This window comes from Hibiscus syriacus, unplaced genomic scaffold (genome assembly GCF_006381635.1).
Source record: "Hibiscus syriacus cultivar Baekdansim isolate YM2019G1 unplaced genomic scaffold, ASM638163v2 tig00110198_pilon, whole genome shotgun sequence".
Classification (NCBI taxonomy): domain Eukaryota; kingdom Viridiplantae; phylum Streptophyta; class Magnoliopsida; order Malvales; family Malvaceae; genus Hibiscus; species Hibiscus syriacus.
In genome coordinates, this window is record NW_024062623.1 from 441286 (window position 1) to 502233 (window position 60948).

At 34.7% G+C, this 60948-nt stretch overlaps 8 protein-coding genes, 1 long non-coding RNA gene and 2 pseudogenes across 13 annotated transcripts; 4 read left to right on the top strand and 7 right to left on the bottom strand.

Annotated features, from left to right (window-relative positions):
- Positions 1–897: 897 nt before the first annotated feature.
- LOC120218496 lies at positions 898–3739 on the bottom strand (annotated as a pseudogene).
- A 4367-nt stretch (positions 3740–8106) lies between these two features.
- On the bottom strand, positions 8107–11527 carry LOC120218497 (novel plant SNARE 13-like). 2 transcript variants are annotated; one of them, XM_039215410.1, is made up of 11 exons: positions 11189–11527; positions 10894–10986; positions 10708–10801; positions 10439–10476; positions 10128–10225; positions 9608–9685; positions 9460–9518; positions 9284–9376; positions 9124–9198; positions 8479–8577; positions 8107–8239 (listed from the first exon to the last, which is right to left on the bottom strand). In XM_039215410.1, the coding sequence occupies exons 1-10, from the start codon at positions 11266–11268 to the stop codon at positions 8482–8484; spliced, it is 804 nt and encodes a 267-aa protein (XP_039071341.1). In that variant the 5' UTR covers positions 11269–11527; the 3' UTR covers positions 8107–8239; positions 8479–8481. The 2 variants fall into 2 exon arrangements, with proteins under 2 accessions (XP_039071341.1, XP_039071340.1); XM_039215409.1 differs by having other exon boundaries at positions 8107–8577.
- A 1869-nt stretch (positions 11528–13396) lies between these two features.
- On the bottom strand, positions 13397–15663 carry LOC120218498 (rRNA-processing protein fcf2-like). 2 transcript variants are annotated; one of them, XM_039215411.1, is made up of 6 exons: positions 15597–15663; positions 15020–15281; positions 14878–14938; positions 14182–14256; positions 13960–14075; positions 13397–13643 (listed from the first exon to the last, which is right to left on the bottom strand). In XM_039215411.1, exons 2-6 carry the CDS (start codon positions 15271–15273, stop codon positions 13535–13537), a joined length of 615 nt encoding a protein of 204 aa, XP_039071342.1. In that variant the 5' UTR covers positions 15274–15281; positions 15597–15663; the 3' UTR covers positions 13397–13534. The 2 variants fall into 2 exon arrangements, with proteins under 2 accessions (XP_039071342.1, XP_039071343.1); XM_039215412.1 differs by having other exon boundaries at positions 15020–15287.
- A 2654-nt stretch (positions 15664–18317) lies between these two features.
- On the bottom strand, positions 18318–21189 carry LOC120218499. 2 transcript variants are annotated; one of them, XR_005525239.1, is made up of 2 exons: positions 20210–21189; positions 18318–18512 (listed from the first exon to the last, which is right to left on the bottom strand). XR_005525239.1 is itself a non-coding variant. In XM_039215413.1 (1 exon), exon 1 carries the CDS (start codon positions 20985–20987, stop codon positions 20424–20426), a length of 564 nt encoding a protein of 187 aa, XP_039071344.1. In that variant the 5' UTR covers positions 20988–21189; the 3' UTR covers positions 19993–20423. The 2 variants fall into 2 exon arrangements, 1 of the variants encoding a protein (XP_039071344.1); XM_039215413.1 differs by lacking the exon at positions 18318–18512 and having other exon boundaries at positions 19993–21189.
- Positions 21190–24142: 2953 nt separating this feature from the next.
- Positions 24143–28103, bottom strand: LOC120218500 (50S ribosomal protein L3-2, mitochondrial-like). Its single transcript, XM_039215414.1, has 6 exons — positions 28087–28103; positions 26832–27269; positions 26506–26715; positions 25964–26068; positions 24690–24803; positions 24143–24470 (listed from the first exon to the last, which is right to left on the bottom strand). Exons 2-6 carry the CDS (start codon positions 27195–27197, stop codon positions 24303–24305), a joined length of 963 nt encoding a protein of 320 aa, XP_039071345.1. The 5' UTR covers positions 27198–27269; positions 28087–28103; the 3' UTR covers positions 24143–24302.
- A 130-nt stretch (positions 28104–28233) lies between these two features.
- Positions 28234–29331, bottom strand: LOC120218657. Its single transcript, XR_005525252.1, has 4 exons — positions 29257–29331; positions 29054–29125; positions 28921–28951; positions 28234–28309 (listed from the first exon to the last, which is right to left on the bottom strand). It is a non-coding gene; the product is annotated as an uncharacterized LOC120218657 (long non-coding RNA).
- Positions 29332–31422: 2091 nt separating this feature from the next.
- LOC120218504 (G-protein coupled receptor 1-like) lies at positions 31423–35306 on the bottom strand. The gene is made up of 10 exons (XM_039215418.1): positions 35024–35306; positions 34666–34697; positions 34360–34529; positions 34012–34106; positions 33704–33805; positions 33549–33605; positions 32952–33095; positions 32415–32485; positions 31829–31934; positions 31423–31784 (listed from the first exon to the last, which is right to left on the bottom strand). Exons 1-9 carry the CDS (start codon positions 35186–35188, stop codon positions 31829–31831), a joined length of 942 nt encoding a protein of 313 aa, XP_039071349.1. The 5' UTR covers positions 35189–35306; the 3' UTR covers positions 31423–31784.
- Positions 35307–37570: 2264 nt separating this feature from the next.
- Positions 37571–43413, top strand: LOC120218501 (5'-nucleotidase domain-containing protein 4-like). The gene is made up of 17 exons (XM_039215415.1): positions 37571–37814; positions 38002–38099; positions 38350–38469; positions 38598–38687; positions 38793–38908; positions 39225–39324; positions 39734–39805; positions 39885–39932; positions 40008–40085; positions 40173–40292; positions 40764–40869; positions 41352–41515; positions 41803–41937; positions 42351–42478; positions 42704–42766; positions 42873–42951; positions 43047–43413. The coding sequence occupies exons 1-17, from the start codon at positions 37661–37663 to the stop codon at positions 43092–43094; spliced, it is 1719 nt and encodes a 572-aa protein (XP_039071346.1). The 5' UTR covers positions 37571–37660; the 3' UTR covers positions 43095–43413.
- A 1449-nt stretch (positions 43414–44862) lies between these two features.
- Positions 44863–47958, top strand: LOC120218502 (protein CHUP1, chloroplastic-like). Of its 2 annotated transcripts, none has more exons than XM_039215417.1 (7): positions 44863–45475; positions 45694–46098; positions 46204–46335; positions 46717–46898; positions 46993–47104; positions 47245–47388; positions 47587–47958. In XM_039215417.1, exons 1-7 carry the CDS (start codon positions 44972–44974, stop codon positions 47698–47700), a joined length of 1593 nt encoding a protein of 530 aa, XP_039071348.1. In that variant the 5' UTR covers positions 44863–44971; the 3' UTR covers positions 47701–47958. The 2 variants fall into 2 exon arrangements, with proteins under 2 accessions (XP_039071348.1, XP_039071347.1); XM_039215416.1 differs by having other exon boundaries at positions 44866–45475; positions 45691–46098.
- A 2070-nt stretch (positions 47959–50028) lies between these two features.
- LOC120218505 (aspartic proteinase-like) lies at positions 50029–52820 on the top strand. Its single transcript, XM_039215419.1, has 11 exons — positions 50029–50398; positions 50711–50771; positions 50933–51140; positions 51215–51388; positions 51560–51656; positions 51731–51844; positions 51930–51994; positions 52075–52237; positions 52328–52447; positions 52528–52622; positions 52708–52820. The coding sequence occupies exons 1-11, from the start codon at positions 50051–50053 to the stop codon at positions 52790–52792; spliced, it is 1530 nt and encodes a 509-aa protein (XP_039071350.1). The 5' UTR covers positions 50029–50050; the 3' UTR covers positions 52793–52820.
- A 1754-nt stretch (positions 52821–54574) lies between these two features.
- On the top strand, positions 54575–57570 carry LOC120218503 (annotated as a pseudogene).
- The last annotated feature ends 3378 nt before the right edge of the window (positions 57571–60948 follow it).

The following is a 60948-nucleotide window of genomic DNA, read 5'->3' on the forward strand; positions in this document are numbered from 1 at the left end:
CCTTTGTCGAGAATATAAACCAACCACATGATCATAGTTGACAGTATGACTGTGAGCTAGTTCATGCTCGTGACATTGAATGGTAGATATGCAATGACGTTGAACGCTTAGTTCTAGGTGCAACGTCTACAGCTTTGGTGTCATTGTCCTGGAGCTCTTAACCAGAAGGAAACCGATTAAACTAAGCGAAGACTTGGTGAAGCATTGTGCTGATGGTAGACTAAATGGACAATACCCTCCCAAAGCACTAGCAAAGGTGTGTTGAATTTGATAGAGATAAGGAAGCTTTGCTTCAAAGCATTGGTCTTTAATGATATTTGTTTTGCCGACAACAGTCGGCTGTTGTCGCTGCGTTGTGCGTTCAATATGAAGCCAATCTTCAACCTAGTATGAGCATTATAGTGAAAGCTCCTCAGCCTCTTTTGAACACGAGTTGCCCCCAACTTCCCGCGCCCACCGTGAAAGGCAAGTTTATGATGAAAGACGATCTACGGCGTCAAGAATAGTTGAAGTCTGAATCTATAGGGAATTTCATAGTAATTCATAAGTGCAGGCCAAAAAGTGGTTTTAACATATTGCCCGTCTGCATTTTTACATTGGATCTTCCTTTCATCCCAAAGAATAAGATTGTGAAGTGTTGCAGACTGGACAAGTTTGGAAACTGTGGTGTCGCTATCATTTGAGCTGAAACCATGTGTAAGATGCTGATGCCACCCGACGTCGTCGTGCTGGGCGCACTTTATTTTTGCCGATTACAATGCCAAAATCGACATTACCTGCCCCTTAAGCTATTCACCCAAGGATCAAAAGCCGACAGATTCACTACAAACATCAGCTAAGCCTTTTCGACTCATCATTTGCAGATGATGTCAGTCCAACATGGTTGTAATTTTCGGCTTCAATTATTGCCATCTCAGGGCAGTATACATTACACATTGCTTTTCATTTTTCTTCATCCAAGTAACAACAATTCATAATTTCGAACGAAAACACCTAATCCTAATAACGGGGGCAAAATTATGTAGAATCCATATAGACCTGTACAGAAAATCCAGTGGCAATGACCTTTTAAGACACAAACTAATCTTCTCTACAATCTAGAAGATGATAGGTAATTCAAAGCTCCACAAAAGAAAGAAAAATCCCTCAGTTTCCTACAAGTGCTGGAAATCTCAACTATAGTGCCATCTGAAGGCATCGGAATAGAAACAAATGTAGCGGTGGTGGTTTCCCTTGTACTCGGCTTCTAAAACCCATTTTCTCCCTGAGTCAAGGGGTGATCGTGCATTCTGCTCTCCAACCTCGAATCTGGATCATCACTCCGATTGGCATCAGAGTTTTTCCTGTTATCAGTATCCGAATTAACTGATTGATTCCTTCTGCGTCTTCTATCCTGAAATTTTCGTCCATGATTCGTATCAGGAAAAAGTCAAGCTTTAGTTACAACTGCAAACTAGACATTTTCCTATAAGACTGATTTATCTAAAAGCAAACTAGCCGGGTACTAAAAATGCAACTTCCACAATTTGCTTCGGTATACAGCTAAGTGACAGCGCTAAGCAATTTCGATGAACTGATTAAAGTATCAGAATCAAACCTCTCGAGGAATAGGATACTCCTCCGCTTCAAGCATGCGAGCAACCTGACTCATCTTTGGTCTTTTTTCGGCATCAGGATCAACACATCTCAAAGCAGTCAAAAGGGCCCGTTTAAGAGCACTAGTTGATGGTTTAGTCTCAATGTTAGGGTCAACTACTTCCTCTGAACATCTGAGTTGAACCATCATCTTTAACCACTCAACCATATTTACCTGAGATTTTACAGTACAATTGGTCATGTAAAAAAAACACCATACCAACAATTTTTGAAGCCTACGCTGATAAAGAAGTGTCATTAAGTACCTCAGGCTGAGGGCGACCATAATCTACTGGGTATCTTCCGGTAATTGCTTCTAAGATCACAACACCAAAGCTATAAACATCACTCTTCTCATTCAGGAGGCCTGAGTTAGCATATTCTGGGGCAACATAACTGTAAGACCATGCAAACAAGAGACAAAGATGACATTAATCGAAGACTTCCTTTAGCTTCTCGAATGATATAGCTTCTTACTCGGAGTAAAAACAAAAAAAAAAGTGAAAAACAATGCTAAAACAAAAATGGAGAATGAATGATCTAGTAACAGTTGTCGTAAAGGAAGGGCATTATTCTCACCCAAAGGTACCCATAACCCTTGTTGTGATATAACTTTTCCCATCACCTAGCAATTTGGCCAGACCAAAATCAGATATCTTCGCATCAAAGTTGTCATCGATCAGTATATTACTTGATTTTATGTCTCTATGCACGACTTTTGGTTCGATAGCCTCATGAAGATATGCCAGTCTGCAACATTCAGTTTGGATAACAATTAAGGTTAAAACCAAGGTAAGCATTACCAACCGAGATTTTAGTAAAAGGAAGACTTACGCCTTGGCAGTGCCAAGAAGAATCTTTATACGAGCCTCCCAGGTGAGATATCCCTTGTGAGACATATCTCCTCGGAGCCATTGCTCTAAATTGCCGTTATTGACATATTCATAAACCAACAACCTGGATGTTATAACAGAACATTTACAAAAAAACAGTAAATATCTCTGCTCTTTCTATTCCACGTATTAAAATAACAATAACACAGTACCTTTGCGTGCCCTCAATGCAGTAGCCAAGAAGTCGAACTAGATTTTTATGCCGCACATGACCAATTGCTTCAACTTCCACCCGGAAATCCTTGTCAGCTTGTCCTCTAAAGAAAACATAGAATCATTATCAGTCAACTCTAACAACCTAAGGACAGCATAACACGAACAAAAGGATTATTCTTCCAAATAAATAAGCTTCGCTGCAACATACGTATTGTTAAGAAGTTTTTTGACAGCTACAGGGGTCCCGTTAATCAGATTGCCTCTATAAACTACTCCATATCCACCATCACCGATAATATTATCCTTTGAAAAACGGTTAGTTGCAAGGTGTAGGTCTCTCAGAGTGAACCAATGACCCCATCCTATACCTGAATTTTCAGGCAGGCCAGACAACGGTGAAGGAGCAGTCAACGGATGTGAAGAACGTTTGTATGCAGATACCGCCCAGTGCCTCCCTCTTCTCCTTGTTGAGACCCTTTAACATCGTCCTCCATATGATTAAAAGAACCCGACTGGCAGCTATCATTTCCATTATCGACATTAAACAAAACCTTCTCCGAATCTCTGTCACTGAATTTCTCATCAACGGTATTCAGACCACCATTATTTGCCGAAGCTTGATCAACTCTTATCTCTTTAATTTCCTCCGACATGCAAGGCGCTTGGCTTAGAGGAAGCATGACATTTGCCCTTTTGGACTTCTTCCGAAAACTAAGCCATAGGGATATGCTAAGGATAACTAAAAACACCACTCCTAAGCCAATTACAATAAGAACCCACAATTGCAGACCGATGTACACTTTTGACAGTGTTTTGTTCAGATCAGAGGCCATTCTTCACCCAACACCAAGATGCCTGAAACATGTTCAACTAAAACAACTTAAAAGCCACAACCTACATCTAATAATCAAACATGTTTTGCGTTTATTCAATATACCAACCAAATCATTTTCACAGTAAAAAAATGCAGAATGAAAGCAAAAATAGGAAGATAAATGAGAAAGAAAGTGCTAAGAAAACAGATCTTGAACCACAATCAAATTTCCAGAAAATAAGATAGAAGGAAAGCAAAGGGTTTTGCTTTAAATCAAAGTCCACCGACTACCAACAAACCTTAATACAAAATAAACAAACCATCACATTTCCAACACACAGCCTGCATTTGACAAATCATCACACATAACACCGAAACCGGATATCATGTTTTCGAACAGACAAAAAAAGATAACAAATTCAGGCAATATTTGACAAAAATCAATCTAAAAAATGAAAAGGAGCAGAATTTTGGGGTGTGGGTGTTTATAAAGATGAAAGGGGTAAAACCCAGAGGAAAGAATATTGAGAGGAGAGAAAGGGGTGATGAACTAACAGAAAAGAAGGGATTTTTGTAGGGTTTCTATGTGAGAAATGGGTAATATTGACTTGGTTGTAGGAAGAAGAAGATGTGGAGTTGTCAGAGGTAGGTGATGAGGAAAGACATGCTTGCATTAACAGTGAAATGGAAGCAACTTACACAACAAAACAACTGGAAGCCTTTTTCTTCTTTGCTGTTTCTTCACTTTCCCTTTTTCATTGTCACAAAACACTGGAAAAGAATATCTAAATTGAGCCACATATAAATCTAAAACTTCTCCCAGAATAAACTCTTACAATTTTTCTTTTTTAAAAAAAGACTTGTGGGGTTTTTTTTTTAAAAAAAATATCATTTTTCATTGTTCTTTATGTAAATTTAGTTATTCAAGGTGGTACCTTTTACATAAAAAATTCATTGGTTAACTAAAAAGAGAGAGAGAGAGAGGGAGAGGGAGAGGGAGAGGGAAAGAGAAACTTGATGCTTTTTCCTTATGACCATATATTTAAATCCTTGATATTTTGTGGTTTGAAGATGTTAATTTTACAGTGTTTTTGAAGTAAAGGTGAAACTTTTATGTATTAGATTTGCATGCAATAGTCAAAGAAACAGACTGGACGCCAATACCACTAGGCTTTTGATTGACCTAAACCTTTGCTTTAGCTTCAAAATGATTAAACTAATTTAAGATTGGATTAATGTCACGAATGCCTCATGTTTTCTTAATATAATCTTAATATAATGTTTATATTTTTAACTTTATAACGAGATTTTAATATATATATATATATATATATATATATATATATATATATATATATATTTTTGGTGTTCTACTCTATCTTTTAAAATTAATCGTGTTAAATGACAACATGACGCGATCACGTGATACTCTATTATATTATTTAAAAATAAATATTTCATTGAGTTGAGTTGAATTAAGTAAAAAAATATGAGTTAATTAAGTTAATGAGTTCTATTTTGTAACTTAAACTTTATTTAATTTTGTTAATTGAGTCGAGTTTATGAAATATGAGTAGAATTGAGTTTTTCAAGTTTTTGTTTAATTTTAACTTTAAATAATTATAATGTTTTGGTACTATTTATATCTGGATACGATATAAACATATATATATTCGTATATTTTCATATGCAATATACATATATTATGCAGAGTTTAGAGACTCGATTTAAACTTAAAAAATCAATCCATTAATTACTAAAGATTGAGTTATTTTAGTTATTTGAGTCATGCTTTATAACACGAATTGAATTTAAATTTTTTTGAGTCAAATCGAGTCCAATTTATAAAAAAATTCGTTGAATGAAGTTGCTGGAACTTTTATTTAAATTCAAACTTAAAATTTTCATAACACGAATCTCCCACCCAATGGCTGAGCCACAACTTGATGAGAGTGATCACATACATACCTACCTAAAATCTGAATTTTCTTTGATTAATTTCTTATTTTACTGCTGATACACACCCTAAAATTTTATTTGTGTCAAATCAATTTAAATTTTTATATTATTAATATATATGTACATATTTAAAAATATTTCTGAATTTATTATTATTCTCAACTGTCTTTCTCGATCCATCCTTGACTGTTGGCATCACAACCGCCGTCGAGGGACTATATTCATATTCATGGCATATATAAAATGGGCGATGGTATGTGTGTATGTATGATTGATGAATCAAGCATAATCACCACAAACACAAAGATAGCAAGTAGGGAAAAGAGGGTTTGAGGTTTACAAAGTTTGCACAAACATTCATTTCGAGTAAAAATCATAGATTCGATGGACAGATGAGATAGTCGTTTTTTTATGAAATTTTAAAATTATCATGTATTTTATTTTTTATGTATTTTTTATTAAAATTCTATTTTCGTCCTCTTAAAATTTTATAAATTTATATTTTTTTAAAAATTTTCAAAATTTATACCCTCAACATAAAATATTCAATCTGTCTTACTTGTGAAAACCAAATAAAAGGTCAGGTTAAACGATGGCTTAATCAGTTGAATTAGTAAGATAAAATTTTAAAAAAAATGTAAATCATTTAAAATTAAAATTGGGTCAAAACATGAGTTCAATCGTCATAATACTAGTGGCTCGAATAGTTTAATCGAATAGTAAATTAATAATTTGGTCGATTCAATATGGGTTATTTTTTTTTCTTCAAAATATTGTATTATTAAAGAGATAGATTATTTAACCTTTTTTTTCTATTTTAATTTATTAGAATCTAATTATATCATTTTCGAAAATTAAGAAGTCAGAATATTTTTGTTGGTAATTGAACCGATTATTCTATACATATCCATTTTCATATTTTGAATTCACATGTGTGCCATTTCCACCTTACAAAAATTTGAAGGATAAAATAATTATTATATTATTTTAAAATACCTTTAATCATTCAAACTTTAAAATTTATAAAATTATTATTAAACTTATTGAATGTTATAAAATATTTTTTAAACTTATTAAATTATATTATTATTTTTAACTTATAATAATTATTTTTAACCATTTGATAAATTTAGTTATTATTTTATAATTTTTAAAATTTTAATAACCAAAAAGATTATTTAACATAGTTTAATGATCGATTGTATACTTTATCCAAGTCTAAAAGCGAAAGGAAAATGAGTATTCATTGCTGAGCTCTGAGAGAGTGAGAGGATTCCAGCGAAGATGAAGAAACACTGATTATCATGTTAAGATTTATATGGTCAAATTATGTTTTTGTCCTTCAACTATGATCAAATTTTTAATTTAGTAAATGTACTTTAATTTGATATATTTTAATTATTTTAATTTTATAATATCATTACTTTAGTCTAAATAATTTACGGTTACCTATTTTTAGTTAAAATGTGAACATTATATATATTTTTTTCTTTCTAGCAACCCTTCCAACACACATTATCCTAATGAATATGGGTTGTTTTCAAGAAAAAAAAATAATACCATCATTTTGATTGAAATATATAACAATAGTAATTACTTAAACTGATTAGTGACATTATAAATAGAGAAAATTAGTGTACATTATATTACAATGTGAAACTCATCAGATCACGAGTAGAATGAAAAAAATATTTTATCAAATCATTAATTGATATTAATTCAGAATTTAAACACAGAAAATACCCTTTTTCTTTATAAAAAAAATTACAAATTGTCCACATGAAGGCAACAACAAGTCAAGGAAACTCTAGAGGGCACATAATTTTTTTTGTTGACCTCCCGGTTCTCAAGGTCCGACTTGGGTCGCACTCCTGGTTTTGGTGGGCGAGTCTCCCAACTATAATTTTCTACATATACAAAGACTCGAACTCGAGACTTGCTTAAGCGTTAAAACAACAACAAAAACAACATTTTTTATTAGTTTTAAAACAAGTGTGTTAAATGGGGGGAGATTCATAATCTTTATTAGCGTTGAAAGATTCAAGGAGTTTTAGATGATCAAGTTGGCATTCGACCTACCTTAGCTACTTGCTTGCAGACCGGAACACTTGATTTATTTAAAGACTTCATAAGGATGGTAGTCAATGATTTAATAAAATTGAGGGTCTGAAATATTAATTAAGGAGGAATCTAATATTAGGGTGGGTACTTGATCAAGTATAGCGAAAGAATTCGAGTTAATTAAGCTTATGAATATCGTTTTATCATTCAAACTTTATTTAAAAAATTTCAAGTTGAATTTATAGAATTATAGTCGAACTAAATATATTTTTTAAAATTTAAATGTAATCATTTACAATGTTATGATAATGATTGATTATAATTTAAGTGACTCTAACTGTATATGATATACATTTTTTTCACATTCATTTTCACGTGTAAGCAAGATTTATAATATTTAATAAATCAAATCTAGAACTAAAATTAGTATAATATTTTAAAAAAAAAAGTTCCGAGGATAAAATACTTTAATAAACTCTAACCTGTGTTTAAGAATCATCAGCTAATGCAAGCATATGTTTGACTGATGTGGCATATTACTTCGATCCATAATGGTTTAGTTTAAATTATTACATTTAAAGGGTATGGTTGAATGCGGATCGGATGAACGTGTCACGTCACTTAAAAATGTTAAGATACAACACTTGAACAATATCTCTCTTCCAAAGACACGAACAATTATGTGGAATTCACTTCAGAGATGGCTTCTTAATTTCTGGCCCTACAAGCAATCTTCAAAGTTAAATCTTTCAAATGATTCAACAGCCCCTCCCACCAAATTTACACAAGACAACAAACATCACCAACAACCGGATATGCACATCTCAGCCAAGAATCGATTATATAAAATACAAACGTGAAAAAAACATTAGACCCCTCACACAAACTTTCCGATACTCCCCACTCTAATGTATTCAAAGCATAAGCAGAACCAACCACTCACTTATCGGAAATGATCACCTTTTACTGCGGGTCCCTTAGGTATAACAATCTCCTTGAAGGTGCTGGAGGCGCCAATCCTGGAATGTCTCTGATATCCTTGTTGTTCGGATTCACAATCTGAAATTTCCACATTGCAATCAGAAAACGGGAATTTTGCACAGTACAAAGCCAATCATTGTTAATAACGCATCTGAATCTATCTCTAAGGGTGTGTAAACTTTTCGACAGCAAAAGCAATGGTAAGCAAAGACCTTTTTTCATCTAAATCACTTCATTTAAAGCGGTATTGGAGTCGAATCACGAGAATGATTGCTAGGTACTTCTCAAAAGCACTTTCAATTGCAACAATGCTTAACAAGCCTTAATGTACTTAAAAGAACACAATTACTAAGTGGCTTGTTTGCTGCAAGTATTTAATCGTAACTAGTAGTGATAAACATTTGTCACACTCAACATTTCCATCTTGTCATAATATCGGAAACAATATGATAGAGCAGTTCAACATGTTTAGGGAAAACGACCCTGGTGGCCAAGTCCTCTCAAATTTTCTTTACAGAAACTTAATTTTAAAAATATACACCAAAACATAACTCACTTTTCCACTGTAATAAGTCAGAAAGTTTAACAGGCTACCAAAATGAAATCAATAAGGAAAAAGAATACCTTCACAACTATGATGGCTATAACACCACATACGATAAGAAAAAGAAATAGCATGATGCATTTATCAGTGGCCACCTGCGGGAAGAAGAAATTTAAAATGGCATAGAAAAAATAGTCAAATTGAACCAAGGTTGCATCTAGAGTGATAAAAACAACTAACCTGCCTACCGATCTCCTTTACCAGCTGTGATGCCTTCTTAATAGAAAACTGGATAGTATCCAGCTCATTTACAATACGGCCCATTTGATCAGTCTGCATAACTTTCTATCAGTATATGCATGCAACACAACAGCTTAAAGAAAAATAATAATAAAAGACCGGTTAATCTGACTTACTTGGCCTTTTAGAGTAGTGGCAGTTTGTGTTCCCACTTCAATTGTTTGTTCAACAACCTGTGAATCTAAAAATTAAGAAAAGAGAAAAAGATGGCAACAACTAAGCTGAGGGCCGCACTAGGGAACAAAAAGCTGTTTCTGTTTTACCTTTTTGTGCGTTCAATGGCCTGATCAGTCTCATCCATTGTCTTCATCCCATGATCAACAAGCTCTTGGTTTGACATTGCTGCGGAGAAAGTCAAGCTGTAGTAAGATGGTTTAGGGTTAAAAAACAGGTAACTTCTATTCTGAGATTCTTTTGTTATGAGTTCATAATTTTCAGTCAAGATCATGGATTCGACTGAGTTTCCTGTGGCATCCAAAGCTGTGAATTCTTAGTAGCCTTGTTTCCAAACTTTCAAACATTCTAAGAAGACTTCACACCCCAGTCTCTACGCAATATTTGAATAAAAATGCATATAGCATGAAAAAATCCAAAATCAACGAAATCACTAAAATCATATTTGATACGAGATTCTGGGGTATTAGAATGTATTTACACATATCAAATTAAAAGAAAAACCAATAAAAACATACCCACTGTTTTCATAACTCTTGTCTTTGATCCCAAATACATGTTCTAAATAAATCAAAACACAATAGAGATTTAAAAAAACGTATGATCTTACATGACGCCACTTTAACATTTTCATCGGCTGTAGGTTCACTGACTCCAGCTCCCATATCAAAGAGTTCAATTTTCTTGTTACCAAGGGTATTCATGTATCTGCAGTTACACACATAAAGACATGAAAACTACAGGGAAAAAAGGGCAGGCTCATTGGATATTATGGGCTGAATTATACTACTCAAAAATTGGTTGCAACCTACATTAGGAAGGCCAAGTTTCAGACTTGGCTAAACCCCAAACTTCACAACTCAACTGACATACTGTAAAAACTAAAATCCCCACTGTTCCCTTTACAATAGGCAAACTTACGTTTTCCTCAATGCTACATACGAATTCAGTTCTTTTATCTGCAAAAGGAAAACACAAAGATTAAAAAGCATATTAGTGGATATAATTCCAGAATAAACCAATATGACTACCCATTTATCTCCCTCCACCAAGGGAGATTTCATTTCGTCAATTAAACCCTCTTACAATGTAACAAACATTTGATTGTTCCCAGGATACTAGAACACTCAATCATGTGTACGCTTTTTATGCCAATAGCAAGGAAATTTGAGGTTCAAAAACGAACTTACCATTGACTGCTTCTCATCATTGAGTTGCTTGTTCACTTCAGCAGGATTTTTCCTTTCATCATCTTTAATTTCACGATCAAACTCCTTGATTAATCTGCAAACAATTCATCGAAGTTAGGAATTGAAATAAAAAAAAGGTAAAAATGAGAAGAAATCAAATATCTCACATACTAAAATACGGCATACCTTTTACATTCCCTCATCTTGCCAGTAAGCTCTTCCAGCTGTTTGCTTTGCCTATTTGAATCTTTCATCTTATCGAGCCTTTGAAACCCATTTCTGAAAAGCATTGCATCATAGTTAAAAAAAACAGTTATCAGATTTAGAAGTTTGAAGGACAACTCAAAACAACAAAGTTGAAACCTAGTCCAAACAAGAATACTGAAGTAAAAAAACTTGTATGTTAAGAAAAGAGTTGTGATTGCAGATTACAACACAAGCCTAAATCATTTGAGTAGTAAACAAGTCGAAGAGGACATACGACAGAGCACGGAAAAGATCGCGGATTTCGCCATGGATCTGCTCCAACTGAGGACTCATCTGCAACTCCGTGGTGGCCATGAAGTCAGCCGATTCTTCAATTTCGGTTTCCCAAAAGTATATATGTTCTCCTCATTCAAATCCCAACAGTACAAAATTCCAAAGAACAACCCTAACCACTACTCTCAGACAGAGATTTTTTTCCTTCCTTTTTTTTCCCCAAAAATAAACTAGAAATAGAAAGGGAAAGAAAAATTCCGAAAGATAATGAATTTCAAATTTGAAGGGTTACAGAGAAAGAAGGAGAAAACAAAAGTTAGGAGCAAAGCAACAAAGCCTGCAATGGAATGAAATGGTAACAGATGAGAGAGAAAGACAGAGAATCGCTGTCGTTCTGTGTGTCTTTTATTATTACTATTTTTATTATTATTATATGTACTATATTGTATTAAATCTTTAAATACATTAGTATTATTTGTTAATCAAATATCAATTTAAAAATATATATATTTGCTAGTGATTTGAAAGAGCATGCTGGAAACATATTCAAAGATAAAACTAATGAAATAATATATATATTACTTGTACTTATTGAATATTTTCTTATAAATATACTTTTGGCTAAAAGGATAAATGATGTCCTTAAACTTTTGAAAATAAAATGAATTAAGCTCTAAATCTTTTTTTACATCTAATTGAATCCTCAAATCAAAAGATTAAAATTTTAAATAAAGAAATCGAACCAATTAAATCATTTGAGCAATTTGACTATTTAACCTTAATAGTTTTTTTTTTTTGATATTGTTGTCACAAGACACACTGTGATTTTGTCACATGCAATCTATATGCTTTTAGAAAATTTATTAAAATTATAATATAACTTTAAAAGTTTAATAATAAATAATAATTTTTAAAAATATGATTTGACACTAACACCAACTAATAACAAATTATCGACTTTAATCATCAATACTAATCAAGTGGATGAATTGATGAAATTTAAAGTATAAGATCTTAAATAGATGAAAAAATCATAATTTAATTACTTCTTATCTTTCACAAGTTTGAGAGTTTTTAACACCCTTAAACTTATATTTTATATAAAATATTTTCTTTAGGTGTAATAAATTTAATTATTAAAATAGGTAACTACAAATAAATAAAAAGAAAGTTCAATATAATGCATACGCATTATGGTATATGCATATATGTTTTTAATATAAATACATTAGTAGCTGGGTATAACAAGATATATATATATATATATTATTAAAAGTAATAAATAAACACCTACGCTGCTAATAATAATAATAATAATGTTATTATAGAATAGTAGGCATAATACCCCACCAACTTTTGTTTCCTATGAGACCACTGGCTGCCGTTAAACAAATCATCAATAATACTCCAATGCAAAATGCCAAATTGTCTATGTACTGTATTTATATATATATGACCGATTTAGTTTCATCAAATAATACAATTTGATTTGACATATAATGACGTAACATATACATTTCAATATTTCGTATAAACAGATAAATTTTTTTGCATATTTAAAAAATAATAATAATATTTGTTAAATTGTAAGAAAATGATAAAGGTATATTATATCATATTACCATCTGTGAAGAAATTAAAAAATTGACAGGATTCAACTCCAAAAACAGGAAGACAAATCTAAGGAGGTCTGAGCTGGTTGGAAAATACAATAAATATACCTATGAATAATAAACTATAATAATTCTGACTGCCAAATTTTGGTTGGAATGTGCTGTCATAGACTTCAACATCCAACAACAATCATGCCTAATAGATTACTCCATCATATTTTCAGTTATAACCCAACCAAAACAAATAAAAAGCCAATGAAAATTTACCGATTGAGTTTAGTTCGGTTGGTATTGTCCTTGACACAATACACAAGAAGACGTAAGAACGAACATGCATAAACGGTTAATATCTTCCGATTTACGAGTGGAGAGGGGTCTGGATAATATAAAAATTGTATCAAATTGTTCAAAACAGAAAACAATACTAAACTGCAAACACTTGTTCTCTAATGGCAGAAACTGTTGGTAACTAGTAAACTAGATTCCTCAGAACCCCTAGGCATTTTTGTCTAAATAGGCTCACCACTATCAATCAAAACGCTAAAATATCTAGAATCAAGAATTAATAACGGGGTATATCCCAACGAGGACCATAGTTTTTAACCTGAATAAAGCCATTGATATTACCTTAAAACAACTCCACCGTTCAACTTGTTTCTTGGGACATTTGGCACATAAAATTCCCTTCTAGTAATAGGGTCAAAATTTCAAGACAGCATATAGCATGGAAAAAGTTAATGCCTTCGCTGCTTCGCCCGCTTGTACGTCTGACGTCCTTTTATCTTCCATTTCTCATTACCGGTTGGTCGATTACGTTCTTCAATCTCCCGAACCTTACGCTTCCTGTAAGAAGTTTGACAGACAATGATCAACAGTGTGCAAAAGCATTATTGCCCAAAGGAATAATGAAATTAATAAATTGATGATATTCTCCTTCTGATTGCAGATTATCCCACATACTAGCAATTCACCCATTATGAGTTGTGAGTTGTGACAGACTGACAGTGTGTATTGTTATTTTTTTTCTTTCAGCAACAGGGGAATCGGATAGAGTTTTCTGGGCCACACTCTTATTTGATCATTGAACTAGGTATTATATAACGTTATACCGTATTTAAGTGGAAATAAATGACTTGAACTTATCAAAACAATATTTAACCTGTATTGCCTAACAGCTGGATCAGAAAGCAGCTCATCTGCAAGGGTTGCCTTCTTCTCACTCTTTGTCATTCTACCTGAGTAGTAATCTGTCACGGATTCTACCACAGTTCCAACCTGCTTGCATGTCAAGAGAGAAATATTTCAGATCAGCCAATTAGGATGAACATAAAAAAATAAAAAAGTAAAATAAATATGCACTATACTATGGTAGTGAACTTGCCTGGAAGTACTTGGGCAGTGCTTTGGATTTTGAATCCTTTTTATAATGTCTCTTGGGATCAATGGCCCCCCTCAACTGCAACACAAACAAACACAAGTAGCCAATGTCAAGAATTGGGTCCATGGGAAGGTATGAACATGTAAATCTTCAAAAAATAAACTCCTAGGTAAAAAACGTTATAGTGATGTCAAATTCAAACTAAAAAATTAAAACAATTATCTTGATAGGCTCACTAGTTCCGAACATGAATTGAAGATATGAAAAGAAGAAGAAGATATAGTTGACAAAAATTCCTAAAACAATAAACACCTAGGAAAATCATTCTAGTGAAGTTAAATTAAAAGTGGAATCTTATTAATTATCTTGATAGGCTCGATAGTTTCAAACATGAATTGAAGATATGCCAACAAGCGATAATGATACATCTAAAAAGCACGTTCTCAGAAAGATAGATTGACAAAATTCCTAAAGCAATAAACCACTAAGAAAAACATAGTAGTGAAGTCAAATTCTAACTAAAAATCAACTCAATCATCTTTACATTAAACCTTAAACCCTAATCCTCATTAGTTTCAAACATGAATTGAATATATGACAATGATGATCGAATATGATGCAACATATAAAAAGAAGATTCTCAAAAAATACAATTGACAAAAATGCATTAAACAAAAGGGGATGCACAGGGCAGCGCACCTTGAGTAATTGAAGATCTTTCTTCAACTCCGGGGTGAGGGTTGGGGCAGGCATATCAAACCTGTTGAAGTAAGAATTGTGAGATACATGTGGCGAGGAAAGGGGAGTTAATAAAGAAAAAGGTGGGAAACATGAAGAATACCAGGCGGAGCCAGCGGTGTCTTTGACTTGCGTTCTGAGCAATTTATTAACCTTTGAAGGATCATTAGGTGGTACAAAGAGGCCATCGACGAGTTGGTTGTTAGGTTTCCAAAGGGAAGTGCTTTCGGGTTCATTCTGGGATTTAGAAACAGTCCCAGAACCAGAACCAGAAATAGAGGAGTTTGTAGATGGAAAAGTCAAACCAGGAAGCTTGGGCTCCCATTTCAGACCAATCACCGCCTTGCTTTCTGGCATTTGTATCGCTGTGGCTAAAAGTAGAAGAAATTAGAATTGACGAAACAAAGCAATGTTTGCAGGGTTTCAATAACGCCGTCCGCCACCGCTGATAGCGGCGGATTCCGGCCAATAAATAACAGTGCAACGGAAAATAGTGGTGATAGGCTGATAGCTGCCCGCTATTTCCGCTAAACCGATAGCTTTTTAAGAAAATTCAGGCAGTGGGACATGAAACAGAAAATCAAATAAAACGGAGTGAAGCAGATGCAGAGATTATATAACTCAAAATCTCTCTCGTGACTCAAGTATAAATCAATCTTCAAATTATATTTAGGGTTTACCTTGTTTAATTTCCTCCTTTGTGAAGAGAGGGCTTGTTTTGGCGGCGGGATGTGTGAAGAGAGTTGATAGTGGTTCGGAAATTTGAAGGAAATTTTTACAAGAATTTTTTTTATATAATTTTATATGAATAAAAATAGGCTTATTTAATGAACAATTGTGAAAAATAAATTAAGAAAATGATATAGAAGAAAAATTATTTAAAGAATTAAGATACTATTTATAGTGTTTGATTCTTCATACATAATTTTATTAAAATCATTATTTGTTAGGATGAAAAAAAATGGATGAAATATACCAATGATCTTTCGACTGTAGAATACTATTTTCTTAAGTTTATCGACTATTAAAAGTTATAAAATAGTCACCAAACTATTGAGAGTTGCTTTGTTGAGTCACTTGACTATTAAAAGTTACAAAATGTTAACTCGACTATTAAAAGTTACAAAATGTTAACTCGACTATTAAAAGTTACAAAATGTTAACTCGACTATTAATTATATTCTAAACTCATCTTTTTTCGTTAAAAACTTTAACGATTGTTTGAGCTAGATGTTAACATGCTGACTGAGATATGATAGTCATTTGTTATGCAATTAGATTTTATCATATCTCAGTCAACATGTTAATGTCCAGCTCATATTGTTTTCAAATTTTTAACGAAAAATAATGAGTTTTGAACATAATAAATAGTTGGGTGACCATTTTGTAACTTCTTATAATCGATGGACTCAATAAAGCAACTTCCTATGATCGAAGATCATTTGTTATGAGATTAGATTTTATCATATCTCAGTCAACACGTTAATGTACAGTTTAGATTTTTTTAATTTTTTTAACGAAAAATAATGAGTTTTGAACCTAATAAATAGTTGAGTGATCATTTTGTAACTTCTTATAATCGATTGACTCAACAAAACAACTTCCTATGATCGAAAATCATTTTATGATTTTTAATAATCAGAAGACTCAACAAAATAGATCAATATAGTAGAGGAACCATTTGTATATTTGATGAAAAAAGGAATTATAAAAATCGTCAATAATTATTGACGGTTTCATCGATATCGTATGCGTCTATTAATGACTTCCATGACATACTTTTCTCACTCAATTAAAAATAATAAATTAATTTAAAAATAAAAATCATGTAAGAATTAAATTAAACAAAAAATTATTTTATTTAAAAAGAATATGATTGTGTTGAAGATACATATTAGAAAACGATAAGTGTGAGGACTTTAACTTTAGTCACCCAATGATATTTAAATATTTTGTAATATATCAGAATTAGTATATTTTTATAAAATATATTCATAATTTATGTTATAATTGATTTATTTGTATTTGGCTTAATAATATTTGAGTCCCTTAAATTTTTGAAGAAAAAAATATGGTTCCTAAACTTATTTTAGACTTAATTAAGAAATAAGTGCACAAATTATACTTTTTATTCACTTTAGGTGCTTAAAATATTTTCACTCAAGGTAAGTGTCTAATGTTTTTTATATTATCGCTTTAATTTCTAGTCCGTCACGACCATTAGAAAAATTATTCAAACACTCAAAACGTGACATGTCACATTTATAAAATTTTGAAAATTTTATTTAAAAAATCAAAATTATTAGAGCAAAAAATACTTTAAGACCTAAAGTGAATAAAGTGTATAGTTTAGACACTTACCTTTAGTTAAATATTTTTTACATCCAATGTGATCATTAAACAAAAAAAATCAATTTGATAATTTGTTCAATGGAAAGTGACATCGACAATTACGATGTTGACGTAATGATTCACAATGCTAATGTCAAAACACAATACACAATATTACCGTGACAATCCAATGATGACATGAATGAAGGACTTACAAGTCATGATAAATCATTAATTATCTAAAACTAAATTTTAAAAATACATTTTTAATGTTTTTAGTTTTTTTTAATAAATCTAAAATGAATACAAAGTAGTATTTGTTTAAAAACTTATATCCCTGCATTCGTAATACTCGAATCTAGCACCTCAAACAATAACAACAAATCGCTTAATCACTAAGATTGTTTGATTCGTAAAAACATGACACTATGAATCTCCCCCGCATGCTCTTGGGTAAACTCTATTCAGAAGATTCAACAGTCAAACGAAGTCTATAAAATAACCTTTGTAACTTTTTTTTCTCCTTTCTCAATGCACTCCCACAAACAATTTTTAGCTTTAGAAAATCTTCAAGCATTCAAAATCAATACAATTGTTGGCACATGGAGTCTAGAACAAATTCATTTATCTTCTCTTCAAGAAGAGAGGGAGGGAACAAGATTAGCACAGCTGGATCATATTCACAGCTCAGGTAGAGAAATAATGAAGGATTTATGTGAAAGACCAAATTATCTGCATGCACTAATATTTTCCTTCCTCACTTCTGCTACCACTTTGTCCCGAAGAAATAGTTTGAACCTTGAACACGACATTATAGGGAGGGACAACCCCAAACCTCAAACATAGATCGTAAGCCGAACATGTAAAATGTTCGTCACCCTTGGAAAACATTTGCATTTGCATAACATATTGACGCTATATGCACTTTGTTTTTGTATTTTATGTAACTATGTTATGGTCATGGTTAACATACAAAGCAAATATCACTTTTGAACGCAGAAATTCATTGAAGCAGCAGCACCAGCAGAATAAAGAGATACAAACTAGTAATGAAATGCATCTTGCACATATTCTCCTCAACATCCGAATTCCGAAGCATTTCTTAACACAACTAGTAAGTCCCTTATAGGCTTTAAGTATTGCACCAATCCATGCATGTAACTTTGAAAAGCAAACTAAGCTCCACCCAGGCCCCTGTATATGGTGATCCTCATCCTCCTACTAATGCCATTAGCCCATTACAGTTTATAGAACTCAGCATGCCCCTGGAATGGACTTTGCTCATTATCAGAGATTTTACTAGTGCAACAAAGCAAAAGTCCCAAAGAACCTTCACTCCATTAGGCAATAGATAATCCTATGGAATCAGCGCTACACAGTGACTGATTTGTTCTTCAGCAATTACTGCTAAAAACGACTATCGCTATACAAACATTTGTCCATAAAACATTGCGCAACGTTGTATTACGAATAAGTGACTATAAAGAACATTGCACAAAGAAAAGGGAGGAATTCCTAGCTGTCATTATCTTTAATCTAACAAACCTAGGAAAAGGCTAACACCAAACATTCAGATAAGAAGTAGATGCCTTCCTAACAAAGCTTGCAAAACAACATACTGCAATAAAATTAAAAAAAGAGATTTACTATGTTGTACAAGTTAAAAATCAAAGGTCAAGTCCTGATCAACTTATTCCAGGACTAATATAGCACTTGCATAGTGGAAAGCATAACCTGCTTCCCTCTAAAAATACATCAATAACAGCATCTGAAGTAAGATAAACCCAGATATGCTATCAAGATGCATCAATTAATGGACATATTGAGGATGTGAAGCATCCGAAGACATATTGACACTTCTTTTTGTTGTAATCAGGCGTTGTCAAGGCTGAACTACTTGTTAAACAACTCAAATGACCAGATAAGCTTAATTAGAGCAGGGATCCAGAAAATTTGGTTTTGTGGGCATAAGAAAAATGAAATTAAAGAGAACAAAAACAGCAAGGCAGTAAGTACAAAGAGGTGTCTATTCCTAAGGATTCTCTTATTTCAGACCCTTCATTAGGGGATTTGTGCTCTCTTTATCCTAATCGGCTTGTATCTATATTTCCTTGGTCTCCTCCTCCTCAAGGTTTTGTAAAGTTAAATGTTGATGCGGCTACTGCAAGAGATTGGAAGAAGAGTGGGATAGGAGGTGTTCTAAAGGACTCCTCGGGTTTGACTTTAAGTTCTTTCAAGGAAACTGCTGGTCCGGGCCCTCCAACTTTTATGGAATTAAAAGCTATTCAAAAAGGTCTAATGTTCTATGTGAATTTACAAGAGAGGAAGGGTCGTCTGATTATTGAAAGCGACAGCAAAGTTGCGGTAGACTGGATTAAGAAAGAGGATCTAGTTCCTGATGTTTATGCGTTTTTGATTAAAGATATTGTTCATAGGCTTAATGTTTTAGAAGGTGTTGTCAGATGGGTTAAGAGGTCAGCCAATCTAGAGGCTGATGCCTTAGCTAAAGAAGGAATTGGCTGATCCTATTCTATTCTTATATTTTGGGTGTTTATGGTTGTTTCAAGTTTATTTGGTTGGTGGGGTGTATGATGGTTGTATCTTCTGTAATTTTATGGTTCAATAAAATCCTAAGGCACTCTTTTCCTCCTTCCATTGATTAAGGAGTTCATATAAACTCCATTAATCAAGAAGGGGGTTTTTAACGAGGCCTGAAATTCTTATTAAAAAAAACAGCAAGGCAGCAAATGAACATAAACAATGAACTCATGAAAATACATACAGGGCAGAAGGGAAAGCTACAATTGAATGCAAACAAAGAGCTGAGTCCAAATAAACAGACTATTCTCTACAAAGATTTAACATATGGTTCCATAAACATCAGCCTAAAATTACCAACAAAAACAAACAGTTTACAGAGATTGTCGGAATCACCGATGGGAAATGGGTCAATTAGGCATACCATGAGTGCTATGTTGACGGTGCAACTTGGGAACATTAGCAGCAGAAACAGAAAACGATCCATTATTTCCCTTTTCAGGAATATGAGATGGAAGAGATAAAGAGTTGGTTTTGGTGGTGGCAGCGGAAACGGCGGCATCAGCTTTAGATTTCAGAGTGCTTATAAGTGACGACTTATGTCTATCATTGTCCTTACGGACTAACAGGCGAGTCTCTCAAGAGCCTCTTGGCTCTCTTCTTCGCCAAAGTAGCTTCTTGACTCTCCGTTCAGCCTCTAATTTAGCAACGGCGGCAGCTTTGGTCATAGAGACAGCGGCAATCTTAGCAGCAGCTAGAAGCGCTTTGGCAGCTTCCTTGTTTATAACCCTCGTTTTCGTCGACGTCTTGTCGTCGTTTTTCCCGCCGGCGTCGTCGTCGCCGTCTTCTTCGGGTGTAGATCCTTGGGGATTATCGGGCGTTGACTTGGGTTTCTCATCGGCGAGACTGAAGAAAGAGAAATTAGGGTTGGAACAAAGGGGACAAGTGAAGGATTGGGAGAGATGAGAGGAAGGGCAGGAGAGGTGTGAAATGGAAGGGCATTTGAGGCAGATGAGGCGTTGATGAGGGGGAGGGGGCTCGTTGAAGACTTCGAGGCAAATGGGGCAAAAAAGGCCCTGGTGGTTCTTGAGGACGCAGTTGGTGCAGAGGCGTCGGTAGCTGGCCCTGTGGCGGAGGTTGTGGAGGAAGAAGCGCTCCGGGGCGCCGCAACCGCCGCATTCGGAGAGCTGATCCCGCTTCATGCTCGGCTGTGGGAGATTAGAATGAAGAGTGACGAGTAAGTGTCGTTGACTAGGCTAGGCTATGGTGGTGGGGGGTAAGAGTGGAAGAGTGATTTGCATTAACCGTTGTGTGTGGTTGTCGGAGAAGACCCGACTTGATTGTGTCGTCACTGTACATAATACAGTGGGGAGGGGAAGATTGGGTAGAGAGAAACAGAGATGTGCTAATTGGTAATTTGGTTTGATTTTAGTAAAAAAAAATATCATTTGATGAAGTAAATAAAGGCCCAATGGGCCTAAGATTACCGTACAATATACTTAATAGGGATGAGTTATCAATAGGCCTGTAAATGAACTAAACGTTCAGCGAACCGTTCATGAACCGTGCGGCGGGAAGTTCATTTATTTGCATTTATTTATTAAATGAACGAACATGAACAAGATTTTTTATTCGTTTAATTAAATGAACGAGCATGAACATAGGTCTCGTTCGTTCATTTACGTTCGTGAACGTTCGATTATGTTCGTTTATATGCGTTTAGTTATGTTCGTTTATGTGCGTTCATTTATGTTTAACATAATATTCTTAAATCAATTTTGGTGACCAATTTGTATGTATCTTAAAAATATTAATTAATATGATATTTTGATTACCAACTTCATAATTAACCCAATTTTACAGCCTGATTAAGCGGTAATACAAAAAACCCTAAATCTAAAAACAATATTTTCTCAACTCTTCTCCAACCTGTCATTCAGCTGTTCTTGATTCTCAACTCTCCCCACCCTCCACAATTTTCATTTCTGCAATGATTCGACGGAGCTTCAAGTCTTCAACTACAACGATTCGACAGAGCTTCATCTCTTTCCCTTCTTGAACGTGATTTCATAAGGTAAATAATTTGAATTTTTTTTGTCTGTTAATTTTGGGGTGTGAATTTAGGGATTTTTTGTGGCATCTTGAACGATGTGGAAACCCTTGTACGTCGCTATGAATGGTGCATTCGACCAGTCGGTCTTCTCCAGCCCACCCCTCGTTGCCCAGTCATCCGCGTTAGAGTTGCCCTTAGGGAGTCCCAGTCAGATTTGCGCTTATATCCTCTAGTGGGGGAAGAAAGTGGAGAGGTCAGTGGAGCGCTGCTGGATATGGCTGCAATGTTGCGGAGGAATGGAAGGAGGTGAGTCGAGGTATTTGAATTGAAACGAGTCAGACTCGGGCATAAGGAAGATGAGGGACTCACATGGTAGGAAGGTTCGGGGCTTGGGAAAGATGAAGACTGTGGACTGGGATGGTGGAAGGAGAACAATATTAAATTTAACATCTTTTCAAAAATGGCTGCTGACATATTGGCAATTCCGGTCACTATTGTTGCTTCTAAATCTGCTTTCAGTGCTGGTGGGAGGGTTATTGATCCGCATCGATCCTCTTTAGGAACTAAGATGGTAGATATGCTTGTTTGTGGAGCTGATTGGTATCGTCAATACTATGGGTTGGAGAAAAATAAAAACAAAGTATTTTTATGTTTTAAGTTTTATTGAATTTGGTTTTACAATGACTAATATATTTTTGGTTTTTTTTATTTGTTGTAGCAAAACGAAGATATCATACATGTTGAGATTCCTTGAAAATGAGGATGAATGAATTGGTATAACCTCGCTAATTTAGTATATTTTTCATCTTTTGTTATAACTCCTTTAATTTAATATAATTTTATTTGTTTGATTTTGATCAGGATGGATGATGAATTAACGACTGATCATGAATGCAAGTTGAATATGTTACGAATATTATTGAAGTTGTTTGGATTTCAAGAAGATTGTTTTGTTGAACAAATTAACTTTAAGACTTTATTATATTCATATAGCTTACTTATGATTTATGTATGTTTTTGTCGTGTTCGAACAAATTAACTCTAAAGTTGTGTGAATCATTTAATATCTTTAAAAGATTGATCGAAATATCTGATATCTTCAAACATTTCATCACTGCTAATCAACTCTTACGCTATTATCACTGTAGATTTGGTTGATTTGCATTGTCGACTATTTTTCATGAAAGAACAATGGAAGGTAGGGTCTCCAACGTTTATGTTCGTTTATGTTCGTGTTCATTTATGTTCGTGTTCGTTTATGTTTGTGTTCGTTTATGTTCGTTTATTTATTAAATGAACGAACATGAACAAGCTATATTCCTTAATGAACGAACATGAACAAAAAAAAATTTGTTCGTTTATGTTCGCTTATTTATTAAATGAACGAATATGAACATATATCCGTTCGTGTGCGTTCGGTTCATTTACAAGCCTAGTTATCGATGCTAGTTAGTTTTATTGTTCCTTTCTCAAGAAGACATACGATTTTATTCATATATTCAGATTTTTTTTCCTTCTTTTTAATTAGAATTAATATATTCTCTTTAAAAATGTGACATTCTCATTTATTTACTTTTATGACATATTTATCACGAATCATTGTTAAGATTGTCTATTTTATTTATCTCATTCGTTATGACGCTTGATATGAAAATTAACAATTAAATGATCGCTCTAATATAACTTATCACGAATTATCATCATGATTCTTATCTTACCTAACCCTCTGACTAGAACGTTGAACGTGAAATAAGACGAACAAAAGATTACTTTGATATCGCTTGTCATGGGTTATTACATTCTTTCCAAAAGATATACCTGCTATAATGTATAAAATCATTGCTTATAAATCATGGCCTTTATTTTATTTTCTTTTTCTATATTAGATTTCTATCAAGTTTATAAGTATTATTTTTATCATTATGCATTTTTTTATTTTAATCGAATCAAATCCAATATATCTATTTAAATTTAAATATAATTATTTATAATATTATACTGTTGAATAATTTTAATTTAAAAATCTATTTTGATTATATATGATATTCATATTCATATTTATTTCTTTTATTTTTTACATATGTAAGAAAGATTTATGATTTTATTTAAGCAGTTGAAATATATCTAAAATTGTACAATATATTTATAATATTATTTTTCAAAGAGATGATATTAAGGAGAAAAGAGTGTTAAAAGGAACCAAGGAATAGAGAGTAAGATTGAATGTGTAAAATGAAAGATGCTATCAAGAGCTATCTTATATCTAAATGCCCTATGTCTATGTCTGTCCTCCAAAAACCAAAAATTCTCACATTCCCTTCCATTTATTTAAAACAACTCCATTCCTGTTACAGAGAAATCAATGGTCATCAATTGCTTCAAAAATTCATACATCAATCTTCAACTCTATTAACCATAATCTCGTATTACATTCTTACGCTTCCGTAAGTTAATCGGCCACCCGTCAATCTGCTATCATGAATGGATCCACCTCTCCAAGATCAGCAACTAGGGGTTCTATATCAGTTTCATCTTCTGAGGCAAAAAACGTTGGGAACGGAAGAATTGAGACATCGGGTTTCTTGTAAACGGAATCCTTTATAAAGACAAAGTTCCCTTCAGCACCTGGGACCTGTAAACAATAACTGATTCCCTAAACGATACTGCTGATAAAAAGCCATACAGAATGCAACAGATTAGATGCTAGACTTCTGATGCTTCACAAGTTACTTTGGAAGTGGTTGGTCCTATACTTTTAAGACAAACATCGGAAGCTCGCAACTGTTTTGTAAAGGCCACCTGATTTTTTTCAGTTCACAACGTCTAAGCACTTAAAAGAAGAAAACCATACCTGACCTCTCACCCACATCAAATTCCTTGCAGGATCTATCTTGTATACCCACACATTTTTAACCGTTCTCGTATTGCCACCCATGCGCCCGGGCATCTTTTTCCCCTTAAAGACCTACATAACAATAATTGTTTATGGATTATAACTCAAGGGCACTCCACATGGTAAAGACATAATCAAATGATTACACGAGAGGGATACTTTATTTCTCGTCCAATGATAAACCCAAAACTAAACCAGTTATATTATGTCTAGAGACCAAAAGAAAAAAAAATGAGATTAGGCTGACAAGGCATTAATGTCATTGATCCCCTCCGTGCAAAATTACAGTAAAGCCACATCAATTTGTACACCAAAATTCAACAAGCGACCCACCATTGATCAATGACTTGGTAATTCGGAACGAGAAGTAATCAACTAACAGTTTGCAAACCATTTTTTCCCCAAAATTAATTACATAAGTCAAAAACATCAGCAAAGATTATCAAGTGATACTTCGAACAGAGATGTTGGTCTATAGAAAAAAGAACCATGCAGAACAAATTCACATTGCAAGATCGAATCTATCCAATCAACATGGATAAAAATAGAATCCCGCAAGGAACGCTGTAACAGGCCCGATGTATTTTTTCAATGATAAAGTTATCAGTTCAAATAAACATAACTGCTTCGGTGTGTTTGAAAAAATCACTGAAGTGAAAATCAAATGATCATCAGAATAGTCAGAGGTGTAGGGAAAAATCAAATCATCTTACAGGAATGAATCAATCAAATAAACATGATTGATTGAAGTTGAAGAATACCAAAGCTTAAACAATAAGGAATCAATACATGCAAAGGTAAATAATTACTTATTCATATCTTTGCATTTATTCTGATCATGCTTAAACATCTAAAAAGATGCTCCACTAGCAATTTCTATGATGAACAAGAATGTACTCAAGAATTCAAGATATTTTCTCATTAAAGCTTAAGTTATCATCATCATCATCTGACCACACCATAAAGCATACACAAGGCAAAACAATGAACTTCTGAAGTAGAAAGGATTCCGATAACCAAGACAGTACTCAAGTACAATGCTATTGCCTATTGTGTAGGCCAGGGTCTATCTAGGGGTATATAGGCCAGGGTCTATCTAGGGGTATATAGACCAAAAGGGGGGGGATTACATTAAAATAATGCTCAAATACGAAAGCCTCACATTCCCCAGAATTATCAAGTATTCCGGAATACATTTAAGGTATTGCAAATTAAAAACCAGCTATACAAACCTTTCCAGGAGCGTCCCTCTGGCCAGTAGAACCAATACTCCGATGTGATAATGATGCACCATGAGATGCTGGCATTCCTTTAAATCCCCACCTTTTCATTCCACCCTGGGCAAGTAAAAGAAACACAAGACATTCGATTGCTTAAGTGACAAATGAATACCAACTTCATCATGCCCAAGTTTTTATATATTTTATGCCAGTAGAACATGAGAAAAATTGACATGCACACTCTCGATGCCAAAATCAACATCACTGGATTTACAAGTGACAAGCAAATCATGTATCATTAGTAAATTTGACTATTCTTTCTGCACAATCACAATTAAAAAATTTCATACTGTAAATAGTTCTCAAAGCAGCTGAACTGCCATTGCTAGCTCTATGAGTCTCTCTCTAAACAAATAGTTCGAGGATGGAATACATGCTAAAGCTAAAAACTGGAACAGAATCTATTCATAACTAGGAGCTAACAACATAAAAAATGAATTCATCAATTAAATCATAACAAAAGGGAAAACGATAGAAATAATCAATTAAATCACCTGAAAACCTTTCCCTCTAGAAGTTCCAGTGACATCTACATATTGTCCAGGAACAAAATGGCGAACGCCAAGGGATGTACCAACGGGAAGAAGAGCATCTTCAGTGACGGGGAACTCCTTCAATTTCCTCTTCAAAGGAACACCTTGAGCTCTGAAATGACCCACTTCAGGCTTCGTCAAATGTTTAGGCTTTTTGTGGCCGCAACCAATCTAAAAGTATAACACCACAAATCGAATCACTTGAACTGACAGTTTAGCCATGATTCGACTAACATCGTAATAGTCAGGTAGCTGACAATTATAGCTAAATAAATGGAATGAATTACCTGAAGGGCAAAAATTCCTTCTTTCTCAAAAGTCTTGACCTGGGAGACGATATTGTCATCGACCCAAAGAATAGTAATGGGTAACCTAGCACCCCATTTGTCCCAAAGAGCAGTCATGCCGCACTTGACAGCAATGATCCCCGTTCTCTTGGAGTTTGGGGTCATGACCGATGGGGTGGCCGTAATGATTCGGGTGGGTTGTTGATGGAGGATTTGAGAGTCATCCATCAAGGCATCGGAGCTGAAGAGTCTTCTAGTTAAGGCATGAAAAGGGAGGGGCGTTGGGGTTGCGGCGGATGGCGTTAACAGAGAGCGGAGGTGGTGGTGGAGATGTGAAACGAGGCCTCTGGTCGATAAGGCCGTCATGCCTGTGAGTTCAACACACTGAGAAAAACACCAACTAATGATCCAGTTTATTACTAGTTATCGATTAAGAGCGTCCACCATTGACAATTGAAGCATTGGGTAAAGGCCAATGAGAAAGAAGATAGATCACAGTGCCTCACTAACTAAAACAATCAAGGTTATGTTTGTTTGAATTTCCTAGTTCTAGGGTTTTAATGGTGGGGGCATTTGGGCTCCATTTGAGTCCGGCCCATTCTTTAATTTATCATTATCAAATTGTAATTCCAAAATTAACTTCTATAATTGATCAAAATGATTATTTTGATTCTTACATTTTTAAGAGTATTTTGATCAAATAATTACTTTGACTCGATTCACCAAGTTCTATCACTACAGGGCTCAATCATCCTAGTCGTAATAGGTCGACTTTATTCTCATTCATCTAAGATCGAATCAAATTTCATTGGCATCATGTTACTTCTCTTCTTTTTTTCTCTAAAGTATTTTAGCTTTTAACATTACATTTTAAGGTAAAAAGACCATCATGATTTGGATGGAGAGTCATGGCCTTAGAGAGAACAACCATTGACTGATATTTTTGTCTTGAAGAGAGTTGGTCATGGAGGATGAATAATATGGTATATAGGTTGTGAGGGTCCTAGGCTCCTAGCCTCTTTCTCAGTCTTGGTTGAGATATTTAGGTTGAGATATTTATAGTTATCTTTAGTACGTGTCGGTTGATAATCATTATGACTATTTGTATGTTAACGAGTCAGATTTGATTTGTCAGACCTTGAATTACACTCTGATAAGTCATGTGGGCATGTGTGGAGTGTTGTCTACATAGTGTAGTTAACTAGGAATCCTACATTCGAAGATGTAGCCATGTAGGCTTGTTGGGGGATCATATAGAGGGAGGTAGAGAGGTATGTCTGGAGATCTTAGCTGATGAAATGTTAGTAGTTTCAACGAGTCCGATTTAACGAAGATTTGGAGATTTTCGAGTATCATCTCAGAGGTATAACATTATATATACATCTTTGCTGATTTTATTAACCATAAGATCTCTGTGGAAAACACCTTTGTCGTGACAGTAACTAACGCCATCGATCAACACTAGAGGAGCTTCATTCCTTCTGTTAGAATTCAAACTTGATTCTATTATGGATGATGGCAAAAGTTTTAGAAAGGGTTGAGATGGCAAAAGGCCATAATAATCACATGACTAAGCAATGTGGCAGCAGCATATGAAATTCTTAATTGTTAAGAATTAAGAATGGATAATGGCATCAGAGTTTGAAAAGTCAAAAGAAGAATTGACACGGGTAAGTAAGAGCAAGTTTTAGCATGTGAATTATTACTTGGACATGACTATCTACTTGGAGAATTGAAATGAAGGCAACATGCATAGTAATGATTTGGCAGTAGCATATTGATGCTTAACAATGAAGTAGATGAGGCAACAATGTTAGGTAGCAATACAAGAAGAAATCAGAAGCAAACATAGTCGTTTACTAATGCCTATATATAGGCTTAATGGTTGATGTATGCATCGTATGATATATGAATGTATAAGAGTGAAAAAATGAGAGATAGGTTGTGAAGCTTAGTAAAGCTTTTAATAGCGGGGTAGTGTTTGTAAACTAGCCATAGCTAGTGTTTGCATCGTATTTGTATTTTGGTTCGTATTAATATTATTGTGCGAGATATAAAAATTACCGAGTGCCACCTATGCTTCTAACACCTTCAGCTTCAGAAAGCTTCCCTTTGGATGACTGTGATGTATACAAAATCAAACAAGCTAAAGCAATGTAAACAATTGAATGCTATAGCAGATTAAGGGTAGGGAACCCTAGGAATTCAAGTCACTTAATTACAATTTTGCCATACAAATCTCCTCCAGTTGCGTATTCTAGGACCATGTATATCTTTATTTTGCTTGCCAAGGCCTGCAATATGGGGCATTGTTAGAGGAATTCAGTAGCTGATATATAACTAATTTAACGTGCATGGAAATGCAGAATATATATATATATATATATATATATATATATAAAAGAGAAATGAATAATAGTAATACCTCATGCAGGCGAACCGCGTTGGGGTGTTTGAGCAGCTTCAAGATGGCTATTTCTCTCTTTATCTGCAAATATTGAGATGATTATATGCCTGCGGCGGAGAATGCTTGGATGCATGCATGCAAAAGCAACGTATATATATTTATATCTATGTATAATGCCAAAAAAATCCTATATAGTTTGACCCAATAATTACTATCTAATCCATATTTTCTTTGACACTTTTAACTTTTTATTTTTGACATATGTTAATGGTCAATACTTATTACTGACATAACAAGTTTTATGTATCTAAAATGATTATATGATATATGTAATGTGTCTAAAATGATGACATGACATATGTCTCATGTCCGAAGTAATAATATGATGCATGCCACGTATTCAAAATAATTACCATATTACCTCCCTTTACCATTGGTCGGGCTCGAATCTTGTAGATGAAGAAAACAATACTAACAGAAGATCCAATTTCGTCGACTTCAAATTTAATCAGAATACAAACGCGACTACAAGAATATAAGAGGACTTGGCACAAAGATTATATAGAATGTTATAGAAAGACAGGATCGAGGAGGAAATCACCAAACCAGATTGTTTAGCGATTTCGAACCTCCCCAATTGGCTGGTCTATCACACACTATTTATAAATACAGATATAGAGAATGTATAAAAAGAGAAAGGCAGGCGACAAAAGATATTAAAAGCGTATGTTTTACGTGTAATGAAATCATATCATCTTAATTAGGATTGCAGATATGGTATACCGAGATTGGAATGGTAAAATTATCAAATACGTGCGGAAGTAGGTAACCAGGTGAGCAGATCAGTAGAACTTGGATTGAGAAGCTAAGCTGGCACCGGTTGTGGTTAGTAAAACGACCGGCTTATGAAGAGGGGCATGGACATATATAAATGTCTGTTGTGAGATCTACTGTCCATACCATGAACATCAATCCCCTTTTCTAGGGTATATAATTGTTTATTGAAATGGAAAAAGAATACTTCTTCCATTCACCGTGATTCTTTCATTTATTGTTTGATAACTATTTAAAATTATGTAAAGGACACAAATGACTTTGTTTAATCTCTCGACTATTACAATTTATAAAATGGTCTTTGACTATAGGACACTGCTTTGTTGGGTTCTCAAACTATTAAAAGTTAAAAAATAGTCACCCGACTATTTATATGTTCAAAACTCATTATTTTCGGTTAAAAATTTGGCGTCCTTCTGAGCTGGAAGTTAATATGTTGATTAGGATATGATAAAATATGATCCTAGAACCGTTTGAGTTGTATTTTGTGTATCGATTCTCCGTTTACATTATATCGTTGAGCTAGTACTTGAAATATTATGCCGTCAAGCCAGTGATTGAAAGCAATGCCAATAGACATCATTAAAATATGATTTAATCATATCTCAATCAGCACGTTATTGTCTCACTCAAACATTCGTTTATTTTTAACAAAAAATGATGAGTTTGAAACATATGAATACTCGAATGACCATTTTGTAATTTTTAATAGTCGAAGGATCATTTTATAACTTTCAATACTCGAAAGACTCAACAAAACAACGTCCTACAACCATGAAACTATTTGTGTACTTTACCCTTTAAATTTTTGGATAAATTATATCTATACGACCACTTAATTATTGTTCATTTTCACTTTGACCACCTTGACTATTAATCTTTTTATTTTTTTCGGTGAAATCACTTAACTATTTAAGTGTTGCAATCAAAAGTTGACGTAACAATTAAAAATATTAGTATAATTACACATTTAATCTTTAATCTATATATATTTTATCAATTTGGTTATCATTGAATTAAATAAAATGAGGTTACAGACACATCCGAGTTAGAGAGATTAGAGCCTCAACACTCAAATTCCTTGTTCGGTTTTCAGTAAAAAGCAACGTTTACTGCTACAAGATTTATAATGACAGCATCACGGATCCATTTCAACGTCCATATGCTTACCATAGTGTTTATAAACTCAATACAGCAGCAATGAGAGAAGCAGCTAAATTGTTTCTTGAATAGCATGATTTCTCAGCTTTGGTTAATGCATGGTATGTAACTTAGGGTTCCTTCTACTGAAACCCTGGAATAGCTTGCCATCAGCACAAAATACCACAAAGAACTTCATTAGCAGCATACATGCCTTGTAAACAATTTTGTACCAGAATCTGATGACAACATCGCGCTGGAATCGTACAAGAATAATAAATTGAACCGATGAACAACTTCAACTTCACAAAATTGTTAACCAATCAACTAACAGTAACAACTAAGGACAGGGATTCCAGCTAAAAAGAATATAATGGTTCCATTGGTGGTCGCCGTCTGCTTCGAAATTACAGTACAGATGCTGCATTAAATAGCCTATCCACAACACACCAGTCTTGTGAAGGGTCAAGGTATGAAATGATCCGATTCGATGATGGCTTTCGTTTGGATGCCAGCTTCAATGTCTCGTAACAATTTACAGAAAGAATATCAACAAAAATTGACAAAGCTAGAAACACGGTTTTAGATTCAGTATAGGCAAACGTCCAAATGCCAGCTATTGTTGGTCCTGAATTTTGAGGGAGACCAATTCACTCTGCTGCTGTTGGTTTCTCTGTCTTGAACTGTTAGGGAACCATCTCTGGAGCCTCTCTGGCCAAAACCTGGTAAAGGATGCAATTAACTCATTTTTCCCCCACTGAAAATAACAATTGCAAAAGTAGCAATACCGAAAAATAAAGAGAAACTACCACTGATAAAAGGGTTTTAGATTTCTATCATATTTCCTAGCAGATATCCAATGTTTTAGGACCTAGAGGAGATGCCACTATCATTTAAATGTTTAAAGTTGAACCCATCAAGCGACTTCAACGGTTAAGGGAGTGTTGTTCTCCCTAGAGGAATCAGGTTCGAGCAGCTGCGTCTGCAGGATGTGTGTGTGTTCATTGTCAATTGATTGAGAGAATTTTGAACATATACTACCTTGTAACCACCTCATACTAATCATTAGTCTTATCTATGGACCAAATTTAGTTTTATGTATCGAGTGGTCTGATATTATACATGGAAAAGTCCAGCCAGATCCTATTGAGGAATGTATAATTTCTGAAGAAAATATAAGAGATTCAGAATTTGCCACTTACAGTTCCAGTCTTTCATAAATTGCTCGCCTGACTGAAGCATTCAAGCCATAAGCTATTGAGTTGAAAAGGCCCTAAAATTTACAGACAACAATAGCACAAACAAATTCTCAGATAAGCTTAAAAATGAAGAACGGGCACTTCATTCTTTATGCAACACTAAATTAATTGAACTTAATGGCCAATAATTAATGATAATAATTGCACTTTAGAGGATCAAACAAGTTACACATAAAAAAATTGGTTTCCACTTCCAAACAACCTACAATCATCCACTCGGGCCTGGCTATGGCAAAATATCTGATAAAAAAATAAGATAATAACCAAGGAAAAATTTTCACCAAAAATATTACTTGGAAGCTTGGATTAGTTTCCAAAGTGAAATAAAAATAATTCTTTCTAACACAGTTTTGCTCACGATATGTAGTAGAAAAAAACTTGTTCTGCAAGTGAGATATAATTCCCTTACTGACAAACAAATAACAGATATACACGTATGCAAATACATATTCATAGTTTCAGTCTTTCAGAAGTCATTACCATAAGTCCAGCAGTCCCAACATCAAGAAATGAGAGCCAAAAAATCTTGTGGCCTGGCTCAATAACATCGTGAATGCGGTTGATTGTGCCAAATGCCCATGATCCAATTAGGATTAGTGGATAGTAACCCCACCGGTTCAGAGCCTATGGGAAAAGAAAATCAATGACAAATAGTCTTAATTTTAATTAACAATGCTTAAAGGCAACAGGGGAAAGAAACAGAAACAAGTTTACTCGAACGGATAACTACACACCTATGACTTTCAAAGGGAAATCTCAAAGAAAGTAGAAAAAGCAGTAAGAATCATGAAAGCAGGAAACAACTACATTCGGCTCTATTTCAAACTAGATCAGAAACCTGAAAAAGAAGAGCTGTACTTACATAGCAGTCTGAAATGAAGACATGTAATCATCAGATTCATAGCAACAATCGACGATTACACTAGATAATAATCAAGGTAGTGAACAACATGCATGAATGATGAGGCATTTGCATTCAAGCAGTCAAAGCAACAAAATGGAATAACTCTATTTGATTTGTGTGTTTCATATCTTTGACTTCAAATCTATCATATGCTCTGATGAAAGTGTAATTACCTTTGTGTCTGTCCTTGAATCAAACTGGTATGCACGATCTGATATGCCAACTGCCATCTAACATTTGCAAAGATAGTACACACATGACCTCAAAATTGCACTAGTTCATATCAGATCAAATTTATGAAAATTGATAAAGACAAGGGCAATCATACACGAGTGGCATTGTTCAGCATGCGTATCACTTGAAAGTATGTAAAACCGTTGTAAAGAATTGCACCCCATAGTGGGACATAAAATGTTATAAAGTGAACTGCCTGCATAGATATGCCAATTATGTCAGATAGTTCAAGAATGCTAAGAAATCATGCTACACCTATCATAGGATAATTACAGGTCAAAGTTTTTTGTTGACCCTATTGTTCCATGCTCAATTAAAATGTATAGAAGAATATATAATACACGATTGTTAAGATACAACAACTCAAAAGCAATCTGCCAGAGAGTGCTAATTTTAACTTGCCTTTCCAGTGCGACCTGTTTGTCCCCAACACCATGCCCCAAAATGTGTGTTGTTATTACCAATAGAATGTATGACAGTCATAACGAGTGAAGTTCCTGCAAGAAGTAATCGAAGTCCATATAAAAAGCTGGTTAACAGCATTTAAGGAGGGAGGAGGAATGATGTAAGCAAGGAAGATGAAAAGAAAATGGCAAGTGTGAAGCACCATTGTATAGATACGTTTGAAGCAGTAACAACAGAGTAAAAATAGAAACAGGAAGACATGAACATTGCAAGTAAGGCTAAACAGTGTGGTAAGATATTGAAGAAGAAACGGAAAATTGTGTGGAAACAAATATATTATCATACCCCAAACATACAAGTGAAAGATTCCCTCCAAATCTTCAACATCAGTTTTGTGTCTAACAACAGTGCGATGAAGAGTAAAAGCAATAGTTGTTGTCCAGAGGAAGGAAGCAACACAGAAGAAATGCGTGGTGTAGTCCTGAGCATAACAAAAGAAGCCTTTTGACGGATCTCTGCATTGCAAAAACAGACTCGTATCATGCATGCATAATTTCGTTTTAGTACATGGGTAAGTCCCAAGTACCCATAAAATAATAGAACAAAATAGAAGCAACTGGAAATTGATTGCATGGTGAATGTATAGCATACCCGACCATGTTAAAGAAACTGCAAAGCATGTCCTGCACCGACACAGAAAAGGAAACGAAGGGAGAAGTGGGCAAAATTATCAGATCAGTTAAGAGGTTTTAGAGAAATGTATAGCAAAGTAAAATAAAACTGTAACAACGGAATGACCGAAGTTTCCTTTTCCTAAATTCGTGCATTGTACACATAAATTGGATCTTCAATCGTGATCTACAAGTTTAACGAAGTTATTAATCCAGTACATTATACGGTTCTTTAACAATGAACAAAACAACTAGTTCCAAGTTGTAACTACTTGAGTATTGATAAAAACAAAATCTTGAATTTGAGGGAGAAAAAAGGCATAAAAAAGGAAGATTACAGAGAGAGAAAGGTAGAAGACGAGCTTGAAGGAGAACTTGCGAAGTTCCTTGAAGAGGGAGTAGCAGAGCACGATGAAGCCGGATCCGACGAAAGAAAGACTCGATGCTCCACTGTTCACAGCCGTCAATATTCGCCGATCGTGAACGGAAAGCACCGTCGCCATTTCTTCTTCTTCTTCCTTATCTAAATTATAATTACGTGTATCTTTTGGGCAAGAAACGGAAGAATTCTATCCAGAATCTAATCTAAAAACCGAGCAGTGCGCAATACATCAACATAGAGAATTAGATAAATCGAAATCTGAAGAGCAAACGCATCGTTTTAAGCCTTCGGCTCATGCTAAGTTCTCTTCTCCTTTGATTTACAATTTTCCATTTTCCTAATTACATTATGGGTAAACTACACGAGTGGTCTCTTACGTTTTTGGTCTATCCAATTTTGGTCACCAATTAAAAAAAAGAGCAATTTTAATTCTTTATGTTATCAGTCTATTAGATTTTGATGCTTCGACCGTTAACTCATAGTAACATATTAATAAATGTTTGGTTTGACAATTAAAAAAAAAACTTTTCTTCTTCTTATGGTATTTTTTAAAATAATGATATAAAATCATTTTATGATTCAACCTTAATATCACTGTTAATTCTTTAATGGTAGGTGAATAAATAAAACTAAAACTAAATGTCAAATATGCTTTTGAAAAACAAATAGTTAGGTGACTAAAATAAAACAAAATTGATAATTGATGTATTAAGTGTATAGTTTACCCTTGTTTAATAATAGCACATTTTCTCTTGTTAAGGACGTATTTCTCATCTCCTACCAAACGTTAATATGGTTAAGGAAAAGTTAAGTACAAAAAAGGAAAGCAAGCACTGATTCATCTCCTATGTGACTTTTGGTTGGATGAAATCATTTGAAATCGGTGAGAATTGGAATTCAATTTCACCACTTTTTCATGTTTGGTTCAAGTTTTTTAAGGAAATTGGAATGGAATTCAATTCCATCAAATGAGGGAAAGTGAATTCTATCCAAAAATTGATGGAATTCAATTCTTTTGTTAGAGAGAATTGAAATTTGACCATACTACCCTCATCAATCAGTTGGTAACTTATTCATATATTGAATAAAAATATTTTTTTATTATTTCGGGTCGGATCGAGTTTTTAATTCATATATTCGGGTCAGGTCGGGTCGGGTTTTTTTAAGTGTGATATTTGGGCCGGGTCAGGTCAGGGTCGGGTTTAGGGTGGAAAAAACCGGACTGACCCGAAAATATATATAATTCAGGTTGAGTCGGATTAAGTCACTGTTTTTATTAAATAAAAATAATTTTTTATTATTTCGGGTCGGGTCGGTTCGGATGAAACTTTATTTTGTTCGGGCCGGGTCGGGTTTTTTAAGTGTGATATTCGGGTAGGGTCGGGTTTGGGTTTAGGGTTAAAAAAACCGGATCGACCCGAAAATATATATAATTCGGGTCGGATTAAGTCACTATTTTTATTAAATAAAAATAATTGTTTATTATTTTGGGTCGGATTTCTAATTCATATATTCGGGTCAGGTCGGATGAAACTTTATTTTGTTCGGGTCGGGTTAGATTTTTTAAGTGCGATATTCAGGTCGAGTCAGGTCGGGTTTTTTTAAGTGTTATATTCGGGTCAGGTCGTGTCGGGTTTAGGGTGAAAAAAAGGGACCGACCCAAAATATATATATAATTTTACCTTATATATTTAGGAATAATTACAATAATATCCCTTTATATATAATTTTTTTCAATTAAGTCAATGTTTTTATTGAATAAAAATATTTTTATTATTATTTTGAGTCGTGTCGGGTCGAGTTTTTAATTTATATATTGAATAAAAATAGTTTTTAGTATATTTTTTGTAAATAATTAACATACTCCGATTGGAATGTATCGAAATATTACTCTATCTTTTGGTAACTTATTAACGTATTTTGATTGCGATGATTTTAACTTATAATTTTTATAATTTATTGAAATGAATAATCAATCAATAAAATGAAAATTTAATATTTTTTAATTTTTTATAATATATTACTATATATATGTTGTAAAATAAACTAAAATAAAAAAAATAAGAAAGATAATTCTGTCATTTTATATTATTAAAATCAAATTAATCTAATATATTTGCGAACCAAACCTAATATGAAATTAAATTCTAATTTCATTTTCTGCCAACCAAACAAAATATAAAATTGAATTTCAAATCTTACAAATTTTAATTACTTCGCATATTTCAATTCTATAGTAACATCCACGCCACCTAAAACGCTCATGTTGTGGTTGACTTGACCCTGATTTTTTTATATACAGAACGAAAAGGATTGATTGAGCTTGAACAGAAATCATCCATCGTGTCTATCTGGAACGGGAGAATAGCCAAAACCAAGAAAGCTTTTTTATTTTTATTGTTCATTACATACACTGGAAGCACCGGGCCTTTTCGGCTCTGAGTTTTGAGTCCAAGAGATACCTGAATAAGCTATTTTACTTTGGCCAAATTCGCAGTTTCTAGCAATGGCTGCTGCCAATCTTCAGTATCTCTAAAACCCATTCCCAAGACCCATTTTTTCTCCTAAATGTTTAGCTACGAGAGCTCCAAAAATGGTGTTCAAGTGTGGTTGTAGCAATAGCAGTAGCACCCGTGTAGGGGATGATGTTTTCTCCCTCACTTCTTCCAGCGAATGTGATGTTGATTATCTGGGACAAAGCACCAAGGGCGATTTAAACGTCAACCTGCAACATCTTGAGACTTTCGGTATTCTTTCTACGCTTTTTACCTAGCATTTGGTTGCTTTGGTTCTGGTTTGTCACTTAGCTTTGAATTGTATGCATACCGTAGAACAAATGGTATCTTTCAAAATCTTTTCTTTCTCTACTTTAAACAATGATCGTGATCATGATTTATACTGTATCTTTCTGGGTTTTGCTTTTTACCACTGTAGGGCTTGATGGCAAGGCCACTTTAGAAGGTCCAATTGAACAGGTAGCTAGGTTGGAGGCAGAGGAGGCTGGGGGTTTACTCAGAGAGTTGGGTATTACGGTGCTGTATATCCATCCTTTTTCTTTTAACTTAAAGTCTTACTGAACTCTCGGGTTCTTTTGACTTAAACTTGACATAGAGTTTCTAGTATAGTTACTTTCTATCATTGCTTGTGACGCTTTATGGTAAATTAATTTGTTTCCTAAGCTGGCTCCATTTCTTTCTTAGCTGCTAGAAATTGGTTGGATTTATTTCAGAAGCAGGTATGGTGTTTTTGTCAACCTTACCAGTGTCATATTTTGGTCTACAGAGTCCCTCAGCAGCAAGGTTCTCTTCTCGTGGTATATTTTGCCGCCGGACTCTGAATCTTAGGTCTATAAGTGCAATAGGATATGACATGGACTACACGTTGATACACTATAATGTGATGGTGAATATCAGTTGACATCCATACAGATTGGAAATCACTCTAGATTCAGTTGCTACTTTCATCAACATCAATGGATTCGACTCTCCTTGTGGCTATTTTGATTTTATTGTGGATTGGTTCATTTGCAGGCTTGGGAAGGGCGTGCTTATGATTACTGCATGGAGAATTTGAAGAATATGGGTTTCCCAGTTGAGGGACTTTCCTTCGACCCTGATTTGGTAATGTCTTCATTTTTGACTGAGCATACTCATAGCTTCTTATTGAATTGTTTTCTCATATTTTCATGGCCCTAAACATGCCTTTCCTCTTTTGGTTTTCTGTAGGTTATTAGGGGCCTTGTTATTGACAAACAAAATGGAAATTTGGTTAAGGCTGATCGGTTTGGCTATGTGAAAAGGGCCATGCATGGCACTAAAATGCTATCTACTCAAGCTGTTAGGTACGAATTTGAGCCGTGTAACTTTAGCTGTTGATAACTATTATGTGGGATCTGTAATGTGTGGCTACAATTTCAATTGTACAAACCATCTTGTAGGGAACATATGATCTAGACAAATGGTACCAGATCTATTTGCCTTGGTATCTCTACTGTGCTTTCATAGACTAACCTGTGTGTGCAGTACATTTTCTGATCTGATGGATGGCTCTCTTGTCAATCTATTCGGTTTCTTAGTTGTCTTCTAATTATTTCATGTTCCCTTGCATTATTTGTGGAATATTTTCAATAGTGGCGCTTAACTTTTTATGCTTGGAAGTGAGATGTATGGGAGAGAGCTGGTGGACCTGCGGAACGAGAGTCAATGGGAGTTCCTTAATACATTATTTTCTGTTTCAGAAGCTGTTGCATATATGCAGGTACTTTCTTCCAGTTTAAGCTACAAACAACTATCTAGATTTCCTTAGAAATTGTTTTTAGGTCCCATGCACTTCATAGTAAAATTTTAACAACTGAATTCCTTTCCTTCTTGATGTATTAGCAATAATGGCATACCTGCTGCAATTTTATGACTTTCTTTAATGTTCCTGGTGTACTTAATTTGTGTCCTATGTATCTACATTGGAACTTGCGCGGTGCTTGTAAGATCTCATAACCTACAGAGACAAAAATCTTTAATTGCCACATTAGTATCTCTTTGTTCCAACTTGCATTGTTGCTAAGAATTTGCTCAACTAGACAGTTATTGTGTAAATAATTTGAACCTTATTTCATAGTCTTCTGATTAATTTTAGAGATAATTTCTTCGTTATATGGTTTTACTTCCAGATGGTGAACAGATTGGATGATGGAGTGATTCCTGCAGATCTTGGTCCACTGGACTATAAAGGACTTTACAAGTTAGATTATTCTATGTGGTATTTCGTCTGGCTCTCAGATGAATATGTGTTTATTTTGTGACTATTTGCTCGGTTTGAAGGCTGTTGGAAAGGCTTTATTCAGGGCACAAGTAGAAGGTCAACTTAAGGTAAATAGAACCGGGAATGTTTGACCATTTAGCGTTGTGATCCATGAGTTCATCCTGATGGGTCACATTATGCAGAGTGAGATAATGTCCAAACCTGAATTATTTGTGGAGCCTGATCCAGAGCTACCTTTAGCACTTTTGGATCAAAAGGAGGTATTTCTTTTACAGTTTTACCTTCTCATCCGCCTCATCATGGTAATCTACTATATTTTTTTATTTACGTGTACATTTCATGATCAGGCAGGTAAAAAATTGCTGCTTATTACAAACTCAGATTATCAGTACACAGACAAAATGATGCGGCATTCTTTTAATAGATTCTTGCCCAATGACATTGGTTGGCGAGATCTTTTTGACATGGTAAGTGTTGCTACATTCTCAGTATTCTTCCCTGTCCATCTATGATTTTAGTAGGCATTGCTAATATTATCAAACAAACAAGCTTGTCGCGAGGAAGAGAAAACCAATTACTGAAACAAACCAACATATATATTGAGAAATTTGAACAAGATTTCGGCAAATGCATTCTAGGATGACTTTAAATTGTACCTAATAGTTAGGCCTCTGCCTTACCATTGAGTAAAGTCCAGTTGGCTTCCTTCCCTTGACGTTTTTACCAGAATACTGATTTTTAGATTTGTTTCTTCAAATCATGTTAAGAAAACTGATAATCTTTGATCTCACGACCTGGAAATTATCAGATGATAATATGTAACATGGGAAAACAATAGCTCCAATATAGTCTTCTCCTTGCACAATGTTTGTTTTGATTTGATGGCATTCAAACATATTGACGCAGTTATGCTTCCTTGCTGTTCTGTATGTGTATAGGTAATAGTCTCAGCAAGGAAGCCAGAGTTCTTTCAAATGTCACACCCATTGTATGAGGTGGTGACCGGTGAGGGCTTAATGCGTCCATGCTTCAAGGCTCGTACAGGTGATCTCTGTCTGTAACATATGTTTTCATCTTATTTATAATTTACAATGGAACATTTTATATAGGAGAAAATGAGAGTGAAAAAAATGTTTTTCCTTAGCTGTTTTGATCCTGTTTCTTGGTTGTCGTTGATGCCAGCATATGGGCGAAATTTTAGGGTTGAGAGAGATAAAACCACCGAGTGACTATATGATTGGGTATTTGAGAGCAATATAATAGCTGCAGCATTTTCCATATCTAAAAATTTAACCGAGTAATTGATATTGTTCTAAATATCTTCTCAACCAGAAATTGAGGGTGCTGAGAAATTACTCCCCATGACTTATGAGCTTTTTAGCTTTTGATGACAGTGCACGTTTGGCACCCTGAACCAAAGTCATAGAATATATTTTTCTCTGTGTCTTGCAGTGTGTGCCAAAACGAAATCATAGTTTGCTCATGATTTGGCTTTCTTATTTATTCATCTTTTGTTTCTTCTGCAGGCGGTTTGTACTCTGGGGGAAGTGCTCAGATGGTTGAGAATTCCCTAAATATCCATGGAGATGAGATTCTTTATGTCGGCGATCATATTTATACTGATGTAAGTCAATCCAAAGTCCATTTACGATGGCGAACAGCATTGATTTGTCGAGAACTGGAGGAAGAGGTATGAAAATGTTCTTTTACTATGCTTTATATTTCCTAGATCGGAGCTGAATTTTGGGTTTCAAAGTTTCAGTTCTATTTTGTGCCAATATTTTATTGTAATGATTTGCTTACACACTAATCATTGAGGATGAATTTAATCAGAACTATAATGCGAAGTAAAATGGTTACCATTGAACTTGAAGTAGTAGTAATTACTGATCTGTTCTTGAAAATAAGTGGTAATGCATTTTTTTAAACCCTTGACTGCTGAGTGCTGAAAAGGGTCTTTATTGCATGCATCAACAGTATAATGCTTTAATACAAAGCCGGGGTCATCGTGCAACTGTGATAGAGCTTATAAATCAAAAGGAGGTTGTAGGGGATCTATTTAACCAACTACGGCTGGCTCTGCAACGTCGAATCAAAGGACTTCCAGCTCAGGTGACTTTATCCTATTACATTATGCCCCTTGTAATCCTTAGTATTTTAGATCCCTGCTTCTTCATGCTACAATGTGATCAGTATCTAGAATAATTTACTTAATGAAACATTTAATTAAAATGCCTTTTTGTTCTTCTATCTGCAGTCTTGTTGCTATAAAGTGACGTTCTAAAATTTTGCAAATCATTCATATTTTGTACCTGTTTTCTTATCATCGGTAATCTTCGTAGGGGCAGCAGCATTCACATTCTCTCTGGTTTCTTGCAGCTCAAGTTTCTTTTATTCATTCTGAAATCATGCTCATATTGGGCTTATACTTACTGTGCAACTAAAGTAAAGCATATATTCACAGATAAGGTATTTATTCCGTTGGTGAAATAACAAATTTCTTAATTCCTTCTCCATGGTTTTAGACACTTGCTGCAACAAACATGGTTGACCAAGAACTGACGGAGAGCATGCAGAAGCTTCTTATTGTCATGCAAAGGCTCGATGAGAAGATTGCTCCATTGCTAGAAGATGGAGAGCTGTTTAATAAAAGGTAAAACATAGACGGAGAACTTACATGTTTTGAGATTATTAGATTCAGCTTATTTGAAAATTACAAAATGAGGTAATGTTGAATACATGAATGCTGATATCTGTGGAGCCAACTGGTTAAAAGATTATGATTAGTTGATCATATATGTTCCATTGTGGGTTATTTGCATGCATTGGACACCATTAGAAACTGGTTATTGAAATAGTATGAAACACTTTGGTTTAGGTGGGGCTTCCTTTCACGTGCGGGTCTGTGGGACAAAAGTCACTTGATGCGACAAATAGAGAAGTAAGTGGTCGTGGCCTTGTTTTGATATATGCATTTTTCTGAAATAGAAAGTTTGAAGTGATTGGTTGGTCAGAGATATATACATATTAATATTTGTAATTTTCAGGAATGCTGATATATATACATCTAGAGTATCGATTTTTCTGAATTATACTCCTTTCATGTATTTCCGGTCACAAGAGCAGGTAACACAGAGTGTTGAACGATACAAAATATAATATGGGGAATGGAACTAGTGGAACTGACATTGAGATGGTCTTGTTTGTGTTTGTGGTGGCAGACACTTGCTCATGATTCATATTCACATGACTGTTCAGAACAAAATTGAGAGTGAAATTCGGAATTGTCTTCTGGTGGTGATGATGATGACAATGATGTTTTCAAAGATAAGCGTATTCTAAAATAACTATTTAAATAATAATCATGCAATAGAATACTTGGAGTAAACCACAAATGGATTAGCTGAGCTGAGCTGAACCGAGCAAGAAGTTTAGACTGTTTTGTGTGTTTAGCCTGGTCATAGTCTGGTGCGGCCATGGATCGTGGATCATTCATACTAGGAATCAATATGATTACTGTCACCATATTGTCCGAACCGGTAATCTCCTCTACTAACTATCGAATAACATGTAGTCATGCACGTTTGTTACTTTGTATCAATACATCTAAAATCATGGCAAGGTGATTCATGTTAAAGGGGCTGTGTTTCGGGTCAGTATGCATAGGGGCATAGGTAAGTAAGGCTTAACAAAACTACCACTAGCAAGGGATGTTGCACCAACCAACCCCTAGAGGAGGGCTAATGAGGAGGTTTGCACTAACGTAACTTTGAACCAATCATTACATTGGTAGATTGTGATGAGACAACTTGAACCGGAATCTATATTTGAGTATGATTGGGGTCTTAGCATGCATACTTACATACATCAATGCACCACAAAATGCCATGTTTCAAGGGTATATATCACCATCATATTGTGGTTTAGTCACTGTCCAGTTTTCATTCTCTCTTTCTCATTAAACGAATTACTTCCTAGAAAAGGTATGTACCATGAGCATGTAATTGTGCTGTCATCAGTAATGGATGAATAGGGTCTACACGTGCATACGTTCATACATGCATGTAATTGAGTATGATTAGGGTCTATACATGCATACATACATCAATGTACCACAAAAATGCCATATTTCAAGGGATATCACCATCACATTGTAGTTTAGTCACTGTCCAATTTTCATTCTATTTCTCTCATCAAATGAGTTACTTCCTAGGAAACGTATGTACCAATAACATCAATAACACGAGCGCCACGAGCATGTAATTATGCTATCATCGGTAATGAATGAAAGAAACCGGCTGCAAACAGTTGGAAAATGATTTCACATTAATGGAGGTGATGATGCAGTGTTACGAGTGCATATAGATGCCGGTTGTTAAATCATCTGTTGGGTGCATGATGATGTCAAAAGGCCTTTGGCCGAGGCGTAATTAAGCAAACAAGTTTTTTCCCATCAAACTACTCATTAACCTCTCTCTTTTTAAGGTGTTTCTGTTGGCCTAATCTAAAGTTAATTTAGGATGAGTTTTAACTTAAAATATTATTATGTTCAATTTAAAATTTTAAATAATTAATAATAATTTCAGTTACAACAAAAAATATTTTATTACAATGGAATTTAACTTAAAATGTTATCTATTTACTCTAAAAAAAAGTTATATAATTAATAATAATTACAATTAAGAATGTATGATAATTTTTTAAGATACAATCAAAATATGTTTATAATTTATATGATTAGTTATAAACAACATAATATTTTTGTTTTTAATTTAAAATATTATTTGTTTACTTTCAAACATTAAGCATTTATAGTTTTTTTTTTATTATGTTTGAATTCTGTACCTCCACCTGTACAGAAAAAGCGTTCCTTATCCCACACCTGTCAAAATGTCGTCGACATACATAGTGCGGACAGTGGGTATAATGAAATGTTTGTTTTTTCTCCGCAGCCATTCAAATCCGCCCGGTTGGCAGTCCGTTCGCCCACGGGTATCCCATAAGACCCAACAATCTAACACAAAAGAGATAATTCTCAAAATATCTGCTCTACCCTTTTACAAAGCTTGTACCAGCAGTCTACCACCTTTCCTTTCTTGCATTTCCAGGCAAATGCGCAGACTGTTGAAGTTTTGATCCCCCCACAATGAAGCAACTCGAACCAACAACAGCAACTCTAAAACCACCACATTGCAAGAACCCTCGGAGAACCAAGGCTAAAGACCAGTCTTCAAGGCCCCAAAGTGTGCTCCCTGACAGCACCAAGAACAGCAGCAGGAAGAGTTTGGTGATGAAGACCAAGCCTAAATCTGGGGACCAGCTGCAACTGGGTGGATGTTATCAAAAGGGTAGAGTTGTGGAACAATTTGGAAGGCCTAGGCGTCCTAATGTTGTTAAAGAAAACACGAGTTCAACAGAGAAGAAGAATAGTGTTGATGGACTGAGAGAGAAGCTGAGTTGTACTGAGGGTTTGGTTAAAGATTTGCAGGCTCAGATGAAGGGTTTGAGGGCTGAGTTGGATGGTGCAAGGAGCTTGAATATGGAGCTGGAGCTTATTAATAGAAAACTCAGGGAGGATCTTGCTGCTGCTGAAGTCAAATTAGCTGCTCTTTCGAGCCCTCACCCTGGCTTGGACCAGGTGCAGCTGCAGGTTAGATCCTTGATTTTGCATATGAACCCAAGATTGCTTTTTTGCTTTTGACAAATAGTATGATTTTGATGAAGACTTAACTTTTTTGAACAAATTTCTTTGAAGTTTCGAACTTTTTTTTAGCTATGTATCAGAAAAAATTAGTCGTTCTGAGTTTTTCTTTATTGAAAATGTAAGATTTCTAACGTCATCTATACGGTTGTGTTTATTGAAAGAAGAGGGAGTCAAGTGGAGAGTACCAGAGCCCCAAATTCAAGGACATTCAGAAACTCATTGCCAACAAGTTGGAACACCCAAAAGTTATAAGGGAGACAAAAATAGTTCAAGCGCCATTAATGGAAACTGCTTGTTTGACTTCAAAAGATGCCAGCTCAAAGACAGGTTCACCAATAATTCACTCTCTGCCACCGCCTCCACCACCACCACTGCCGCCGCCTCGGTTCCCTGCTAAAGGAGCCACCACCCCAAAGGCTCATTACCTTATAGTGGACTTGTTGACAAGGGCAGAAAAGAAAAAAGATCCCTCAGCAGCAGCAGCATGGAATCAGAAAAAACCCACTATTGTTAGCGTGCATAGTAGCATAGTTGGTGAAATTCAGAACCGTTCGGCTCATCTACTAGCTGTAAGCATATAGTATTTTGAGTTAGAGATATATAACTGTTTATTTTGTTTTCGTTGGTTGCCTCCGAAGATTTGGTTGTTAAAAAATTGATGACCCTTTTGCTAGATAAAAACAGATGTCGAAACAAAGGGAGAATTCATCAACAGCCTCATCCACAGAGTGTTGGTTGCAGCCTATACAGATATAGAAGATGTTGTGAAATTTATCAACTGGCTCGACAAAGAACTTGCATCCCTGGTAAAGTCTCAAAGCTCTCAATGTTATTTGCTTGATATTGACCTTAATTTTATTCTAGTCTTACTGCATTATTGGTCTTAACACTTCTTGAGTCATGTGTAACTCTTCATTATATCTATTTGTTGATTTTCCCGGTTGCCAAAATACGTAGCGGTGGTAATCTCCTTTTTAAGACTCCGTGCCTACTATATACTCATTAATCACCCCAGAATCTGCAAAAAGAAATTGGCTTGTTGAATTAGGAGATATTTCTTTTTGAAAATGGAAAATCTTTCCATGATATTAAGAAGTTTAAGCAAAGGTATATGCTAATGAGACAGTTGTAAAATGTTGGCGATGCGCATTTGAGTTATTTGCATTGCATATGTCCTGTTTCTACAGGCCGATGAACGTGCTGTGCTAAAGCATTTTAAGTGGCCGGAGAGAAAAGCTGATGCCATGAGAGAAGCTGCTATCGAATATCGTGATCTAAAATTGTTGGAAACAGAGATTTCTTCCTACGAGGACGACACTGGCATTCCCTGTGGAAGTGCCTTGAAGAAGATGGCTGGCCTACTGGACAAGTAAAGGCTGCCTAAACTGCACTCTAGTTTATCTGACTTATTTGTGATTTAGTCAGGAAACTGAATGGTTCTGTCACCTTTGTAATCGTGCTAGATCGGAAAAGAGCATACAGGGGCTTATCAAACTGAGAAATTCAGTAATGCGTTCTTATCAGGAGTGTAAGATTCCGGTCGATTGGATGCTTGATTCAGGAATGGTATTTAAAGTATGCTCTTTGTTCTTTTCACTCAAGTGTGAACAAAAGAAAAATGTTTAAAATGACTTGCACTCTCGGCTCATTTTGAACTGATCTTTCACCATGTCACACAAAAGCCGTTGTTAGTGAAAAAATCGTAATTTTTGTAGATAAAGCAGGCTTCGATGAAGCTGGTCACAATGTATATAAAGAGAGTGGGAACGGAGCTTCAATCGGTACGCAGTTTAGACAAGGAAACTGCACGAGAGGCACTGCTTCTTCAAGGCATGCATTTCGCAAATAGGGCTCATCAGGTAATCTTTGAGTTGTTTCCCTTTCCTATAAACACAAATCGCTGCCTCGGAAATACAATTCTATACTTCTTTTTTGTGTCACTAGTTTTAAGTACGCGCTAGAGAGTCGGTTCGGTATGAAAAAAAAACAAAGGAATTTTACAGTTCCTGATTATGCTTACGAACATATTCCTTATATAGCTTCTGCTGAATGTGCAGTTTGCCGGAGATCTCGACTCGGAAACGTTGTGTGCTTTTGAAGAGATTAGGCAGTGCATTCCAGGACACCTGGTGGGATCCAAAGGATTGTTGACCGGAATATCATCGGCATGAGTCGTGTGGTTGGTACATAGATTTCATTTATCAGTACTTGTTTTTCCATTTTGTCCTTTGAAGCAGTGGTAGTTGTGGATATATATATACATGCACATGGGTGGAGGAGACTATATATATATACACATGTGCATCTATGTATGCATGCCTGCATGTGGGAGAAGGGAGACTGTCCAGCAAAACAACACGGTAGAAGTGATGTGAACCTGGAGATTTTAGCACAACAATTTATCTGCAGCGGGTTTGGTATTCTGAATATGTAAGCGTATGTGATCACTTTTGATGTCTGATGATGTTGGGGTTCATAACATCTCATGCCTACATACCTACATGCATCATGCGCCTACATACCTACATGCATCATGCCTACATACCTACATACATACTTTTGATGATTTTTATATTTAAGAATGTTGACATTGTTAATGGCCATATCTCCTTGAATACTTTTCAATCCAGTCTCGTTTTCATTTTCATTTCCAAGTTGAGCTAGTGTTGCTGCTTCAGGTTATTGCCATTCACAAATTCGATTTGTTAATCAACAAATTCGAATTGGGTACCGCAGAAGCTTGAACGATCCTCTCAATCCAGTTTGTTTCATTCACAAACATTAGAATTCGTACCCCTGACCTTATTTAAGGGATCTAGTATCTCATCTCACTAGATCAACTAGTTGTTGATCAGTTATTGCCATTCTAACTCGTAACTAATTAGATTGGTAGTGACTCACGGTGTTAGGTTATTATAACTGCAAATAATGCTACTCGAACTAAAATAATCGAATTAAGATTCCATCAATTAGAAGTAAACATATCAATAATATTAATCGAATTAAGATTTCATCAACTAAAATAAACATATCAATGATATGACTTTTTTTAAATAGAATTAATAACAAAAATAAATGGAAAAATCGAAATTCTACATTTCGAAAATATGAATATTAAATTTGAATTTATTAATGGTACTAGATCCACAAATTTTGAATAGCACATAGGTGAATTGTAGAATTTGACCCTATACATGATATTACTAACATCTGCAGGCAGGCTAAGTTCCACCCCAAATGGCCATGGGGTGTTAAAAAAAAATATACTTGACTTGAAATATTCGATTCGATAAAAAGTTATCAAACATTTTTTATATAAACATTTATAGATTTTATCTTACCTTATGTGAATTTAAATCTCGATATTTACCTTTAAATGTTATATTTCTCTTCTTAATAATTTTTTTTCAGATTGCGTATTCAGTTTATTAATATTTACGGATTCGGATTGGGGCCACAAATCCCACTTAAACATGACCTAATTTTTTATTACTGCTTTATTTTAAATTAAATTATTATTTTATTTATACTTTAAAATTTTATTTTTAGAATACATAATTTGAATTTCTAAAATCTACGTTTGAATTATGTGATTTGAACTTTTAAATTTTTATATTTATCCGTTTGAATTTTTCAAAAATCAAAATTAATTAGTCTATAAAAGAAACATTCAAAATTGTATAAAATATTTTATTACCCAAATTAGCGGGTATCCGAATTTTACAAGTATCAAACTTGTGGGGTACCCAAGTTCAATGAATTTGGACACAAATTAATTATTTTGATACCTAAAATATTAAATACTCGACATTTCGGATACTCAAACATACAGATACTGAACACCTATATTGTCAAATATAACTAAAGAAAAGGTGAAACCGTCTTACATTCTAATTTTTATTTGTCTAATAACAATTTAAATCTCTATAAAATTAAATATTAGATGAATTAACTTTTATCTCCTTAATTTTAAGTTCAATTTTATAAACTCTTCTACTTTTTAAAAGTCACCGATTTAACTCTCTCTATATTCGATGTTCTATTCGGACTCCTATGAACAATCCTTACACAAAATTAATAGTGTACTAATGGGAGAATTGTCTCGTTTTCCACCTGTGGTTATTGAATTTGTAGCCTAGTCTCTACACCAAGTTAAACCAAGCATCTTCCGAGTTCCCCACTTCCTTGCACCACAATAAACTTCGTGGACAATTCCAAAAAACTTACGTACACAATAACACGCGAGGGAATTATCTCAGAAGCCCGTCTCTTTGTCGGCTACTCGTCCCCTCCACTGCACACACGTAAAAGAAACCCTATTTATTTATCTATCTGTCCCCAGTCTTTTTCTCCGCCATTGCTACACTGCATTGGACCTTTCTTTACCATTCCTTCCTCCTCCTCCTCAAGCTTTCTTAGACTCAGGAAAACACTCCTGTGTTTTTGTTTAAAGTAACACTTCACTGATTTTGTCTCATTCTTACTCCGTGGTGTTCACACAGGATACCTTGTAAGTAATCAATGGGGGATAAGTACTTTGTTTTACTGGTAATGTGTTTACTGTCATCTTCGTTCTCCATGAGCATGGCTGTTGCTTCTTCCTCAAATGGTGTGGTACGACTCGGTCTGAAGAAACAGCGGTTAGGGTTTAACACCATGCATGCTGCTGCTAGAATTAAAGAGAGATACAGTGTAGATGCTGAGAGTGACTCGGATGATTCAGGGATGAACATTGTTTCCCTGAAGAACTATTTGGATGTTCAGCATTTTGGAGAGATTGGAATCGGTTCCCCACCACAGTATTTCACTGTCATATTTGATACTGGCAGCTCCAACCTCTGGATTCCATCCTCCCATTGTCATTTCTCTGTCAGTCTATTTATCTCTCAACTTCGAAACACTTGGATTCGATTCTCCATATAATAATTATAGTATCGATTAGGTTCTTCCGTCAGCCACTCTAATCATCAGCTTGAATGTTAAATGTTAGCTCTTACCTCAAAACATATTTACACCTACTGCATGTGACACCCGAGCTGATGGTAGGCAGGTGGAACGACTTGATCGATAAAACACGACTTCAATGATAGCAAGTTTAGGGATCGATTTAAGATTTGGACCTTAGTTTGAGTATGTTTGGTGTAAATAATCTTAGCAAAATTTCTTCTTTTTTTCTTGCAGGTTGCTTGTTTTTTCCACTCTAGATACTGCTCTAGCAACTCCAGTACATATACAGAGATTGGTAATATCTGTGGAGTGTAATTTTGTCACACTATCGACATTCGACTTACCCCAGATGTACATAAGTGTTGTGTTATAATCCAACACCTACATGATGAGGCCGGGTCGAATGGTGATGGACTGTGATGTAAAAGAACTGATTTCTCATTGGTTTTGGCCCAGGGAAGCCCTGCAAAATCAACTATGGCTCTGGAATGATTCTGGGGTTTTTCAGTGAAGACAATATAAAAGTTGGGGACCTTGTTGTCAAAAATCAAGTATTTACAGAAGCTGTGAGAGAAGGAAGTGTTATTCTCACTTTGGCGAGCTTTGATGGAATACTTGGACTTGGGTTTCAGGACATTTCTGTGGGGAATGTTGCACCACTTTGGTATGCTTCTTTGGCTTGCCAATGATCCACCTTTAACATTCTTATTCGATGTGTTTTCGTTGCTTTCGATGCAGGCACAGTATGCTGCAACAAAGCCTACTGGCTGAAAGGGTATTCTCTTTCTGGTTCAACAAAGATCCGTCGGTAAGCGAGGGCGGCGAGATCGTCTTCGGTGGCATCGATCCTAGGCACTTCAAGGGACAGCATACTTATGTTCCGGTCGTTCGGAGAGGTTATTGGCAGGTGCACTTCCTCTCTTCACTTATTTGAATATCAATTCTCTATCAAATTTTCACTGAAAAGTGTTTTCCTCGCCTAGATTGAATTGAAAGATTTTTAATTGCAGACCAACTTGTAGGTAATGCTACTGTATACTTTTATCATGGCTTGTTGTTTCCCTTTCATGTAATTGGCCTAATAATCGATAATATCCGAATCCGAATCAATATCATAGGATTTTGCATCAACTGCACTGCAATAGTGGATTCCGGGACATCCTTCATTGCTGGACCCTCAGTATGTGCAGCTATCTTCTAATATGCATGGTTACTTGTTGCACAAGCTATCTTAACAAGGTAGTCAAACTTTAGGCTGCTGTGACGAAAATCAACGATGCTATCGGAGCGAAAGGATTTGCAAGCCTGGAATGCAAGCAAGTAGTTTCTCAACATGGAGATATCATGTGGCAGCTCTTGTTATCTGGGGTTGGTTTGTCTTCAGTTTTCTTATTAATGTCATGTATCACTCATGACTATAGTAGTTCATATGCCTTTGATGCTCTCTCTACAGCTACAGCCTGACAAATTATGTTCCGATATCGGTGTATGTTCCTTCAACGGATCTCGTGCTCTGAGGTTAGCTTATTTCTTTCATCGATCGATTTACCGATTACAAAACCAGAATAAACACAAAGATATATGAATCATCCGTGCAGTGATGATATCAAAATGGTGGTAGAACAAAAGACAGAGATGCACAACAACACCGGAGTCGGGCAGGACCTTTTATGTGCTGCTTGCGAGTTGACCGTAGCATGGATACGGACCGAGCTTAAGCAAGATAAAACACAAGGACAAGTAATCGAATATGTTAACAAGGTCCCTATAATCCCTATGCCTCCTCCTCCATTAGTACTCATAATAATGTCTGCTTCAGACTAACAAATTTTGATTAACTTGCCGCTGAAGTTGTGTGATACCCTGCCAAATCCAACAACACAACTAGCTGTCGATTGTGCCAAAATACCAACCATGCCTACCGTTTCATTCGTCATCGGGAATAAGTCTTTCGACCTCGGTCCGCAACAGGTACTGTAAACCTTCGGTTTGTGACTTCAAAATCGAATTTCCTCTGCCGATCATTGTCTTGATTTCTGTGATTGGATCAGTACATCCTTAAAGTGGAACAAGATCACGTTACGTTCTGCATCAGCGGTTTTATCGGATTGGATGTTCCGGTTTCGCCTCCCCAGGGACCTCTCTGGTAACTGCTCATGACTTCTTTCTATACACAGCTCCCATGCATATTTGTTATAGTAATTTTCTCTCCTTTTTTCCTGCATTTGTAGGATTCTTGGGGAAATCTTCATGGAAGCGTATCATACGGTGTTCGATTTCGGTAAACTGCGAGTCGGATTTGCAGAAGCTGCTTAGGGTCGGGTTGAAGGAGATAAGCAATGCATCTGCAAGAGCTTGGCTGATGCTTTGCTTTGTTATACTAACGATGTTGTGTTATTGTACTCAAAATGTCACCTCCAATCAGGAAATTTCCACTAAGAACATTTTATATTGCGTTCTTAATCTACAAAAGTTATTTTAGAATAGTTTGAACTGATTATAATTATTCGAATTTAATTTTTTTCTAAAAAATAATAATATTTTCTTTTATTAATAGATTCTAATTTATATAATTATTATATTTGTTGGATTAACGGAGTCGTAATATAATTTACAGACTATATAAATATATAACGTCAATCCTTTACATACATATTACACTCATAATAATACTATACCAAGAGCTCCGTCAGCAAAGCTTGTTTAAAATGGGGTGTATGTTATTATGCTTAAATATGATTTATTATTAGAGTTTATAATCTGAATTTTGTTTTATTTGATTTGAGTTTCGTTTGGGTTCGAGTAAGTGTGTTTGTAGGGTGTTCATATTGTCAATAGCTAAAAAAATATTCTGAACAGATATTATCTCGTAATCACACCATATTATTCTAGAAAAAAATTATTGTACAATTTGTTTGATAAAAAATAAAAAGGTAAACTATATTTGTGACCAATTAATTATGGGAGATTTCAACCTGACCATTGATCTTTTAATCTTGTCAATTAGGTCACATAACTATTTAAAATATGTCATTCAAGTCACTTATTATTAACATTTGAAGGATGAGTAAATGTGATAGTAAACAAAATTGATAAAACTATATATTTTGTCCTCATTACTTATATGTTCTATCAATCTGGTCATAATTTTATATTTTTAAACTAAATTTAATATTTTATCGCCTTATATACTAATTTATAACTTTAATAGTCGGATGACTCAACATAATATTGCCTTAATCTGGAGATTATTTAGTAAATTTTAATAATCGTAGACTCAAAAAAACATCTTATAATCAGAGATTATTTTATAAATTTTAATAATCGAGAAACTCAAAAAAATAATAACATATTACCTTCGATTAAACATGTCAATAAACCAAAAAAATCATTTTTCCCTCACATGCATAGTATAAAATAGCAGTTGCGTCATTTGTCGCGGTTGCGGCGTCACGGTTACGGATGCCGCAAACGTTATGTAATATGTTGCGACTGTCGCAGACGTGATTTCTTCTTCAAAAATCATAATGCTTCTGAAATATTTTATCGCGTTGCGTTAATATTACATCGCGGTGACCTTCAAAATCATTACGATGCGGCCGTTACACTACGTTGCGGCCTCAATTTAATACCATGCTCACATGTGTTCATGTCATTTCTATTAAGAAACAAAAATCAATATCCTTTCCCTTTCTTTTTCTTCTGCAATCTGACAAAAAGACACACATATCTACACAGTCCAAACTTGTTGGAACTGCTAATTAGCATTAGAGAGCTCGCAAATTTGTACAAGTTGCCGGATAATTACATTAACCCACACACTGTGTTCTTCAAAAATCAACTCCAATCGAAAAACAAATAGAAAAAGAAACTCTGGGTAGATGACAATCGAATCTCTGTCATGGCTGTAACTTAAAGAAGACCAACACAATCAAATCCAAGCTTCAACGTCAAAAACACACCCCTTTGTTCTTTCATGTTGTTTCACCCTGTGGTTGGAAACTACGTGGTAGCTTCGCAGGTATAGTAAGAGAGATCGTCTCCATGAAATCGAAAAACCCATCATCCATCAATGTGCAGCAATACCCTTTGAAGGTACTTATCTTCTCCCAAGCTACTTAAAGATGAAGCAACACTGGGTTTCTAATCACTTTACTCCAAGATCAACCACAGGTATGCATGTTATCTTTCACCATCATCGTCATCATCCTTTTTGTTATGTAAGTTATACTCATCTTTCATTTCTCCTTGGTTTATTAAGGATGGGGATTAAGTTTCTTTTGCCTGCAATCTGTGTATGCACTTGGATAACCTCATGGTTACTCACTGAGTCATCTGATGGGCTAGCTCGGATCACTCTTAAGAAGCAGCCTCTTGATCTTAAAAGATTGAATGCTGCGAGGATAACACAAGAAGGGCTTGATAGCAATGTGAATGACCAGGAAGCTGGTGTAATATACCTAAAGAATTATCTTGATATCCAATATTATGGTGAAATTGGCATTGGTTCGCCTTCTCAGAGATTTTCCGTCGTTTTCGACACTGCTAGCTCTAATCTTTGGGTGCCATCTTCAAAATGCCTTTTCTCTGTAAGTGTCCTCAAAGCACTTGAATTCGAATTCAGGATGATGAACATTGTTGAAGCCATGGGAACTCCATTGTGAAATTGCAGATTCCTTGTCATTTACATTCGAGGTTTCGAGCGTCGTCGTCGAGTACTTATACCAAGATTGGTAATTTTGTTGCCTGCATTGTGTTTGATAATTGGTTTGTTTTCTGCAGTTGTTGAATGAATGCATTTTCTTAACATGCTTCGAATTCTTCCAGGGATACCCTGCACAATCAGCTATGGGGCTGGAGCTATTTCTGGCTTCTTTGGCCTGGATCATGTTAAAGTTGGAGATATTGTTGTTGAAGATCAAGTGAGTTTTTATTTTTATTTATGAAATATTATGCTTTACAGAATTGTGTTCCATAAAAGTTATGTTATGGCAACTACAATCCTTCAGGAGTTCATAGAGATTACCAAGGAACCTTTTCTACCATTCCTAATTGCAAAATATGATGGGATTCTTGGACTTGGGTTCCAGGATATTTCTGTGGAACGAGCTAATCCTCTGTGGTATAATTTTTTCTTCTAATGATCTTGTAATATATATATATATATACTTCTTTCTTGGTCAAGTGTTAGCAATAGATTTTTCATAGCTCATAGAACTCTATACTCAGGATGAATATGGTGCACCAAGGTCGCATTGACCACAAACTTTCTCCCTCTGGCTAAGTCGAGATTTTACGTCGGAGTTCGGAGGGGAAATTGTGTTTGGAGGTCTTGACTGGAGGCACTTCAGAGGTGACCACACTTACGTCCCGGTTGCAAAAACCGGTTATTGGGAGGTCTGCTCTTAATATGTTTTTATACTCTTCTACTTGGTGCTTCTTCCCACGGTAAAGGTTGATATTTAACAAACATTTCATTCATCATTCCAGATTTTGGTGGGAGATGTATTTGTGGAGGACTACTCAACTGGTATCCTTCACTCTACTTTGTCTTAGAAGATTAAACATCTTTGGCTAAGTTTTTGTACCATAAATTTACTATGACATATTAGGCTTGGGAGGTTAACCTTAATCTTAGCTTTAAGTCGTATGCTATGCTCAATGTACGTACTAAAGTTTTACGCAGTCATTAAGGTTAGGGGTGAGCAAACTCAATTCGACTCGAAAGAACCGATTGTTGCAGCCTTAACATTAATACTTGTATTATTCAGGAGTATGCAAGTTTGGCTGTGCAGCCATTCTGGATTCTGGGACACCCTTGATTGCTGGGCCAACTGTATGTGTTTATACCATTGCGTTCTAATTAACTCTGATTCCGGTGCAATGGAATTGTATATGTTTTTTCTCTGTTGTTTTCTCTGCTATCGCCGTTAAAAGTCTCACTAGCAGACATTTCCAGGCTATTGTGGATGAGATCAACCGTGCAATCGGGGCAGAAGGAATTGTGAGCTTGGAATGCAAGAGTGTTGTTTCCAAGTATGGATATGCTTTATGGGACAACTTGATATCTGGGGTTAGTTATCTTCTTCCATGTATTCACAATTAGTCTTTTAGAATACCAACTCTTGATTGCCATAAAGATCTATATTCGTTCCTCCAGATACGCCCCGAAATTCTATGTGTCGATGTCGGGTTATGTTCATATAATGGATCACAGCGAGCAAGGTAACAACACTGATTCTATTATCATTAATATCACTTGGGGAAAGTGGGGTTGGTTTTATGTTGAGTTGGTTCAAGGAGGAGCACTCAGCTCGAACCGATCCTTGCAGACGCAAGCTGAAGACAGTGGTAGAAAATGGAACCATGAAAGGATCAGCACTGGGAGAGACTCCCATGTGTACTTTCTGTGAGATGATTGTTTTCTGGATTCAAGTTCAGCTCAAACAACAGAAGACAAAGGATATAGTATTCCAACATATTAATCAGGTGATTCTTCTTGCAGAGAGAATAAATACATGCATACATACATAGATGAGGACATGGACTAACAGAATCTTTTCCATTATGTCGAAGCTATGTGAAACTCTTCCAAACCCCATCGGAAAATCATTCGTCAACTGCGATTACCTCGAACTTCTGCCAGACATTACGTTCACCATCGGAAACAAATCTTTCCCTCTTACTCCACACCACGTATGAACATTTATTCTGGTCTGAATTTATTATTGCAAATATGCAGAACTTGGAGCAATGCATACCGTTTTATAATTACACTCACAGTCTGTCTTGTCCATTTATAGTATATTATTAAAGTTGAAGAAGGATGTTCTACAGTGTGTGTTAGCAGCTTCATCTGTCTGGATGTGCCTCCACCGCGAGGTCCACTCTGGTACGATCGACATAAGAAAGAAAGTTACCCTTTGTCGTTTAACACATGTCGAGTGTGATTCAGACATGAATTCACTGGTTTATATGCAGGGTACTCGGAGATAGGTTTTTGAGTGCTTATCATACGGTGTTCGACTTCGGAAACATGAGGGTAGGACTTGCAAAATCCGCAAACTAAATGCCTGACAAAACTGGATGGATAAACAAGGGATGCATATGATCACTTGTTAGATATATTCTTCTATATAAATAATGTTTGTGGTTCGATGTGATCTTTCGAGTCCGGTGCCGAGCTCCGTGGAGCCTTCGGGTTTATTGGGGTGTGTTAATGAGCCGATAACAGAACATATATTACATTTATAGATTAAGGAAAACAATGCTGGAATTGTTTTTCAACCGATGGATATAAGAATAATACAAGAGATCTTTCACTGGTTGTTGAGTTTATTAGAGCAAATATAGAATACTCATAGCTTGGCATACTTCTTGAGATTTTCTCCGGCGTCCTTAGCGTGCTCCGGCACCGGCAAGTTGCAAATAAGAGTAACCCTCGATGATGATACCAATGATCTGTTACTGCTCTGAGGTTGGGTTTGAAGCCTCTGTTTTCCATAGTCGCACCTCCCATCCCTACCATTTAGCATTGTTATATTTTAAATTGATTTTGGATTAATCGATCTATTGACTCCAAAACCTGTGATTAAAAAAAAGAATTAATTGTACCACAGATTTTCAAACTATAACCTTCATCTTAAATTAATCTCCAAAGTTTTAAACATTTGAGTTTCATCTCCAAACTACGACTCTCAATTTAAATTAATTTCTAAACTTTTAAATATTCTAGTTTTATCCAAAACTACAACCCTCGTCCTAAAGTGATCCAAATTTTAAACATTTTAATTTCATCCCTAAACTATCAATATATACTAATTGTATTCCTTGCTAATTATATAGATAAAAAGTTGTTAATTGCCATGTAAATAGTGATGTATTAGATAAAGATTTATATCATAAATAAGTACCTAAAATATAATTTCTTCTATCTAAATAAATATATAAATTTATCATTTTGGTACAAATGGGTACGTAAAGTATTTTTTTATTAAAATAAATATCTAAAGTAATTGATATTTTTCATCTAAATTTTAAAAAATTGACATGTGACATTAATTAAAGAATGTTTCAGGTACTTAAATGAAAATTTGTATACTTTAAGTACTTATTTTAACTAAAAAATACCTTAAGTACCAAAACAATAACTTTAAATACTTATTTTTACTAAAATTATTTTAGATACCTAAAAAAATGATATATTTTAAGTATTCATTTATGATACAAGGCTATATAAAATATGTTGTGGCCTAAAAGATAGTTAATGTTGGGCTAAACAAAATAATGATTTGAGATAAAATTAAAATATTTAAAAAAATTTAAAGATTAATTTAAAATGAAGCTCATAATTTGAGAATTATATTAAAATATTTAAAATGTTAGAGATGAAATTGAAATATTTAAAAATTTGTGGTACAATTAACTATTAAAGATGATTAAAATTGGTACCTGAATCGTCTTGCCAAGATTAACGGGGTAGCTTCGGCAAAGAGGAGGTCACCAAGTTCAGCGCGCTTTAAGTGACTGATGCTAAGGTGGATCCCCACCACTCTTTGGAAACCAATGGAGCGGAGAATCAAGAAGGGCTGTCTTATCCAGCACCGACGACGACGACGATTTGTCCATTCGGCAAGTAAATGAGAAATCAACGGCGTGATTTGTGATCATCAACAAGCTTAGACCTTTGCTTTTGTTTTTTTCAGAATAGGATAAATTAGAACACACAATTTCTATTTGGATTAACTACATAATTAGTCACTAATCTATTGCTTCTTTCCTGTTTTATTCATCCAACCATTTCTTTTGACAAAAGTATAACTAAACGTTATTATTTCTTCTTATTTTGATTATCGACCGTTAAAAGACTATTGGTGTGTCACCACTTTATTGATCCGCATAAAATCATTAAAACAATGAACAAAGACAGTTGATCAGGAGAGAAAATATAACGTTAACATTATATAAAAGAATACATCAGCGTTAACGAACAAGGACCAAAATAGAAAAAATATAATATTATAGATACTTTTATAAAAAAAATTATAATACCAAAATTAGCCTCCTAACATTTATTCAAACGGTCATTTTGGCCTTTATTATTTTTTATGAGCATTTTAACCTTCCAACGTTTTAATTTTTGCTCAAAATGGCTCATGTTAAATAGAAATTGTTAATTAACTAAATATTAATACATGTTCCTAACATGATATTTTCACATATCTTAAATTGGTGATGTGTTACATGTCACGTCACATAATAATTACATATTATATGTCACATCACTTAAGATGATGTGGTATGTGTCACACAACCAATATAATAACATGACATGTGACACATAAATAACTAAATATGTGTGTAAATGTCACGTCAATAACATATATTAATTATTAGTTAACTAATAATTTTTATCTAATATGTGATTAATTTGATCCAAAACTTAAAAAATTGAGAGCTAAAACACTATTAAAAAGAATAAAAACCAAAATTACCATTCAAATAAATATTGGGAGACTAATTTTAATATTATGTCAGAAAATAGTTTGATGATCAAAGTAGAATAAACAATAGATCGGTGACTAGTGGTATAGTTTATCCTAAGTTTTGTTTGTTACATTTTCTACAACGTCGAATTATTTGATTAGTTCAAGTTTCAAAGGGTAGGTATAACAAACGGATAACATGTTTAAAATATGAGAATTACAGTTATCACTCTCACCAACCACCACCGCCCTATGATCATACTGTTCTTTTTTTTTTATCATTTTAACCCTTGTACTTTCATTCGTCTATCACTTTAGTCCATTCTTGTTAACAGCAAAAAGTTAATATGGACCGACAGTATGTTACCACGTGTTAAAATAATTAAAAGATTAAAAATTCTAAATAAATAAGAAAAAAAAATCATAAAATCCTTTTGTTAAAAAAAAGTATATGTTTAGCCGACTTTAAATTATACATTAGACTAGATTCAAGATAAATTAATTTTAAATACATTTATAGATTGAATTTAACTGAGATGTTTAAAATATATTAATTACTTTAACCTTGAATAAATGTAGGACAAGTTTTGATATAAAATCATAATTAAATTAAGAGTAAATGTATGTTTGAATAGCATTGCATGGTTTATGAAAATAAAGCATGATTATTAATCATTTATCAAGAACAAACTGTTTAATTTTTGTTTTGTGGAATAATCATTTGTATTATTTGGATTTCAATAAAATATAAGATCAAAATAAATAAATAAAACTTCAAAAAAATCATACATATCCTATAAGAACAAAATATTTACGACGAAGTCATAGAGTCCATCGAAAGGAACCTCGGCAAAAGTGATTGACGACAAAAGCAAAACAAGTGTCGACAAAGACATTGACAAAGATTTCAACAGCAAGATCAATAACGTTGGGGAGGTGAGGTAGAGATGCACAGGATATTCGAATTTGATGTGTTTTGTTTCGATC

Excerpts from the sequence above, each read along its gene's own strand:
- LOC120218497 (XM_039215410.1), bottom strand. The coding sequence starts at position 11,268 with ATGGCCACCACGGAGTTGCAGATGAGTCCTCAGTTGGAGCAGATCCAT. Across the intron at positions 10,802-10,893 it reads AAGATGAGGGAATGTAAAAG|ATTAATCAAGGAGTTTGATC; the intron begins GTATGCCGTATT and ends AATTGTTTGCAG. Across the intron at positions 9,377-9,459 it reads CCACTACTCTAAAAGGCCAA|ACTGATCAAATGGGCCGTAT; the intron begins GTAAGTCAGATT and ends AAAGTTATGCAG.
- LOC120218498 (XM_039215411.1), bottom strand. The coding sequence starts at position 15,273 with ATGCCAGAAAGCAAGGCGGTGATTGGTCTGAAATGGGAGCCCAAGCTT. Across the intron at positions 14,939-15,019 it reads GACACCGCTGGCTCCGCCTG|GTTTGATATGCCTGCCCCAA; the intron begins GTATTCTTCATG and ends TTACTTCAACAG. Across the intron at positions 14,257-14,877 it reads AAGATCTTCAATTACTCAAG|TTGAGGGGGGCCATTGATCC; the intron begins GTGCGCTGCCCT and ends TTTGTGTTGCAG.
- LOC120218499 (XM_039215413.1), bottom strand. The coding sequence starts at position 20,987 with ATGAAGCGGGATCAGCTCTCCGAATGCGGCGGTTGCGGCGCCCCGGAG.
- LOC120218500 (XM_039215414.1), bottom strand. The coding sequence starts at position 27,197 with ATGACGGCCTTATCGACCAGAGGCCTCGTTTCACATCTCCACCACCAC. Across the intron at positions 26,069-26,505 it reads CTAGAGGGAAAGGTTTTCAG|GGTGGAATGAAAAGGTGGGG; the intron begins GTGATTTAATTG and ends TTACTTGCCCAG. Across the intron at positions 24,471-24,689 it reads TGATGTGGGTGAGAGGTCAG|GTCCCAGGTGCTGAAGGGAA; the intron begins GTATGGTTTTCT and ends TATTGTTTACAG.
- LOC120218504 (XM_039215418.1), bottom strand. The coding sequence starts at position 35,188 with ATGGCGACGGTGCTTTCCGTTCACGATCGGCGAATATTGACGGCTGTG. Across the intron at positions 34,698-35,023 it reads TCTTCTACCTTTCTCTCTCT|GACATGCTTTGCAGTTTCTT; the intron begins GTAATCTTCCTT and ends GTGTCGGTGCAG. Across the intron at positions 33,806-34,011 it reads AAACAGGTCGCACTGGAAAG|GCAGTTCACTTTATAACATT; the intron begins GCAAGTTAAAAT and ends ATATCTATGCAG.
- LOC120218501 (XM_039215415.1), top strand. The coding sequence starts at position 37,661 with ATGGTGTTCAAGTGTGGTTGTAGCAATAGCAGTAGCACCCGTGTAGGG. Across the intron at positions 38,100-38,349 it reads TCAGAGAGTTGGGTATTACG|AGTCCCTCAGCAGCAAGGTT; the intron begins GTGCTGTATATC and ends TTTGGTCTACAG. Across the intron at positions 41,516-41,802 it reads GTCGAGAACTGGAGGAAGAG|TATAATGCTTTAATACAAAG; the intron begins GTATGAAAATGT and ends ATGCATCAACAG.
- LOC120218502 (XM_039215416.1), top strand. The coding sequence starts at position 44,972 with ATGAAGCAACTCGAACCAACAACAGCAACTCTAAAACCACCACATTGC. Across the intron at positions 45,476-45,690 it reads TGGACCAGGTGCAGCTGCAG|AAGAGGGAGTCAAGTGGAGA; the intron begins GTTAGATCCTTG and ends GTTTATTGAAAG. Across the intron at positions 46,336-46,716 it reads ACAAAGAACTTGCATCCCTG|GCCGATGAACGTGCTGTGCT; the intron begins GTAAAGTCTCAA and ends CTGTTTCTACAG.
- LOC120218505 (XM_039215419.1), top strand. The coding sequence starts at position 50,051 with ATGGGGGATAAGTACTTTGTTTTACTGGTAATGTGTTTACTGTCATCT. Across the intron at positions 50,399-50,710 it reads CCTCCCATTGTCATTTCTCT|GTTGCTTGTTTTTTCCACTC; the intron begins GTCAGTCTATTT and ends TTTTTCTTGCAG. Across the intron at positions 51,657-51,730 it reads CCTTCATTGCTGGACCCTCA|GCTGCTGTGACGAAAATCAA; the intron begins GTATGTGCAGCT and ends GTCAAACTTTAG.